Source organism: Phyllobates terribilis, unplaced genomic scaffold (assembly GCF_046119375.1).
Source record: "Phyllobates terribilis strain yellow unplaced genomic scaffold, ASM4611937v1 Scaffold_856__1_contigs__length_602872, whole genome shotgun sequence".
NCBI lineage: Eukaryota > Metazoa > Chordata > Amphibia > Anura > Dendrobatidae > Phyllobates > Phyllobates terribilis.
In genome coordinates, this window is record NW_027363616.1 from 73,445 (window position 1) to 134,392 (window position 60,948).

A 60,948-nucleotide genomic window follows, 5' to 3' on the forward strand; every position below is an offset into this window, starting at 1 on the left:
GGGGGCAGGATGAAGACAATGGGAGTAGGATGTGGGACATTATTACTGTAGGGGCTAATTAAAGGATATTATTACTGCTGTAATGTATTTTATTTTTGAGGATACTGTTTTCTGTGGGGGGTTCATGTTACTGTGCAGGGCGGCACTATATCACTTTTTTTCTTCATCTGGTGTAGTGTAGAAGTTGGGGAAATATTGGGGAATGTGCTCTGTAAGCTGCTCTAGATATCTGTGTTATTTTATGCAGAGACGAGTCCTGGCGAGAAGAAGTGATGGCGGTCTGCGATGGATGAAGAGGAAAAGTGGAGATGAAGGACTTCAACTAGAGACATCACCAGTGAGTCAGTGTGTTATCTGTACACTGACACTATACACTGTATACTATACACAGAGCTCCTGTGAATAATGGCACTATTAGTAATGGTAATATTAGTATTCTGTTTTTGTATTAATGCTCAGTATGGTAGTATTCGGTCACTATGTGGTGGTAATATGTGATCTGGTCATGGTGTGGCGGTATTTGTCCCTTGTCCACTACAGGATATTGGCCCCTCATGCCGTCCACATGGAGTTTGTTTCCGTCCTCTTGAGACTGTGCTGCGAGATATAGCAAACCTTCTTGTGACGGCACATATGGATGCCGTCCTGGCAGAGCCAGACCACCTGTACAACCTGAATGGGCCGCCTCATGTTACCCACAATTACCAAGACACAACAAAAATGGAAAACTAGAGAAGTCAGGGAGGAGGAAGAGAGAGGAATTGTCTGTGGCAATGTCATGCTCCAGGATTTGATCCCTTCAGTTTGTGTTCTGTGGTCGGCTTCTCTTTCTGCTGAGCCACAGGACACACACCTTTTCACTGGGTGTTTGGGTTCTGCTTTTCTGGCTGCAGCCTGCTTAGCTTTACACATTTGTATTTTTATTTGGATGCCTATCACAGTTTGGGTGCAGCTTTATAGTCTGCGTTTCCTGCTGGTGATAGATTCATTTGGATATTCTGACATTCTGTTGATATTTGGAGCTAGGGTTTTTCGCTTTGCTGTTTATTTGCTATACTTTGCACTTTTCTTCTTTTTATCATTTGAAAATAGGCAGTATATTTGTTAACAGTACTTGCTGTATTCTTTGTTTGGTATTTTGTTTCTTACTTTACTTGCTTTGGGATTATTCCTTTGTTCAGCACACTTGTCTTCTTTTAGATAATTCACACTCTGCTCTGCCCTCTGGTTCTTTAGGAGGAACGTGAAGCAACTTGTCTGCCTTTTAGGCAGTTTAGGCCATAGTTGCCATCTCCTAGTCTGTGGTTAGGTCTATCTCTTCACCCGCAGGTACCGCTGCGGACTGTGTAGTCAAGGTATTTAGTCTGTACAGGAGCAAGCAGGGTCAGTTGTAGTTTTTAGTGTTTAACCTATTTTCCCAAGTAAGTTGCTACACATGCATAGATAAATTAGGAGTTGTTAGGAGCATTCAGGGTGAGCCACCATTGATAGGGGGCGCCATTGCGTTATCTTAGGGTGCCAACCTCCACCATCATGTAGGGACAGACCAGGGTCAGAGTAGTGCTTCTACCAGTCTGAATTTGGATCTGCCAGGTTCAGGTATTTGTTCCCCTTGTTTGTACGCTACCAATGTACATGGGCTTGTGCAGTCATAATAGGCCACTATCTGCACCATTCCCTCTTTCGGGGTGTCTCGCTGTTCCTCTCCCGGGCTCCTGTTGTCACTTTCATCTGCACCAGAAGAGGTGACATTGATTCACAATCACTTCTGCCCCTAACTAGACAGATCGATGTCCCTGACATTTTTTTTTTTTTTTTAATCAAATAGGTTTTTATTGAACATATTTCAAGTATACAATAATTTCAAAAGCATCGCATTTTTTAGAACAATAAGAAAACACAAACCCCTTTATAATCCCCCCCACACCCTTTTCCGACAGCAACCCTTCCCTTATATTGTATTATATTGAAAGGTAAAGAGAAATGAAAAAAAAAAAAAATTCCCATGCCACTAAAGAACTCTCCTATTAGACCGTTATGATAAAAGGACAAGACAAAACCCAAAAGGTACATTCCTGAAATGTCAGTTTATACTTCCTTATTCATGTTTGGACTGTGTATTCTTAGATTCCTTTGTATTGTATCCAAGGTTCCCATACTTTTTCAAATGTTTTTTGCTTTCCTCTTTTCCCATATATTCTTCTTTCCATTTGTATAGTGAATTCTATTTGTCTAAAAAATTCTTCCTCGGAGGGAGGACGAGCCCCAGTCCAGTTTCTCGCTATAACTTTCCTAGCACAATAAAGTATTCTAGCAATAGCTATTTTTATATTTTTGTCAGCTAATATTTCTTCTACATAACCCAGCAAGCATGTTATAGGGTCTCCTGGGACTTCGCAACTATACGCCCCATCAATTGCAGCAAGGACCCCAGACCAAAACCTTAATAGTCTAGGGCATTCCCACATCATGTGGAATATGCCCGCCTCCCCTCCCCCACATCTTGGGCATTTTGAGTCGCCCCTTAGTCCCATTTTATGCATAATTAGCGGAGATCTATAGACTCTGTGGATTACATAAATATGAGACAATCTTGCAGGTTCGCTCATTGAGAGTATCTGTATGTATTCCAGTATGTTTTCCCAAATGTCGTCCCTTATTAGACCAATCTCTTCTTCCCATTTACTTTTAGATCTTATTGGAAACTCCAGTAAATAGGTATGCATCAAGTCCCTATACGTGTTCGAAATTACTCCCCTAGTTGTTCCCTCCTGACAAATATATTCCAAAACTAGATCTGTTTCCACTATCATACGTTTTTTAGTTCCTTGGGACTTGATTGCATGATTAATCTGTCTATAATGATACCATTCTGAGTTTGGCAGCGAAAACTCACTCTGTAGCTGCGAGAAGGGTTTGACACTTTCCCCCTCCATAATTTGATACATGTATTTAATTCCTTTATCTATCCATTCTCTCATGACATCAATCTTTTGCATTTCTGGGAGGTTATTATTATTCCATATAGGGGTAAATTTAGTTAGGCCCTTTATTCCTCTCACTCTCTTTACCATATTCCAGATTTTATATATAAGTTCCACTGTAGGTTTCCTCCCCCCCAATCTATTCATGTCTCCTGCCTCCAAACCCTCTAGTATTTGTCTTTCTCCCATGGAATATTCTAAGATTCTTTTTGTAGATCCGCCAGATCCCAAACATGACCATCCGCTAAAGTGTTGACTCTGTGCTGCTAGATAATAAATCTCTGGGTTCGGCAGCGCCAGTCCACCCTCCTCCTTAGGTCGTTGGAGAGTTTCCAATTTTATTCTTGCCTGCTTCTTCCCCATACCAGAGCTCTAATCATTACATTTAGGGATTTAAATCTCTTTTTAGATATCCAGACGGGGGCATTATGCAGGATATATAACAACTTAGGCATCAAAATCATCTTAAATAAATTTATTCTCCCCACCACCGTTAAGTATAATTTATTCCATATATCTATTTTGGTTTTCAATTTTTGAAGCAGTGGCGATAAATTAATGTTGAGATAGTCTGATATCGGTAGAGATATTTGCATTCCTAAGTATTTAAATTCTTTTTTAATCTGTAAGTTATCAACTTCCCTTTCCCCATTTGTCAGTTCCGCTTCTTGGTCTACTTTAAACAATACAGATTTGGACCAGTTAATCTTCAGCCCCGATATCCTGTGGAAAGCTTTAACAAGCCTAGGAGCAGAGACCTCATCCGTCCTTACCCAGGAGTTGTCTTCAGGACCGAAACCCTTCCAGGAAACAAGATACTGTAATCTCCCTCTATGCCGTCTAGAATTCAAGATAAGCGAAATTTCAAATTCGCCGTCTTCCACCACAGGAGGAACTGTGACAGTGGCATCCCTATCAGATACGTCAGCCTTTTTCAACAAGGAAACATGAAACACAGGATTAATCTTCCAGTAAGTAGGGACATCCAACCTAACAGCAGACGGGTTAACAACCTGAAGCACTTTAAATGGACCCACAAACTTAGGACCCAGTTTTTTAGAGGGAATCCTCAACCGCAGGTTCTTCGAGGACAACAAAACCATGTCACCCACAGTAAACAAAACCTCTTTACGTTTCCTGTCAAAATACTTCTTGGACTTCTTGTTAGCCTCTTGAAGGTTGGAGCGTACATTAGTCCAAACTCTCTCCAAATCACCGGAAAAATTCTCCTCCTCCGGCACCGCTGACCCTAATTTGGAGAACGAACCAAAAGACGGATGTCTCCCAGTACAAAAAAAAAAAGGAGAACACCCAGCAGAAGAGGACGTATGATTGTTAAGAGCAAATTCTGCGAGAGGCAGAAACTCAGACCACACCTCTTGATTGTCTGCCACAAAACAACACAAAAACTGTTCTACATCCTGGTTCTTTATTTCAGTCTGTCCATTAGACTCAGGATGATACCCAGACGAAAATGACAAATGGACTCCTAACCTGTCACAAAAAGCACACCAAAAGCAAGCCACAAGCTGAGGTCCTCTATCAGAAACAATATTTGTGGGAACGCCATGGAGTTTGACAATCTCCTTAACAAACGCCTTAGCGAGTGTCTTGGCGCAGGGCAACTTAATGAATGGAACCAAATGACACATCTTACTAAAACGGTCCACGACCACCCAGATGACTGTAAAACCCTCGGGCACAGGAAGATCAGTAATAAAATCCATTGTGAGATGCGTCCAAGGCGCACTAGGAACTTCCAGAGGGCAAAGCAACCCCGCAGCAGGAGTATGTGAAGCCTTTGACCTAGCACACACAGTACACTGACGCACCCACTTGATGACTTCCTTCTGCCATCCAGGCCACCAAAAACTGCGACTGATAAGTCTTAGTTTCCAAAATTCCTGGATGACCTGCCAACCGAGACTCATGACACTCAACAAATAAATCTCTCCTAATGGCTCTAGCACAAGCAACTCCCATGGGGAGTGTTAGATGGAGCATCATCTTGAGCTTTCAGGATCCCATTCTCTAAAACGGAGTCCAAAGCCGCCACCACAACTCCTTTCTGCAAAATGCTCTCCTCCTCCTCGGCACCGACCGTAGGAGAGAAGCTGCGAGATAAAGCATCGGCTTTAACATTCATAGTACCAGAGATATAGGTAACAGAAAAATGAAACCGAGAAAAAAAAGTGCCCACCTAGCTTGACGGGTATTCAAGCGCTTGGCACCATCCAGTAGATCAAATTCTTATGATCTGTGAAAACCTGAATAGGAAATCTAGCACTTTCCAAAAAATGACGCCAATGTTCAAACGCGAGTTTAATAGCCAGCAACTCCCACTTTCCAACATCATAATTCAGTTCGGTTTCCGAAAATTTCCTCGAAAAGAAAGCACAAGGATGTACTCCACCCTTGTTCTCCTGAGACAAAACTGCTCCGACCCCCACCGATGAAGCATCGACCTCAACCAAAAAAGGCTTGGTCTCATCAGGCTGCATAAGGATAGGATCAGAACTGAACCTCTCTTTGAGATACTCAAACGCTTCAATGGCCTCAGTAGTCCACTGGGCCGTATTCGCACCTTTCCTGGTGAGAACGGTTAGAGGTTTAACAATTACAGAAAAATTCTTAATGAATTTCCTGTAATAATTGGCAAAACCCAAAAATCTCTGTATAGATATCAAACCAATAGGCCTAGGCCATTCCTCCACAGCCTGAACCTTCACAGGGTCCATCTCAAAGCCCTCGCTGGAGACAATGTAGCCTAAAAAACTAATTTTCTGCACAGCGAACTCACATTTCTCCAGCTTAGCAAAGAGTGAATTATCACTCAATAACTGCAAAACTTCACGTACACTCTGCCAATGGGACTCAAGATCTGGTGAATAAATCAAAATGTCATCCAAATACACAACCACATTCTTACCAATCAAAGGTCTCAGGATGTCATTAATAAGGTTCTGAAAAAATGCTCGTGCATTGGTAAGACCAAAAGGCATCACCAGATTCTCAAAATGACCTACCGGAGTGTTAAAAGCAATTTTCCATTCATCACCCTCCTTCACTCATAACAAATTGTATGCCCCCCAGAGATCAATTTTGGAGAACCACTTGGCCCCCACTAACTGGTTAAACAAGTCATGAATTAACGGAAATGGTTAGGAACTGCGTACGGTAATCTTATTAATTTCACGAAAATCCAGACATGGACGTAAACCCCCATCCTTTTTTTTAACAAAGAAGAGTCCAACTGCCACAGGTGACTTAGAAGGTCTAATGTGACCAGCAGCCAGGCTAGTCTGTATGTACTCCTCCAAGGCCTTTATTTCAGGGATAGTCAGATTAAACAAGTTACTTTTGGGAAGAGTAGCACCCGGAACAAACTCAATGGCGCAATCATAATCCCTATGAGGAGGTAAAACTTGCGACTCCTCCTCCGAAAAAACCCTCCAAAAATCTTGAATAGGTACCGGTAATTCCCCTTTTTCCACAGCCGCAATGTGACCATTACAACATTTATCATAGCAGTTCGGACTCCATGACTTAATCACATTAGTAGATCAGTCCAATAAAGGGTTGTGCAGTCTTAACCAAGGCAAACCTAAAACGACTGGAGAGGGTAAATTATCTAATACAACCAAGTCCAAAATTTCTTGGTGAACTCCATTGATAGTGAGAGGAAATGCAGCAACCATGTGAGTAATACATTTCAAGGGAGTGTTATCAATAGCAATCACAGAAATAGGTGATGACAAAGGTTTGGATTTCAATTTAAGGTTTTCCAAAAACCCTTTATCAATCACATTAAGCGTTGAACACAATCCACAAATACCTGAAATTCAATCAAATCTCGCTGCAGAGTAGTACTCCCAGAAAGAAATACTCCTGCAGAGCGTAAACAAGCTATACGGGCGTAACTGACCTTTTTTTTTTCTTTACTTAAACGACGCTCACAATACTTGATCAAATGGTCAGCTTTACCACAATAAAGACACAAACCCTCGGCAAATCTCCGGTCCTGAGAGCGGAGTGACATCGCCCCAACCTCCATCGGTTCTCCGCTGTCAGAGCAGATTTTCTGGGAACTTGGACCTGACGTTACAGGAGTTTTTACATCATTCACCCTGGACCTCAATTGCCTGTCCACACGAACAGCTAACTGCATAGCTTCCTGCAGAGTCTCAGGTGCAGGGAATGCAATTAGAAAATCCTTAACCCTTTCACTCAGACCAGCAAGAAATAAACATTTCAATGCCGGATCATTCCATTTAACGTCTGAAGCCCATCTCCTGAAGTGTGTGCAAAAATTTTCAACATCATCTGACCCCTGATTCAAACGTCTAAGTTCAGATTCAGCAGATGAGATTCGATCAGGATCGTCATTTATTAGCCCCATAGCAGAAAAAATTTCTTCTACAGACCTTAAACACGGATCATTAGGCTGGAGAGAAAAGGCCCACCCCTGTGGTTCATTGCGCAAAAGTGAAATAATAAAACCAATGCGCTGTGATTCATTCCCAGAGGATCTTGGTCTCAAACGAAAATATAACAAACAAGCATTTTTAAAGGAAAAAAAATCTTGCTGTTTACCATAAAAAACATCAGGCAGTCCTACCTTGGGTTCGACAAAATGCGCTCCAGAACAGCTACTCACGTGTTGCTGGAGCTCGGCCACCTCCAGAGATAATCCCTGCAGGCATCGAGCTAAATCCTGAATGGAAACCATACTGATCCCCGGATTTCTTTCCTTTTATTTTTTTTTAGGCTGGACTTACTGTTATGATCTGCAACAAGCACTAAGGAAAGATAGGGGAAAGCTGTCCCTACAGTAAGACTAAGCTGAATCCCTACGATGTAGCGGGCAGCCTGTTCCTAGTGAACAGACCCGCCTTTGTTCTCGGCTAGTCTGAACGAAGACCTATGGAATTAAGGGAGGGGTCCCTTAAAGAACTAAGGACTTGGACAAAAATGGGACACCTCCTAAACACAAATTGTTGTAGAACACAAATGACAAACTGACAAAAAGTACTATAGGTCCCAGAGGACCAAGCGAACTAGACAGAGATAGGCACCGAAGCACCAGGCTAGCAAAACAGTCAAACACTGAAGTCCAGCAAAGCCAGAAGGGCGGAGCAGGAATATATAGGCAGATGGTCACGTGACCGCAAAACACAAGATAGAAAAAACTAACAGGAGGGTTCTAACATTAACATTATTACAAACAGCATAAAACTTTTCACTGGAATATACATATTTTCTCATGTACAGCATTTTCAACATTTTTAGCAGCATGAGGGACCCGTCCGAAAACCCTCCACGTAGGCCCTGGGCGTGGCTGCAGGGCTTAAGTGATCCTGGTGCTGGACCACATCTTCGGCCACGCCAAACAGGTTTTTGTTCTGAGGTCTGCGGTTGCAAATATAAAACCAATAGAGGGCGCTCTAAGAAGTGCAAACTATACACAAGATGAGTTCTTGGCTGCTCACAGTCCTCAGCCTGAAGTCTGTATACCCTTACCGGGTAATTATGCACACAAAATAATCAATTTGTACCCTTACGTGTAACTTATTTACACTGTTCAGTCCCACTTACTAGTGGGTGCGCCGTTCCTTCTCTAATTGTAGGAGCTCCCGTTTGCCGAACTCCTTTCTTGCCAGCGCCTGGGCTTGGGTCTCCTGCGGGAACCCCATCAGGCCCCCCCCCCTGGGTGTCCCAACTAAACTCTTCTCCTCCGGGGCAGGCAACCAGGGGTGCTGGTGTTGGGAGTAGCGGGTACTGTTGCTGGTCCTCAAACCTGGCAGACCAGTCGAAGGAGGGCCCTCCGTACACCCACTCGGTGCCGGACGTGGCGGTTCCGGAAGGGAGCCGAGCCAAGAGGTCCGCGGAGTCATCGCCCGGGGGTGGAGGTTTCGGGCGGGAGCCGAGCAGGAGGTCTTTGGAGTCAGTGACCGGGGGTGGAGGTTCCGGGCTTAGCAGCTGCTCAAGGGTGTACATGGCTGGGTGCGGGGGGTGCTGCTGTAGGAGGCCCAGGAGAAGGGCTGCTCCTGTGCTGCACACGGCCTCCTGGCACTCATCTGGCTCCGCTGGGGCTGGGGCGCCGCTGATGGTACCCGGGGATGGCTGCCGCCGAGCTGCTATATTCTCCAGCAGCTCCTTCTTCCACTTGGCGACCGCTGCTTGCTGGGCCCATTCCACCTGCTAGCTCAGCTCCTGGATCTCACTCTGGAGGAATTCAGCATCTTCCAGGGAAAGTTTGCTTGTCGCTCCCTCCAGGGTGAGGGGGGCACTTGCTGCTGCAGGCCAGAGGCGGAGGCTTGATCCTGGCTTCCTTCCATTCCGGCTGCTGGGTGCGGTCTGTCTAGACTGGTCAAGTCCACACCCTGTCTCCATTCCTTCTCTCTTTCTCCCCTCCCTTTTTGGGGGCGGTTCCATGGCAGTCTGCTGTCGGTCACTCTCAGGGACGTCCTCCCCGCCTTGACGGACACATCTATGCGGACAGTCACAGTTGCAAGAGGCGGGTTGTGCTTTTGGCGCCATTCTGGGACCCGGCCCACGATGGGAGGTTCCATATTGTTGTCTTTGATCACGCACATAATGGCGCCCGTTCTTCTGGGGCGGATCCACAGTCAGTGAAGATATACAGTTCAAATAAGGCACACAGTACCCGGTGGCATCGGGCACAAAATCCTGTTCGTGATGCCAGAAAAGAGAGAACTGTGTCACCCAGGGGGAATATAGGGGACTCAGTACCCGGGCCTTTTACCTTGTTTAGGAGGTCACGGCAGTCGGCTCCCGGGCCCATACTCTGGGTCTCTCTTTAAAAAGGGGTTTTAGTATACAGTTTGTCTTGTGACACCACCTGTGGTTTCTGGTAATGATTACCGGCGCTGCTGTAGACCTCCGGGGGGTAATGGGATGGCAGCTGGGATGTTTCTGCTCCCCACAGGCGCCGCGGGCCACCGGGGCAGTGTAGGTGCAGATGGTGGTGATGCTGGGGCTTGTAGTGCAGGAGAGATGGCGCAGAAGAAATAACTGACGGAGGCAGTGCAGTGCAGTCATCCGAGTTTTACTCACAGTTCTTGATCAAGTTCCTCAGGTACACTGTACGGGTGTCAGCCTCCCGCGTCGCACTGCGTCTACCAGCCAAGGGGTTCAGCACTTTCTCAAATATATCAGGAGCGCTTGACGGAACCCCGCTTTCTTTATGGTCCTCACTTGACCGACTTCTCGCGCTGGGTCTTCTCCCTCCTGCCCTGTGCTTCCCACACACAGTTCCGATCGGGTGCTCTGCAGTCCCTCTGGGCAACACGGAGTGACTAAGGTGAGACTGTGGCAACTGCACCATGGAAGTGCAGAAGCCTCCGGTTTTTCCAGCTGAGACCTGGAGTAACACGGCTGGGCCAGGGACCGGTCCCTTCTTGCGGCCTGATCCCTCTGACACCTGGCAGATTCGGGGCTTACGGGTGCCATCCTGCACTCACCATACCCCCTGGGATCCCTTCTGTAAAACGGAGCCTTTTTCCTCTGCTCCCCTCCTGGGCCTCTACCACTAGGCCCAAGAGACTCTGTTCCCCTCCTTACTGCTCACTCACTTACTGAACTCACTGACCTGCCACCCTATGATGGCTTCCCTTTTATACCTCCTATTATGGTGCTCCCCTACTCTACATTCTCCACCCACACCCACTACTGGTTCCCCCTCTCTTTGGTCCCCCCCCCACTCCATCCAGGGACAGGGCTCAGAAGGAGCATAATGTATCTTGCCCTTCCAACCGGCCTGGAGTAGTGTAGTGTTGAATGTGGGTGTTGGGATTCCGGGCAGTATTCCCTTCTTACTTGAAAGAAGGAGACACCACACCTTTGGGTGAGGTGCAGTACCTCTGTGGCGACTGAACCCTCAGGGGCACCACAGTTGCATCTCACATATTGGAGACTGCACCCACATTCCAACAGGTAAACAGTAAATGACATACCACAGGTTAGATGTTGGTAAAACAGAAAAGTTTCTCCTGTCACCTTCGATTGAAAGTAGGTACATCCATGCTTCAACACTGTGTAGCATAAACACTTAATGTTTGTGTGGCGACCCTGAGGGTTCAGTCACCACAGGGTACTGCACCTCAGATAGAGGTGTGGTATCTCCTCCTCCAGGTAAGGATGGAGCATCACACAGGACCCCACTTCACACTCAACACTACACCACTCCTGTCCTGAAGGGGGCCTAAATGCGCCAGGGAGCTGCCCCGGCCTGGGATAGAGGAGATGGGGGAACCAAAGATAGGGGGAACCAAGTAGTGGGTGAGGGTGGAGGAAACACTTACAGGAAGCACTTATAGAATCATATATAATATTTTGCCATCTTGGTTTCAAGATCTTTGATTGTGGGTCTTCTGTCAGGGTCCAGCAAGAGTCTGTAGCTGGCTGAAGATTCACGGTCCTCGCTCGCTGGTCTTGAGACGAGGAGCGAGTCAGAGTTAACAAGTGTCTCTGCCCGGTCAGGGTCTTGTTCTAAGAAGGCCTTGGAGGGGAGCAGAGGAGACAGGCTCCACAGGCAAAAGGATCCCAAGAGGGTACAGATGGTGCAGAGTCGCCACCTGTATTCTTCACTCTGGCCTAGCCAGAGGGACTCCTGCTGCAAAAGAGGTAACCAGCCCCCAATATCTGACTTTGTCACTTCACGTCTCAGTCAGAAAAGTCCGGAGGCTTAGCGGATCCCAGGGGGATACGGAGGGAGCGGAGTCGCCACCTGTATCTCTCAACCTGCTTTACCCAGTGAGACCCAGCCTTACACCACGTTCATACCACACACAGTCAGGAGAAGACTCAGTGGGAGAACTTACTGAGGAGAGGAACACATCGGCGGGGTCTTGTCAGGTGCTCCTGGTCTACCTAGGGAGTGCTGAATCCCTTCCTGGTGGCCGCAGCGCGCCACGAGAAGCAGAGAGAAGCTTTGCAGCTGCTACTTCACCAAAGTGAGTAAAGCTTGGATGACTTCACTTACTGCTTCCGTTTGTTCATTCCTGCGCGGCACTGCACGCACCACAACTCTCCAGATCTTACTCACTGCCCTGAGGCCTACTCCGCCTGTGGGGAGTAGTACCAACCAAGCTGCCAGAACATCAGCCTCAGAGGTCTGTTGCAGCGCTGGTGGCCTTCACCAGAAACCACAGGTGGCGTAGTCGAGCAACCACTCATCCAAAAGCCCATATTTTTTTATGTGACAGCCCTGGGCACGGACCGGGTCACGGCCACGACGACATCCCACACCACCACCGTACATTGGCCCGGCACCGAGTAACCTCGCCGCTCAGGGAGGACGAGTCATTTGACTTTGGGAGCTATTGGGAGATTGTTAGAAGGTTTATTCCTAGCGTTGAAGGAAAATTGTCATCAGTATTTTGCTAAGTAAACTATAGGCATTGTCAGGTTGGTTCTGTTACCCTGATTAAAATGATATCAGCTTTGAAGAAATCTGTCTAGTGGTTCTTGTTTAATCTGTTTGCAGTTTGGAGTTAATGAGATGCTTGTGCTTCGAGACCGACCTGTGGGCAGGTCTTTTTTTTTGGTTCTCTGGCCTCATTGTAATCATTCTGGGCTTAAATGACAGGTCACTGAACCTTTAAATACTGCGCTTGCACAGATAGATGCTACTGTGCATGCACCGGCGCCATTTTGTTTCAGCCAAATTTTTTTTTTAAGACCACAATATTAAATGTGCAGTAAAAATAGGAGGAAGGTCATGGAAGGTTATTTAAGCCCAGAGCACGAGCATCTCATTAACTGCAAACACATTAAAATGATACCTGGGTTGAAGAAATCTGTCTTAGGCTGCGTGCCCACAATGCGTTTTTCATGCGTTTCCGCTGCGGAATTTCCACAGCTGAAACGCATCAAAAACGCATGGTAATCCACACCCCATGGTCCCCAATGGCATTCCGCAATGTCAATGCACATGCTGCGGATTTTTCCACAGCATTTCTGCAACGCTCATAAATCCGCAGCATGTTCATTAATTTTGCGGAAGCGCAGCGGAATTGCCGCCATTGACTTGCATTGAGACGCATATAATCCGTGTCTGTACATTTGTACACGCGGATTCTATGCATTTCAATGTGCGGATGGTACCCAGTTCTGGAGGAGAGAAGACTCTCATCCAGACCTGGGTACCATTGTACCTGTAAAAAAAAGAATAAAATAAAAAATAAACTTTATATTCACCGTCTTGCGGGCCGACAGCACTTCTCCTTCCAGGACCTGAGATGACGTCGCGGTCATGTCACCGCAGGCTGTCTCGCGAGATGCCGGCAACCAGGAAGAAGCCAGGCCTTTTGCATGGATTTATACAGTGTGACCTAGTTGTCAAGCACTTTCCAAGTGATGCTATCGCCTAGAAAGTGCTTATCAGTCCGCATGCGGAAACACATGCGTTAACGCATGTGGATACGCATGTGAATCCGCATGTATTCTGCAGGAAAAACGCATGCACAATCTGCATGCGTTTTTTCTGCCAGGGAGATGCAGAAATGCTGCAGAAATTTTCTGCTTCATTTCTGCATCGTGGGCACATAGCCTTATGGCTCTTGTTTAATCAGTGTAACAGTGCCAACCTTTCACTGCCTGTAGTTTACTTATCAAAATCCTGATGACAGGAGCGCCGCAAAAACGGCTATCATGCCTCGTGGGAACGTAGCCTAAGGGACTCCATCTTTAATAAAAAAAAATCCTCGCTCTGACGTAATCCATTGGTCTTCTGTCTTCAGCGCTGCTACATCTTTGCCATCAGACAAATATGTTTGCTGACAGATGAGCAGGCACAGAATGACGCTGGAGCACTGTTACTTTGTAGTTGTTAAATAATACTCTTTCCTGTATTATTTTCTCTACTGAGGACTTCTCAAAGTATCATTATCACGATATTCTTATAAAAGATTTATTCTTGGATTGTCCATTAAAAAGAATCAAATTTCAGCAGATACATACAATTATTAGTTATTAAGTAATTGTCCATCTGTCCATAATTAGCTTAATTGTTGAGGTTCACCCATCTTTCCTTGGATCCTGGCTGGTAAATTACGTCTTTGTCCAGCACGTGTCCGGCCTACATGTCAGCTGCTTCTCAGCATGCAGATCCTTCTTCTGTGTCCTGTGGGGTGGGAAGAGCGAGCCCCCCCTCCAACCATGGGTTTTTATTTAGACCGGTCATATGGCTGTACTCTGCCTATGGTAGTGAACTAAAAATACACACACAAATGACGCATGTCAACTAGAAATGATGGCTGATGCAATCCTTGTGCAATGTATAAAACTTAGAATTAAGAATAAAATGAATATGCATAATTAATATTTAACAATCTGTGTGAATAAAGTCCTCTGTATCTGTGTGAATACAGTCCTCTGTATCTGTGTGAATAAAGTCATCTGTGTCTGTGTGAATAAAGTCCTCTGTATCTGTGTGAATAAAGTCATCTGTGTCTGTGAGAATAAAGTCCTCTGTATCTGTGTGAATAAAGTCCTCTGTATCAGTGTGAATACAGTCCTCTGTATCTGTGTGAATAAAGTCCTCTGTATCTGTGTGAACAAAGTCCTCTGTATCTGTGTGAACAAAGTCCTCTGTATCTGTGTGAACAAAGTCCTCTGTATCTGTGTGAACAAAGTCCTCTGTATCTGTGTGAGTAAAGTCCTCTGTATCTGTGTGAGTAAAGTTCTCTGTATCTGTGTGAATAAAGTCCTCTGTTTCTGTTTGAATAAAGTCCTCTGTATCTGTGTGAATAACGTCCTGTGTATCTGTGTGAATAAAGTCCTCTGTATCTGTGTGAATAAAGTCCTCTGTATCTGTGCGAATAAAGTCCTCTGTATCTGTGTGAATAAAGTCCTCTGTATCTGTGCGAATAAAGTCCTCTGTATCTGTGCGAATAAAGTCCTCTGTATCTGTGCGAATAAAGTCCTGTGTATCTGTGTGACTAAAGTCCTCTGTATCTGTGTGAATAATGTCCTCTGTATGTATGTGAATAATGTTGAAATGAGCGAATGTTTCAATATTTGGTTCGGATTATGATAGTCAAATCAACAATATTCGCCAATTTATTTGTGGAATATTTGGCGAACGCCATAGGATTCAATGCGGGCAAAAACAAAGGAATATACAACACCTTCAAATGGGCCCAAAAGCTGACAAATCACATCAAATTAGGGGCAGACACCAGGAAAGTGTCATCAATTCACCAAGAGTACAAGTACTATAATTATTATTATTACACGACATTTATTCCGTGGAGCGTTACATGTGAAAAGGAGTCACTGACTGGTACAAGAGGAGAGAGGACCCTGCTCGCGAGGGCGCACAATCAATCTACAAGGGATGGGTGAGGATACAGTATGTCAGGGTACAGCTAGTCGTGCAGCGGTATGCTGGAGCGAGGGTTACATAGGACTTTATTCACACCGCAACATGTACATATACAGTACAGACCAAAAGTTTGGACACACCTTCTCATTTAAAGATTTTTCTGTATTTTCATGACTATGAAAATTGTACATTCACACTGAAGGCATCAAAACTATGAATTAACACATGTGGAATTATATACTTAACAAAAAAGTGTGAAACAACTGAAAATATGTCTTATATTCTAGGCTCTTCAAAGTAGCCACCTTTTGCTTTGATGACTGCTTTGCACACTCTTGGCATTCTCTTGATGAGCTTCAAGAGGTAGTCACCAGAAATGGTTTTCACTTCACAGGTGTGCCCTGTCAGGTTTAATAAGTGGGATTTCTCGCCTTATAAATGGGGTTGGGACCATCAGTTGTGTTGTGCAGAAGTCTGGTGGATACACAGCTGATAGTCCTACTGAATAGACTGTTAGAATTTGTATTATAGCAAGAAAAAAAGCAGCTAAGTAAAGAAAAACGAGTGGCCATCATTACTTTAAGAAATTAAGGTCAGTCAGTCCGAAAAATTGGGCAAACTTTGAAAGTGTCCCCAAGTGCAGTTGCAAAAACCATCAAGCGCTACAAAGAAACTGTCTAACGTGAGGTCCGCCCCAGGAAAGGAAGACCAAGAGCCACCTCTGCTTCTGAGCATAAGTTTATCCGAGTCACCAACCTCAGAAATCGCAGGTTAACAGCAGCTCAGATTAGAGACCAGGTCAATGCCACACAGAGTTCTAGCAGCAGACACATCTCTACAACAACTGTGTAGCAGGCCTTCATGGTGAAATAGCTGCTAGGAAACCACTGCTAAGGACAGGCAACAAGCAGAGGAGACAAGTTTGGGCTAAAGAACACAAGGAATGGACATTAGACCAGTGGAAATCTGTGCTTTGGTCTGATGAGTCCAAATTTGAGATCTTTGGTTCCAACCACCGTGTCTTTGTGCGACGCAGAAAAGGTGAACGGATGGACTCTACATGCCTGGTTCCCACCGTGAAGCATGGAGGAGGAGGTGTGATGGTGTGTGGGTGCTTAGCTGGTGACACTGTTGGGGATTTATTCAAAATTGAAGGCATACTGAACCAGCATGGCTACCACAGCATCTTGCAGCGGCATGCTATTCCATCCGGTTTGCGTTTAGTTGGACCATCATTTATTTTTCAACAGGACAATGACCCCAAACACACCTCCAGGCTGTGTAAGGACTATTTGACCAAGAAAGAGAGTGATGGGGTGCTACGCCAGATGACCCTGGCCTCCACAGTCACCAGACCTGAACCCAATCGAGATGGTTTGGGGTGAGCTGGACCGCAGAGTGAAGGCAAAAGGGCCAACAAGTGCTAAGCATCTCTGGGAACTCCTTCAAGATTGTTGGAAGACCATTTCCGGTGACTACCACATGAAGCTCATCAAGAGAATGCCAAGAGTGTGCAAAGCAGTCATCAAAGCAAAAGGTGGCTACTTTCAAGAACCTAGAATATAAGACATATTTTCAATTGTTTCACACTTTTTTTTGTTAAGTATATAATTCCACATGTGTTAATTCATAGTTTTGATGCCTTCAGTGTGAATGTACAATTTTCATAGTCATGAAATTACAGAAAAATCTTTAAATGAGAAGATGTGTCCAAACTTTTGGTCTGTACTGTATTACTGCCGCGGTTCCGCTCCGTACACCTCGTACATGCACGACTCTGCCTCGTACATTTCATAGACGCACGGCTCCGCTCCGTACGCCTCGCACAAACGTGGCTCCACTCCGTACGCCTCGTACACGCGCGGCTCCACTCCGTACACCTCGTACACACGCGGCTCCGTACACCTCGTACACGCGCGGCTTCGCTCCGTACGCCTCGTACACGCGCGGCTTCGCTCCGTACGCCTCGTACACGCGCGGCTTCGCTCCGTACGCCTCGTACACGCGCGGCTCTGCTCCGTACGCATCGTACACGCGCGGCTCTGCTCCGTACGCCTCGTACACGCGCGGCTCTGCTCCGTACGCCTCGTACACGCGCGGCTCTGCTCCGTACGCCTCGTACACGCGCGGCTCTGCTCCGTACGCCTCGTACACGCGCGGCTCTGCTCCGTACGCCTCGTACACGCGCGGCTCTGCTCCGTACGCCTCGTACACGCGCGGCTCTGCTCCGTACGCCTCGTACACGCGCGGCTCTGCTCCGTACGCCTCGTACACACGCGGCTCTGCTCCGTACGCCTCGTACACACGCGGCTCTGCTCCGTACGCCTCGTACACACGCGGCTCTGCCCCGTACACCTCGTACACACGCGGCTCTGCTCCGTACACCTCTTACACACACGGCTCTGCTCCGTACACCTCGTACACACACGGCTCTGCTCCGTACACCTCGTACACACGCGGCTCTGCTACATCCACACTGTAAACCCCTCCTGACCCCACACATAAACTTCAGCTCATCCAGCACCATGACAACCAGCACAGCAGAGTCCTGCATCCACTGAGGCCCCTGATCATGTGACCCCTGACTCCTCCCCTCTTGTGACCTCATCACGGCTCCTGTGCGCACAGAGCAGCCATATATGTGGTGGCGGCTCTGCAGGTGGAGGTATGTGGAGACCCCCATTACTGGGCGCAGGAGGCATTAACCCCTTCAGCACGGAGACTCTTTTGGGGTCTTGTGTTGCCCCTTTATAAGAATCATGAGGTTTTTGTTCTGTTTCCTGTAATAGATACATACGACCCAACTATGGAGACAGGAAGGGAGGAAACGTATTGTTCTCATAGTACAGGGCCCCTTTACTGCCCCCACAGTGTAATGCCCCCATTATGCCCCTTATGCAGTATGTATGATGCCCCCACACAGTGTAATGCCCCCATTATGACCCTTATGTAGGATGTATGATGCCCCTACACAGTGTAATGCCCCCATTATGCCCCTTATGCAGGATGTATGATGCCCCCACAGTGTAATGCCCCTTATGCAGGATGTATGATACCCCCACACAGTGTAATGCCCCCATTATGCCCCTTATGCAGGATGTATGATGTATGATGCCCCACACAGTGTAATGCCCCCATTATGCTCCTTTTGCAATATGTATGATACCCCCCACACACACTATAATGTTCTCACAGTAAACGCCACCCCCCCCCCCCACACACACACAGTATAATGTTCCCATAGTATCGCCTGAGGTTTTACAGTTGGAATAATCCCTCTGGAGTTGGTTTTCCCTTTGCCTGCTCCCCTAAATGAAGACCCTCGAGCATGTATACATGCATGTAGGGGAGCAGGCCTTACTAGATATCGAGGCTTTGTACAGTGATATATCGCATGAGGATGATATCAGAGGAGTAAGACGTTTATTGAAATCGAGATCAATAGAGTGTAGCAGACATAATGACTTCATGGACGATAAAATGACCCTTACTGAGTACAACATTTTTAATCTTGAGTTCTTTTAGTGTATCTTAAAGCCCTAAAGTTTCCATTTGAAATGACTTTAGTTTTGTGCCATGTCTGTGATCTGCTTTTTTTCAACAACATTAAACAACTGAATGAACATCCTCCGAGCCCAGTGATTCCATAATTTTTGCCAGGGGTTGTAGTTCACACATTGTACAGAGAGCACATAATAATCACCTGCAATATTAGCATTAGTTACCTTCCTGTGACAGAGATGAGCAGTAGTACTTTCACTTTCTCACTTTCTCCAGCTCGAGGCCCAGGAATCGGATCCTGTGCAGGGCAGGCACCCCTCCCACTCCTCTCACTGGTGAAGACGGCAGAAGACAGTACAGAAGAGGGGAGATTGCCCCCTGCAGTCTGGAGCCGGTGCAGGACGGGAGCACTGCAGCATACAAGTGAGTTTTGATAGGTGTGTGCCCCTGCTTCTGGGAAGGGTGGGCAGCTACCCCTCGCTGTCTACGGCCATGATTCACACACAGCATTTTTGCGGATGCATTTTTTGCAGTAAAATGCAGTGACTCTGAGCATCCCAGCAAAGTCAGTGGGTTACAAGATATGACATTCAGACACATCGTTTTGTGAGGATCCGTTTTTGGGCTCAAAAACGGATCCTCACACAGAATGAGCATGTCAGTTTGTTTGGCTTTTTTCTTATCTGCTTTTTGCTATTGAAAACATTATCTATGAGCTCAAAAACCTTTCAGGTGATGCGGTTTTTTAAAAAGCTGATCTGCTTTTGCAGCTGAAAAACATATTCTCAAAAAAACGCAGCAAAAACTCTGTGTGTGAATGTACCTTTAGATCAGGAATAGAACAGCCATTTATAGGACATTTCATAACTTTCCCAAATTCCTATGAAAAAATATTCAGCACATTCTGCATTGAACTACTGTACCCAATTTATTATATATTTTAGGAGTCGGACCATTTTATACAGACTCCAACTCCACCATACTGAGCACCGACTCCACGACTCCGACTCCACAGCCCTGGTTTGGACCCTAGGGACACACATTTACCATAAACTATTAAAGTGGGATATCCACCACCCCATCCGACTTACAAAAAAAATATCCAAGGGCCAATGTTTACAGTTGAGAAGAAACTGCTCTAATGTCACAGATATTAATATACAGGCAATAGACATAAACACCAGATTCATGGGAAAAGGTACCCACAGTACATTTTGGATTCTGCACGATCGTTTGCAGAAAAACAGGAGAGAAAGACTCTCCTCCATACCTAACCAAGAGACCAAGAAAAAGATGGGATAACACGAGTAATAGGAACTTGTCACAATCAGAGTGACTTTATCTTTAATATCTTCATAAAACACTAGGATGTACTTGTGGCCGACCCAGACCTGAGGGTGCTGTGTGATCTACTCCCACAATAACTTTCATAAAGGGTTGGTCAATTATGGACCATTTAGTGCATAGCTTCTATAAAAACCTGCGCCCAAGGGGACATGGCTAGATAGAAGAATCTGTGGTTTCTTTAGATGTGGAGAAAGTTGTACATGTAATTGGATGAGACCATGTAAATCTTTCTCGAGTTTCTCTACAGATGAAACCTTTTTTCCAGAGGGATTATTCCAACTGTAAAGCTTCAGGACTTGTATATGTGGCCACTAGTGTTGAGCGAACATGCTCGACACTGCTCGGTACTTAGCTGGAGCATCACGCTACTCGGGATGTTCGGCGAGCACCGAGCATTTCCGGGTTACTCGAGCGGGAGCTCGGGTCTCCGCCCTGCATGTTTGGCGCTCTTTACAGAGCCAATGAACATGCAGGGATTGCCAGCCAGTCACTGTAATGCCGCAGCCATGTTGTTTGTGGGCATTACAGTGATTGGCTGGCCGCACAGCGTCACCTCGAGTATTTAAAACCGGCCGCCGCCATCTTGGACACAGTCGCTCTCGATCAGACAGTGTAGGGACAGCGCTGCTGATTTAGGGAGAGATATATCCTGCAAAATAGTTAGTGTAGGGTCTGTAAAGTCTGCCAGATCAAACAAACAGTCCTTCTCAGGACTAATATACATCCCAGATATCAGACAGGCAGGCAGGCTGTATAGGAGACGCAGTGGTTATACCAGCAAATGCTGCATTACAGTCCTGTGTGCTCCTGTTGCTGAAATTGCTGGACTTAGCTCCAGGTCTCAGGCCAGTAAAAATCCTTTTTTTTCTTCTAAATCCTCTTTTTTTTTTTTTCCTCCTTCACACTGTACAAATACCCGTCTGATACAAATATATCTGTTGAAAATAGTCTGGTGTGATTTTGCAGTTCCACGGGTCAAATCTCTGTATTATCCACTTTTGGTCCGTTTGTATATAAAAAAAAAACAGTTTGAGTGTGTCGCTCACTGTTCAGCCGCAAATCTATATATTTAAAAACGTCTGGTATACACCAGTAAATTATAACTGTGGTTTTGTTGTTCCATGGTAAAAAATCTCTATTATCCTGCTTTTCACATTTTTTGCCGTAAAAAAAACAGTAGTGTCTCCTGATTGTTCAGACACAAAAATATATCTGTTGAAAATAGTCTGGTGTAGGCCCGAGAAATCCAAGTGTGGTTTTCCATTTCCACGGTTCAAACCTCTGTATTATCCACTTTTGGGCCATTTTTACCTAAAAAAAAATTTTGAGTGTTTCGCTGACTGTTCAGCCGCAAATATATCTATTTAAAATTTTCTGTTATACCCCAGTAAATAATAACTGTAGTTTTGCCATTCCACGGTAAAAAATCTCTTATTATTCAGGTTTTGGTATTTTTTCCGTACAGAAAAACAGTAATAGTTTCTCCCTGATTGTTCAGATTGTTTAAAAGAGTCAGGTGTAGGTCAGAGAAATAGAACTGTGGTTTTCCTCTTCCATGGTTCTAATCTACTTTTTATTACCCTTTTTCCATTGATAGTGCGAGTGTAAGCTATTTTACTTCCTTTACAATGGGCAAGGCGCGTGGCAAAGGACGTGGAACTGGACGTTCTGGTGATGGTGCGTGCAGAGGACGTGGCCGTGGCCAAGGTGAAAATGTGCCACAACCAACAGCCACATCTTCTCGCTCCCACTTCTTGACCGAATTACTAGGGAAGCACAGAACAACACCAGTATTGCGAACTGATCAGTGTGAACAGGTTATTAATTGGATAGCAGATAATACTTCCAGTTACCTGGGCACCACCACCTCCGGTCTGTCTTCCACACGGTCAACTCTTAGTAGCCTTGAGTCTCGACCGCATACTCCTCCTCACCCTGATGCTCCTACCTCCCACCATGCCGAGTGTCGTCAGACAGCAACTGATCTCACACTTGGACACTCTGAAGAGCTGTTCACTGGTCCATTTCCAGATTTGTGCCCCTCGCCTGATACGCTTGAAGTGGTGGAAGAGGAGATCCCATGTAGCGATGCCCAAATATTTGAACAGCCACGGCCACAGGAAGTCGACGCTGGCAATTTGTCACAAGAGGTGGACGATGACGAGACACAATTGCCAGGAAGTGAGGAGGAGGATCGTGGTGTGCAAGTAGAAGAGGAGGAGGTGGTGGATGATCTAGTAACTGACCCAACATGGCAGGAGGACATGCAGAGTGAGGCCAGCAGCACACAGGGGGAGGGAGGCAGAGTACCTTAACAGGCAGGAAGAAGCAGTGTGGTGGCCGCAGACAGAAGGCGGGCAACTGTTCCCCGTAACACCAACACGAGGGACGTTGCCAGTACAAGCGGTAGGTCCTCCAGAGTCTGGAAGTTTTTTAAAGACTCTGCTGATAACCCCAAAAAGGCCATTTGTACCACCTGCCATGCCAGCATCAGCAGGGGTGACAAAACTACCAGCCTGACCACCACCAGCATGATCAGGCACATGGCAGCAAAGTACCCCACTTTGTGGGGCGAACCCCATGGTCCACGACCAGTGTCAGCGGGTGTCACCACTGCTTCTTCCGCTGTTGTGCGTGCAATAGAACCCCCTGTTGTGTGTGCAAGGCAATCCCCTGTCCATACTGCATGTAAAGATGCCCCCTCCTCTCAGTCTTCACTTGTTATGGCAGTTTCTCAAGAAACAGCATCAACGTCCACGTCCCACCGCAGTGTTCAATTGTCCATATCCCAGACCTTTGAACGAAAGCGGAAATTCGCAGCTAACGCCCCACAGGCCACAGTCCTAAATTCGCACATTTCACGACTGCTTGCGTTGGAAATGCTGCCTTTTAGGCTGGATGAGACGGAATCCTTCCGCAACCTTATGGCGGTGGCCGTCCCTCGGTACTCGGTCCCCAGCCGACACTATTTTGGCCGGTGTGCCATTCCCGCACTACACAAGCACGTGTCCCAAAACATCTGCCATGCCCTCAACAACGCAGTTACTGGGAGAGTGCACCTGACAACGGACACGTGGACAAGTGCTTGTGGCCAGGGACGGTACATCTCCCTGACCACACACTGGGTAAACATAGTGGAAGCCGGGACCCAGTCGGACCTTGGGACGGAACACATCCTCCCCACATCGAGGATTGCGGGCCCTATGTCAGTCAGAGTTGCCCCCACAGTGCACACCTCCTGCGCATCATCCTCCTCCTCATGTTCAGCCTCCATCTCAGATATCACCACATCAGTTACAAGCAGGAAGCACTGCATTACTGCCTCCGACAAGCGGCAACAGGCTGTGCTGAAACTCATAAGCTTAGGTGAGAAACCTCACACTGCTTGTGAATTGTGGACAGCTGTGAAAGAGCAGGCAGATCTGTGGCTGAGACCGCTGAATCTACATCCAGGCATGGTCGTATGTGACAATGGCCGTAACCTGGTGGCGGCTCTGAGGCGAGGCGAGATCACACACGTACCATGCCTGGCTCATGTGCTTAACCTCGTGGTTCAGCGGTTTCTTAAATCATACCCCGAGTTGCCAGATCTGCTCGTGAAAGTACGCTTCCTGTCAGCTCATTTTTGCAAGTCGGCTACAGCTTCCGCCGCCCTTGCTGTTTTGCAGCAGCGTTTGCAGCTTCTGTCACACCGACTGGTGTGTGATGTCCCCACATGTTGGAACTCTACCCTCCACATGTTGCAAAGGATTTGTGAGCAGAAGAGAGCAGTTGTGGAGTACCAGCTGCAACAAGGTCGTCGATATTCAGGTCAGACTCCACACATAAGACCTCAGGAGTGGACCTGGATGTCTGACATATGTACCATCCTGACAAACTTTGAGGAGGCCACCAAGATGGTGAGTGGCGATGACGCCATCATTGGCGTCAGCATCCCACTTGTCTGTCTTTTGCAACGCTCTCTGCAGAGAATTAAAGGCATTGCAGCCAGAGTATGATGAGATGGATCAAGAAGCCGTAGTGGACGATTACACACAGCCCAGCCTCATCTCATCCCAACGTGCATTGGGGGACAATGAGGGAGAGGAGGAGGCGGAGGAACAACAGGAGCTGGTATCAAGCGCTGTAGACGGTAGTACCTGTACAACTGTCATACCGTCGGTTCAGCGTGGGTGGCCTGAGGTCAGGGGGAGGGGAGGAAGAGAGCATGGTCAGTCGTCATCTTGGTGAGGACACGGAAATCTTGCCCGTTACCAGTCTGACTCGCATGGCTGACTTTATGTTACGCTGCCTTAACCGTAACCCTCGCGTTGTCAAAATGTTGGGTGACAGTCATTACTGGTTGGTGACACTTTTAGACCCCCGCTACAAGGAGAACTTTCACTCTCTTATTCCTGAGGTGGAGAGGTCTACAAAAATGGGGCAGTACCGGAATGCCCTTGCTGCAGAACTGTTGAAAAAATTCCCATCTGAACACGCTAGTGGCAGAGGTCACAGTTCGTTGCCCAACCAAGGCGTACATGCGAGAGAGACGCAACTCCAATCCAGCAGAGGCAGGGGAACACTGTCAATGTTCTGGGACAGTTTTCTCAGACCCTCCCTTTGGACAGACCCTGATGCGCGGGGTACTCTCACAAAGAGTGGAAAGTTTCAAAAGATGGTGAGGGAGTACCTTGCCGACCGTACCAGCGTCCTCCGTGATTCCTCTGTGCCTTTTAATTATTGGGTATCCAAGTTGGACAGTTGGAATGAACTCGCTCTGTACGCCTTGGTGGTCCTGGCCTGCCCTGCCGCTAGCGTGTTATCGGAGCGTGTTTTTAGTGCCGCTGGGGGAATTATAACTGATAAGCGCACTCGCCTGTCAACTGACAATGCTGACCCTTTTCAAAATGAACAAGGGCTGGATTGGGCCAGACTTCTCATCACCACCAAATGACAGCAGAGTAACATAAAGTCAAATTCACTGTGTTATTTCGGGAGGTGTATTCACATGCACCGCTTCACACCCACATATGGGTATACGCTTCCTCATTTCAGCTGTTTTATGCTCTTCTCCTTATCCTTAGCCTCCACCACCACTATCCCACCAGGGTGACCGTGGTCCGTGTTGCCATTATTGAAAGTTCCTCCGTCCTTATTTTTGTCAGCTTTTTCTTGGAAGGCATAAGCAAAGACTGTGGGAGACCCACTCCCCAATAATGGGAATAATATTTTTAAGATGCTGTACTGTATGGCTCTTGTAAGGGGCATTAAAACCATCTTGTTAAGCTACTGCAATCTCCACCACTTTTCCAAGGGGCATTAAAACCGTCTTGTTAAGCTACTGTGACCTCCACGTCTCTTCCAAGGGGCATTAAAACCGTCTTGTTAAACCACGCTGACCTCCACGTCTCTTCCAAGGGGCATTAAAAGCGTCTTGTTAAGCTACTGTGACCTCCACGTCTCTTCCACGGGGCATTGATATTGTCTCTTTATTCCACTGCGACCTCCACCACTCTTCCAAGGGGCATTAAAACCATCTTGTTAAGCTACTGCGACCTCCACCATTCTTTCAAGGGGCATTAAAACCGTCTTGTTAAGCTACTGTGACCTCCACGTCTCTTCCACGGGGCATTGATATTGTCTTTTTATTCCACTGCGACCTCCACCACTCTTCCAAGGGGCATTAAAACCGTCTTGGTAAGCTAATGTGACCTCCACGTCTCTTCCACGGGGCATTGATATTGTCTTTTTATTCCACTGCGACCTCCACGTCTCTTCCAAGGGGCATTAAAACCGTCTTGTTAAGCTACTGCGACCTCCACCATTCTTTCAAGGGGCATTAAAACCGTCTTGTTAAGCTATTGCGACCTCAACCACTTTTCCAAGGGGCATTAAAAGAGTCTTGTTGAGCTACTGGGACCTCCACGTCTCTTCTGAGGGGCATTAAAAGCGTCTTTTTAAGCTACTGGGACCTCCACATCTCTTCTGAGGGGCATTAAAAGCATCTTGTTAAGCTACTGGGACTTCCACGTCTCTTCTGAGGGGCATTAAAAGCGTCTTGTTAAGCTACTGGGACCTCCACCACTTTTCCAAGGGGCATTAAAACCGTCTTGTTAAGCTACTGTGACCTCCACCACTTTTCCATGGGGCATTAAAAGCGTTTTGTTAAGCTACTGGAATCTCCACGTCTCTTCTGAGGGGCATTAAAAGCGTCTTGCTAAACCAGTCTGAACTCCACAGCTCTTCCAAGGGGCATTGAAATGTTGTTTTTAATTAACTCTAACCTCCACGACTCTTCGAACGGGCATTGCATTTCCTCCTAATTTTTGGCAGCTTTTCCTTGGAAGGCATAAGCAAATACTATGGGAGACCCACTCCCCAATAATGGGAATAATGTTTGTAATATGCTGTACTGCATGGCTCTTGTAAGAGGCATTGCAAGTTCCTCCGTCCTAATTTTTGGCAGCTTTTGCTTGGAAGGCATAAGCAAATACTATGGGAGACACACTCCCCAATAATGGGAATAATGTTTTTAAGATGCTGTACTGTATGGCTCTTGTAAGGGGCATTAAAACCGTCTTGTTAAGCTACTGCGACCTCCATCACTTTTCCGAGGGGCATTAAAATCGTCTTGTTAAGCTACTGTGACATCCACGTCTCTTCAAAGGGGCATTAAAAGCGTCTTCTTAAGCCACTCTGAACTCCACAGCTCTTCCAAGGGCCATTGAAATGTTGTTTTTAATTACCTCTAACCTCCACGACTCTTCCAACGGGCATTGCATTTCCTCCTAGTTTTAGTCAGCTTTTGTTTTTCAATGCAAAGGCGAAAACTAAGGGAGACCCACTCCCCAATAATGGGTAGAAGGTTTTTAGTACGCTGTAATCCACTTCTGTTTCAAGGGGCATTGCAGTTCCTCATAATTTTTGGAAAGCCTTCCATTCACTGCTTAGGCCAACAGTGCACAGGAGACCCAGTTGCTATAAATGGAAAAAACGGTTTAGTTAAGGCCCTCTGACCTCCATGTCATTTCCAAGGGGCATTGGAGTGCCTCAAAATTTTTGGTAGGCATTGCACTCACTGTATGCCCTATAACTGTGTAGCCGAACCTCTCCTTTTGTTACAGAAACATATCCTACAAGATATATGTGGTTGACTGGCCTGATATTGATGTGAATGGTCCCTGTTCCTCCTGCTCTTTATCCTTTGCCACTACCTCATCCATCATTTATCATCTGAAGCTTTGTTTTAACGGGAGTCATAGAACTGGAATAGTAGCAGGAAAACATCCAGCAATCCTCGGAGGAGGTAGGATATGCGCCAAAACGTTGAGCACCTCGGCCTAGCCGCTACTACATACATGAGCTTGCATTCCAAGAAAACAAAGCAGATGCTAACTTCTATCATCCTCATCATGCTCCTCACCTTGGCACTCTCAACTCCCCTGATGGAGAAGCCAGGGCCCACTGTAGGAGTCTGGTTCTCTGGTGGGCTCGTCCAATGCTGCCCTAAAGCAGGCCGGACTAAGAAAAGTGTGTGGGAAGTTGACAGGAGAAATAGGGGCGGCTGGGGACTGTTTATGGACACTTGGCCGCCCCCAGGCGGCTGGGGACCGTGTGTGGACACCTGGCTGTGGGGCAGCTGGGGACCAAGTGTGGACACCCGACCGCCGGGCAGCTGGGGACTGAGTATGAATACCAGGCCGCCAACGCAGCCATGACGTGGTAGCCAGATTCTGCCTCCACATGCCTAAAAGGCCCAATTTCAAGTGCAAGCAAGCAAGCAGTATGGTATTGCAGCCTGGGGGTGGGGGGATGGTTAGCTGCATATTTGCGCTTGCATTGCAAGGAATGGGGGAGGTACAATTGAACAGTGCCCTGGGACAAGGACTTGCATGGGGATAGTTGCAAGTCTGCATCTTCTGATGCGGCAGGGATGACTTCTGAAGGGCACACTTTTAGGCAGTGACCTGGGAGTCAGAGATGCTTCCAGGGGTCTTCCCCATACTGTTCCCATGTCTTTTCAGCACTGTATGCATGTGTCACACAGCACATGGCCAGATAAGGTTGTAAAATGTTAAAATTACATTTCCCGGTGAATGCATTTGTCATGGTTGAAAGCAATACAAAAGTGCAAAAACGCATAAAAAATGCTACTTGTGAACATAGCCCAAGGTGTGGAGGAGTATTTTTGTTTTTGGTTATTTATTTTACCTTATACACAAGTCTTTACCCTGGAAAAGAAATTCCTTAACATATTTCACAAGAAAACAGTTTCACTTTCTTTTTTGAACGTTTTATTATGAGCCTGTAAAAGTGGCTTAATACCTCTGACCACGTTGTTGACAGCAGTGACCTGGGGGTCAGAAATGCTTCCTGGGGCGATCCCCATGCTGTCCCCATGTCATTTGAGCACTGTCACTATCGTTTTGGGCACTTGTTAGGCTTTTAAAAGACTGCCGGGGGTGCCGCCGCAAAAATGCTCGGGTCTCCCATAGACTAACATTGGGCTCGTTGCTCGGGTCGAGCACCCGAGTATCACAGCGAGCTCGGCCCGAGCTTCGAGCACCCGAGCATTTTAGTGCTCACTCAACACTAGTGGCCACATGCACCTACCTCCTAGATTATGTATGCACGACCAAGAGGCAGTCTAAGAGGAGTGTCGGGGAGGGGGGAGCATTTGGGCAAAATACGCCATGGTTGGGTGTCATGGGTGTGTCCGACGTGACATACAGTCGCCCTGCAGTGGTTTGCAGGAGATCTCCACGTTTGGCAATGCAGACAGCTGCCTAGATAGGAGGCTCTGTTTAGGACCCAGCGACTACCTCCCTTTAGTCTGGGTGTATATATACCTGGTGTGTCTAGGTGGGCGTCGCCGGGTATACTCATGTCTACTTGGAACTTGGCTGAAGCAGCATCACATCCTCTTTGGAGTCTTGAGGCTGTGTGCCCTTTTGGTTTCTTCTAAAGCTAATTTGTAATTCCTGTTACAACTCTCCTGTTAGTTTTTTTTTAGTTTGCTGGTCACATGACCATTTTGCCTATTTAATCCGGCTCCGCCCTCCTGGCTTTGCTGGACTTCATTTGTATTTACTACTGTTGAGCTAGCTTGTTGCTCTATTGCCGTTCTCTGTTAGTTTTGCTAGGTCTTCTGACCTCTATGCTTTTTGTTGTGTGTTTGTCTTTGACTGCTACTATTTCTGCTAGGAGGTGTCCAAATTATCCCAGTCCCTAGATCTTGTAGGGATCCCTCCCCCACATCTATAGGTCTGCGTTCAGACTAGCCGAGGACTTTAGCGGGTCTGATCGCAGGATCAGGTTCCCCGTTACATCGTAGGGATCTAGTTTAGTTCTATTGTAGGGACAGATCTCCTGCCTTTCCTTAGTTTCTGTAGCAGATCATAACAGTAAGTCCAGCCATAAAAAAAAATAAAAAAAAAAATAAAGGGAAAGGATTTTCTCTGGGGAAAGACCTCCAGTTTTCCATCATGATCTCGGTGCAAGATTTGGCTCAACGCTTGCAGGGACTCTCTCTGGAGGTGACCAAGCTCCAACAACACGTGAGTAGCTGTTCTGGAGCGCATTTTGTGGAACCAAAGGTACGTCTGCCTGATTTATTTTTTGCCGAACAACAAGATTTTTTTTCTTTTAAAAATGCTTGTCTATTATATTTTCGTTTGAGACCCGGATCCTCTGGTGATGAATCACAGCGCATAGGGTTCATAATGTCACTTTTGCGCAAAGATCCTCAGGGATGGGCCTTCTCTCTCCATCCTAGTGATCCGTGCTTTAGTTCAGTGGATAGTTTTTTTTCTGCTTTGGGTTTGTTGTACAATGATCCTGATCGTGTCTCATCTGCTGAGTCTGAATTAAGACGTTTGAGGCAGGGATCAGGTAATGTGGAAAAATATTGTTCTCACTTCCGTCGGTGGTCTGCCCAGGTAGGGTGGAACGATTCAGCTTTGAAAAGCTTGTTTCTTGCAGGCCTAGGTGAAAGGGTTAAGTATTTACTGATTGCTTATCCCACACCTGGAAACTTGCAGGAGGCAATGCAATTAGCTATACGGGTGGACAGGAGACTGTGTGCAAGGGTTAATGAGAGCAAATCCTCTGCTATATCAGCTTCGAGTCCTGAGAGGTTCTGTGCTGACAATGGAGAGCCGATGGAAATTGGGGCGATGGCACCCCGCTCTTAGGAAAAAGACCGCCGACTTTCTGAAGGCTTGTGCTTCTATTGCGGAAGTTCTGGTCATTTTATTAAGAGCTGTGTGCTTCGTAAGAAGAAAGAAAAAGAAATGGTCAGTCATGCCTGTATTGCCTGTTTAAATTCTAAGGGGGTATTCCTATCTGCCACTACTGCTGCTCAGGATGAATTAATTGAATTTCGGGTATTTGTGGATTGTGGATCTACTCTGAATGTGATTGATGGGGGATTCTTGGAAAAACTTAGATTAGAACCTAAAACTTTGTCATCCCCTATTGCTGTGGTTTCTGTCGATGGCTCTCCCTTGAAGAGTGTTACTCACAAGGTCTGTGAATTTCCCCTCACTATTAATGGTATTCATCAAGAGAATTTGGATTTGGTGGTATTGGATAATTTGCCTTCTCCAGTAATATTGGGGTTACCCTGGTTAAAATTGCACAATCCTGTACTGGATTGGTCTACCAATGAAATTAAGTCCTGGAGCCCTAAGTGTTATGACAAGTGTTGTAACGGGCGCATTGCTGCTGTGGATAGAGGGGAATTGCCTGTACCTATTCAGGATTTTTGGAGAGTTTTTTCTGAGGAGGAGTCGCAGGTTTTGCCTCCCCATAGAGACTATGATTGTACCATTGAATTTGTCCCTGGAGCGACTCTTCCTAAGAGTCGTTTATTTAATCTTACTATTCCTGAGAGAAAGGCTTTGGAGGAATACATACATACAGACAAGCTTGGCCGCTGGTCACATTAGGCCTTCCAAGTCTCCTGTGGCTGTTGGTTTTTTTTTTGTAAAAAAAAAAGATGGCGTTTTACGTCCTTGTCTGGACTTTCGTGAGATTAATAAAATTACTGTACGCAATCCATACCCACTGCCATGGATTCCCGATTTATTTAACCAGTTAGTGGGGGCCAAGTGGTTCTCTAAAATTGATCTCCGGGGGGCATACAATTTGTTGCGCATGAAGGAGGGTGATGAATGGAAGACTGCTTTTAACACTCCTGTGGGTCATTTTGAGAATCTGGTTATGCCTTTTGGTCTCACCAATGCTCCAGCATTTTTTCAGAATCTTATTAATGACATCCTTAGACCTTTAATCGGCAAAGATGTGGTTGTGTATTTGGATGACATTTTGATTTATTCGCCGGATCTGGAGTCTCATTGGCGGAGCGTACGTGAGGTATTACAGTTATTAATGGACAATTCGCTTTTTGCTAAGCTGGAGAAATGTGAGTTCGCTGTACAGAGAATTAGTTTTTTGGGCTACATTGTCTCCAGTGAAGGTTTTGAGATGGACCCGGTTAAAGTTCAGGCTGTACAGGAATGGCCCAGGCCTATTGGTTTGAAATCGATACAGAGGTTTTTGGGTTTCGCCAATTATTACAGAAAATTCATAAAAAATTTTTCTATTATTGTCAAACCGCTGACCGATCTCACCAGGAAAGGTGCTAATGCGGTTCAGTGGACATCTGAGGCCATTGAAGCTTTTGTGTTTTTAAAGGAGAGGTTCACCTCTGCTCCCATCCTTATGCAGCCTGATGTGACTAAGCCGTTTTTGGTGAGGTTGATGCTTCTTCGGTGGGGGTTGGTGCGGTGTTGTCTCAGGAAACCAAGGATGAAGTACATCCCTGTGCCTTTTTTTCAAAAAATTTTTCCGAGACTGAACTTAATTACGATATTGGTAATCGGGAATTGCTGGCGATTTAAACTCGCATTTGAACACTGGCGTCACCTCTTGGAAGGTGCTGAATTTCCCGTTCAGGTTTTCACTGATCATAAAAATCTGATCGATCTTGATGCTGCCAAGCGCTTGAATGCCCGTCAGGCTAGGTGGGCACTTTTTTTCTCGCGGTTTAATTTTTCCGTTACTTACATCCCGGGTACCAAGAATGTTAAAGCGGATGCTTTGTCTCGCAGCTTTTCTCCCATGGTCGGTGTTGAGGAGGAGGAGGAGAGCATTTTACAAGAAGGTGTTGTGATTGCTGCTTTGGACTCCGTTTTGGAGGATGAGATTCTTAAAGCACAGGAGAATGCCCCATCTAACACTCCCCATGGGAGGTTGTTTGTGCCTAGGACCTTTAGGAGAGATTTGTTTGTGGAGTGTCATGAGTCTCGGTTGGCAGGTCATCCAGGAATTTCTGAGACCAAGAGACTTGTGGGTCGCAGTTTTTGGTGGCCTGGATGGCAGAAGGAAGTCATTAAGTGGGTGCGCCAATGTACTGTGTGTGCAAGATCCAAGTCTTCGCATGCTCCTGCTGCGGGGTTGCTTTGCCCTCTGGAGGTTCCTAGTGCACCTTGGACACATCTGGCTATGGACTTTATTACTGACCTTCCTCCCTCTGAAGGTTTCACGGTCATCTGGGTGGTCGTGGACCGTTTTAGCAAGATGTGTCACTTGGTTCCCTTCATCAAACTGCCTTGCGCTAAGACTCTCGCTAAGGCCTTTGTCAAGGAGATTGTCAGACTACATGGTGTTCCTACTGACATTGTTTCTGATAGGGGACCTCAGTTCGTGGCTCGTTTTTGGCGTGCCTTTTGTGACAGGTTGGGAGTTCATTTGTCGTTTTCATCCGGATATCATCCTGAGTCTAATGACCAGACAGAAAGGAAGAACCAGGATGTTGAGCAGTTCTTGCGTTGTTTTGTGGCAGACAATCAAGAGGGGTGGTCTGAGTTTCTGCCACTTGCTGAATTTGCTCTTAACAACCATACATCCTCTTCTGCTGGGTGTTCGCCTTTTTTTTGTTGTTCTGGGAGACATCCGTCTTTTGGGTCATTTTCCAAATTGGTTTCGGCTGTGCCTGAGGAGGAGAGTTTTTCCGGTGATTTGGAGAGAGTTTGGACGGATGTGCGTGGTAATCTTCAGGAGGCTAACAAAAAATCTAAGAGGTACTTTGATAGGAAACGGCAAGAGGTTTTGTTTGCTGTTGGTGACATGGTTTGGTTGTCCTCTAAGAATCTGCGATTGAGGATTCCTTCTAAAAAAATTGGGTCCCAAGTTCGTAGGGCCCTTTAAGGTACTTCAGATAGTTAACCAATCTGCTGTTAGGCTGGAGGTTCCTACGTCCTGGAGGATTAATCCGGTGTTTCATGTTTCTCTGTTGAAAAAAGCTGATGCGTCGGATGGTGACGCCTCTGCCACTGTTCCTCCGGTGGTGGAGGACGGGGAATATGAAATTTCCCGCATCCTAAATTCTAGACGGTATAGAGGGAGTTTGCAGTATCTCGTCGCTTGGAAGGGTTTCGGACCTGAGGATAACTCATGGGTGAGGGCGGATGATGTTTGTGCCCCCAGACTTGTCCGAGCGTTTCACTGGAGGTTTCCTGGTAAGCCTGGGCCTAGGGGATCCGGAGGATCCTCTTAGAAGAGGGGGTACTGTTACAACTCTCCTGTTAGTTTTTTTTTAGTTTGCTGGTCACATGACCATTTTGCCTATTTAATCCGGCTCCGCCCTCCTGGCTTTGCTGGACTTCATTTATATTTACTACTGTTGAGCTAGCTTGTTGCTCTATTGCCGTTCTCTGTTAGTTTTGCTAGGTCTTCTGACCTCTATGCTTTTTGTTGTGTGTTTGTCTTTGACTGCTACTATTTCTGCTAGGGGGTGTCCAAATTATCCCAGTCCCTAGATCTTGTAGGGATCCCTCCCCCACATCTATAGGTCTGCGTTCAGACTAGCCGAGGACTTTAGCGGGTCTGATCGCAGGATCAGGTTCCCCGTTACATCGTAGGGATCTAGTTTAGTTCTATTGTAGGGACAGATCTCCTGCCTTTCCTTAGTTTCTGTAGCAGATCATAACAATTCCCCTGTGTTGTCTTCCCCTTTTGTCTTTAGAGTGCTAGTGGAGGTTGACTAGTGCTCATCTCCTTCCACTCCCTGAGGCTGTATAGGGACGTTAGCGGGAGACAGGGTGACACTAGTCCAGATTAGAAGGTCACCTCTTCCCCCTTTTCCCTACTGTCTGGGCTTCCTTTCCCCTCTGTGTTGCACTCACACCTGTTGTGACATTATAACCGGCCGAGCACATTTTGGGAAAAAAAAAACGACACAAGATTGACACTTTGGTTTTTTTCTTTGTGTGTTTTTGGGTATGCACCATTTTTTTTCCTTACTCCCTTTAGTATGGGATCAGTTGCAGAGCCATGGCCTGTCCAGCCTGAACCCAAGGTTGCCCTCCCAGACAGGTTTTCAGGGGGTAGGGACAAGTTTTTTTGTGTTTAAGGAGGCATGCAAATTGTACTTCAAACTTCGTCCCTACTCCTCCAGTAATCGGGAGCAACGAGTTGGTATTGTGATCTCTCTACTGCAGGGCGATCCTCACTCATGGGCATTTTCGTTACTGCTGGACTCAGTTTGTCTCCAGTCTGTGGACGGGTTTTTTGGAGCTCTTGCCCTCATCTATGATGACCCTGACCAAGTCGCCTTGGCTGAGTCTAAGCTACGTCACCTTCAATAGGGGATTTGGTCAGTGGAAACGTACCGTTCGGAATTCCGTAGATGGGCTACGGATTCCAAATGGAATTACTCAGCCCTTAAGTCAATTTTGTGAGGGGCTAACGAAAGGTTGAAAGATGCCTTCCCTGTATATGATACCCCTCAGTCCTTGGAGGCTGCCATGTCTTTGGCAATACGTCTGCAAAGCGCCTTCGGGATAGACCTCCTTCTCCGGGGCCTTTTTCTCGGGGTTGTGTACCTTTTGCCAAGGGAGCGGTCTGGGGGTGAACCAGTACTGGGGGAGGTGGAGGAACCTATGCATTTAGGGGGTGTCACTACATCATACAGTACAGACCAAAAGTTTGGACACACCTTCTCATTTAAAGATTTTTCTGTATTTTCATGACTATGAAAATTGTACATTCACACTGAAGGCATCAAAACTATGAATTAACACATGTGGAATTATATACTTAACAAAAAAGTGTGAAACAACTGAAAATATGCTTATATTCTAGGTTCTTCAAAGTAGCCACCTTTTGCTTTGATGACTGCTTTGCACACTCTTGGCATTCTCTTGATGAGCTTCAAGAGGTAGTCACCGGAAATGGTCTTCCAACAATCTTGAAGGAGTTCCCAGAGATGCTTAGCACTTGTTGGCCCTTTTGCCTTCACTCACTCCAAACCATCTCTATTGGGTTTAGGTCTGGTGACTGTGGAGGCCAGGTCATCTGGCGTAGTACCCCATCACTCTACTTCTTGGTCAAATAGCCCTTACACAGCCTGGAGGTGTGTTTGGGGTCATTGTCCTGTTGAAAAATACATGATGGTCCAACTAAACGCAAACCGGATGGAATAGCATGCCGCTGCAAGATGCTGTGGTAGCCATGCTGGTTCAGTATGCCTTCAATTTTGAATAAATCCCCAACAGTGTCACCAGCAAAGCACTCCCACACCATCACACCTCCTCCTCCATGCTTCACGGTGGGAACCAGGCATGTAGAGTCCATCCGTTCACCTTTTCTGCATCGCAGAAAGACACGGTGGTTGGAACCAAAGATCTCAAGTTTGGACTCATCAGACCAAAGCACAGATTTCCACTGGTCTAATGTCCATTCCTTGTGTTCTTTAGCCCAAACAAGTCTCTTCTGCTTGTTGCCTGTCCTTAGCAGTGGTTTCCTAGCAGCTATTTTACCATGAAGGCCTGCTGCACAAAGTCTCCTCTTAACAGTTGTTGCAGAGATGTGTCTGCTGCTGGATCTCTGTGTGGCATTGACCTGGTCTCTAATCTGAGCTGCTGTTAACCTGCGATTTCTGAGGCTGGTGACTCGGATAAACTTATCCTCAGAAGCAGAGGTGACTCTTGGTCTTCCTTTCCTGGGGCGGTCCTCATGTGAGCCAGTTTCTTTATAGCGCTTGATGGTTTTTGCAACTGCACTTGGGGACACTTTCAAAGTTTGCCCAATTTTTCGGACTGACTGACCTTCATTTCTTAAAGTAATAATGGCCACTCATTTTTCTTTACTTAGCTGCTTTTTTCTTGCCATAATACAAATTCTAACAGTCTATTCAGTAGGACTATAAGCTGTGTATCCACCTGACTTCTGCACAACACAACTGATGGTTCCAACCCCATTTATAAGGCAAGAAATCCCACTTATTAAACCTGACAGGACACACCTGTGAAGTGAAAACCATTTCCGGTGACTACCTCTTGAAGCTCATTAAGAGAATGCCAAGAGTGTGCAAAGCAGTCATCAAAGCAAAAGGTGGCTACTTTGAAGAACCTAGACTATAAGACATATTTTCATTTTTTTCACACTTTTTTGTTAAGTATATAATTCCACATGTGTTAATTCATAGTTTTGATGCCTTCAGTGTCAATGTACAATTTTCATAGTCATGAAAATACAGAAAAATCTTTAAATGAGACGGAGTGTCCAAACTTTTGGTCTGTACTGTACATCTCCCCAGAGATTCGCAAGAAAAAAGGCGTATGTTTTTTTTGTGGGAAAAAGGGACACTTTGTTGGGATCTGTCCTTCAATTCCTAAACAAAAAGACTCAATTAACTCTCGGTAGTCTGGAGTTGGATAAACAAGGAGTGCATTTGTGGCCAAACTGCAGTTCCCGCTTTGGGTCAGCATGGTTGATGCTGAGTTTGTGAAAACTCATGATCTCGCTTGCTGTGCTTTAGCTGAACCTATTTCCATCTTTGCCATTGACTCTGCGCCACTTGCAAAGAAAGCATTTACTCAGATTGTACATAATGTGAAACTGAGGGTGGGGTCAGTTCATTGTGAAATCATTCCTTGCTATGTTTTGGAGAATCTCCCTACTCCGATTGTTTTAAGTATCCCTTGGCTTGTTAAACATAATCCATTGGTGGATTGGCAAACCGGGGGAGATTATTGAATGGGGAGATTACTGCCATGAGAACTGTCTGAATGTTTCCATTGGTGCTGTCTCTACAGAGTTTCTGCCTGCTTTTCTGTCTGGTTTTGAGAACGTTTTTTCTGAGAAGGGGTGTCAGGATTTGCCTCCTCATCGTGCTTATGACTGTCCTATTAACCTGACCCCCGGAGCTAAACTACCCAAGTCCAGACTGTATAATCTTTCTGCCCCTGACAGACAAGCCATGAAGGATTTCATTGCGGAAAGTCTGGAGAAGGGACATATCAGACCCTCATCTTCGCCCGTGGTGGCAGGGTTCTTTTTTTATGAAGAAAAAAGATGTCGGTCTACGTCCTTGTTTAGATTTCCGAGAATTAAATCAAATTACCATCCGTGATCCATACCCTCTTCCTCTGATTCCTGATTTGTTCAGCCAGGTCGTGGGAGCTAAGGTATTCTCAAAGTTAGATTTAAGGGGAGTCTACAATCTGGTTAGAATCAGAGAAGGGAACGAATGGAAGACAGCGTTCAATACCACGTAAGGACATTTCGAGAGTCTGGTTATGCCTTTTGGCTTGACCAATGCACTTGCGGTATTCCAGCATTTCATAAATGATATTTTTCATCGTTTGGTGGGGAGGTTTGTGGTGGTGTATCTGGACGATATTTTGGTTTATTCATCTGATTTTGAGACCCATTGGGGGCATGTCAAGCAGGTTCTCCAAATAATAAGGGATAACAAACTCTATGCCAAACTAGAGAAATGTGTTTTCGCTGTTCAGGAGTTGCAGTTTTTGGGGTACTTGTCATCTTCATGTTTTCGGATGGATCCGGAGAAGATCCATTCAGTCCTTGACTGGGAACGTCCCGAGAACCTGAAGGCGCTACAACGTTTTCTGGGCTTTACTAATTTTTACAGGAAATTCATCCAAAATTATTCTGTTGTAGTGAAACCCCTTACTGACATGACTAAGAAGGGGTCTGATTTTTCCAAATGGTTGGATGTGTAGCGCTGGCGTCCCTGCCCTCTGCTAGGCAGGGACGCTGCTCCCCTCACCGCTCTGCTCCGTGCCCGGCGTCCTCTCCCCGCTCTGCTGTCAGCGCGCGCTCCTTCCCGGCGTCCTCCTCCCGCTCTGCTCTCAGCGCGCGCTCCTTCCCGGCCCCTGTGCTTAGGGCGCGCGCGCGCGCGCTCCCCTCCTCTTAAAGGGGCCGCGCGCGCCGTCCTAAGGAGTCCCCGGCCAATGGCCGGAGGACTTCATCATATATAAGGCACCTCCTCCAAAATGGAGGTGCCCGAGCAATGTTGTTTGCACCTGTGTCTCACCTGTGCTTCAGCCCTCAGGTCCCGTTGCCAGTTACCTGCCAGTTTCCTGCCAGTTTCCTGCTAGTTACCTGCCAGTTACCTGCCTGATTCCTGCCTGAATACTTGTTACCTGTCTGCCAGTCTGAGGTCCGACGGTCTGCCTTACTACTCCTGTCAGTCTGTCTAAAGGACCAGCCTGCCCGCTCACCTGGGAGCGCATATCAGCTACCTGCCTGCTTGCCTGAGGTCCGACGGTCTGCCTTACTACTCCGGTCAGTCTGTCTATGGACCAGCTTGCCCGCTCACCTGGGAGCGCTTCTCCGTTATCTGCCTGCTTGCCAGCCCGGAGGCTCCGTTGTCACGTGCTGTGACCACCAGCTATCTCAGAGACTCTTGCCCGCTCACCTGGGAGCGCATCTCCGTTACCTGCCTGCTTGCCAGCCCGGAGGTCCCGTTGTCACGTGCGGTGACCACCAGCTATTCCAGAGACTCTTTCCCGCTCACCTGGGAGCGCTTCTCCGTTACCTACCTGCCTGCCAGCCTGGAGGTTCCGCCGTCACGTGCCGTGACCACCTGCTATTCCAGAGACTCTCGCTTGCTCACCTGGGAGCACACATCTACCATCTGCCTGCTAGCCTACCCGGAGGCTCTGCCATCACAGGTCGTACCTACCCCTTACCCAGAGACTGCCCTGATCACTTGCCGTAACTCCCTGTCCGTTCACCCAGAGACTGCCACCCGCTCCCTTACAAGGGCCGCCCCCTTGTATAGTAGCTCAGAGGTTCCGCCTCCCGGACCCGTTACAGTTTGCTCGGGCCATGGAACCCGGTGGCACCCAAGCTCCCTCGCTCACGGACCTGTGTCATGAACTGTCCCGTCAAAGGTCCCAACAGGAGTCCATCCTGGGTCACCTGCGGAATGTCAATACTCGCCTGGACACTCTGACTGCACCACCTGCAGCCACTGCCAGTACCATGACTCGCAACCCGGCAGCTCCGCTACCCACTAATACCATGGTAACCTATCCCGGTCCCCGGCTGTCTGCACCTCCTCGCTTCGGAGGCGACTCCGTCCAGGCTCGGGGCTTCATAAATCAGTGCACCCTGCACTTTGAACTTTTGTCCCATCAGTTTAATTCCGACCGGGCCAAAATTGCCTTTATCATGTCCCATCTCACCGGGGAGGCCCTGGCCTGGCTAAATCCTCTATGGGAGAGAGGAGACCCCCAGGTGTCCAACTTGCCTGCTTTTCTCTCGGCTTTCCGGAAAGTCTTCGACGAACCCGGACGGAAGACCTCATCCGCATCCTCTCTGCTACGCCTCCGTCAGGAGGGTCTCACCGTGGGCCAATATGCCATACGGTTCCGCACCCTTGCCTCGGAGCTGGCCTGGGATAACGACGCTCTGGTATCCGTCTTCTGGGAGGGTCTGTCCGGTCGTATTAAAGATGAACTTGCTGGTCGGGACATTCCTACCTCTCTCGATGATCTAATAACCCTTGCCACCCGGATTGACCTACGGTTCCAGGAGCGTGCCAAAGAGGTCACCCGTGAGAGAAGGATTCCACGTTTAGCTCCTACTTTCCAGAAACCCGTCATTCCCTCCATCTCTCCCCAGGTACACTCTCCTGAGCCTATGCAGGTCGACCAGACCAAGATGGTCAAAACCCGTCAGGACTCACGCCGTGCCGAGGGGAGCTGCTTCTACTGTGGCAGTAAGGAGCACCGGATCCGTGCCTGCCCGGAGAGGTCGGGAAACGCCTGTGTCTAGGTTCGCTCAGAGAGGTCCACCTAGACAAGAATAAATCCTCTCCATCCCTGCTGTTGTCAGTTTCGATCATCTACGGGGAGAACCGTTATTTCGAACTAGCCCAACTTGACTCTGGAGCAGCCGGGAACCTTATTTCACAGTCCCTGGTTGAGAAATACCGCATCCCCACCAAACCTCTGGCTGTACCCTTGTCTGTCGCTGCCGTGGATGGGGGCCTCTTACCTCGCCCCATTCAACTCATCACCGAATCCATTACCCTGCAGGTGGGAATGCTGCATTCTGAAAGTATCTCCTTTCATGTTCTGCCTGGACTCTCTCACGCCCTCTTGCTAGGTCTGCCCTGGCTCCAGAGACATGCACCCGTGCTAGACTGGCAAACCGGAGAGGTCCTTCGCTGGGGACAAGACTGTCATAAAACCTGCCTGGTTCCCGTCCATCCCGTCCGTCCCTCTCCTACCCCAGCTAATCTACCTGGACTTCCGATTCCTTATTGGTCTTATGCAGATGTCTTTAATAAAAAGGAGGCAGAGACATTACCACCACATAGACCATACGACTGTCCCATCGATCTGCTACCCGGTACTACTCCTCCCCGTGGGCGTATCTATCCTTTATCCGCTGCTGAGACCCGGTCAATGTCCGAATATATTGAGGAGAATCTGGCCAGAGGATTCATCCGGAAATCTACCTCCCCGGCGGGAGCAGGCTTCTTTTTCGTCAAAAAGAAGGACGGCTCTCTCCGTCCCTGTATAGACTATAGAGGCCTAAACCTGATCACGGTGAAGAATAAGTACCCCCTTCCGCTCATTCCAGAATTATTTGATCGCCTGAGGGGGGCTAGGATCTTCACCAAACTGGACCTTCGTGGGGCGTACAACCTGGTTCGTATTCGTCAGGGGGATGAATGGAAGACGGCATTCAACACCCAGGACGGCCACTATGAATACCTGGTAATGCCCTTTGGTCTCTGTAACGCTCCTGCCGTCTTTCAAGAGTTGGTCAATGACATCTTCCGGGACCTTCTCTACTCCTGCGTAGTGGTGTACCTGGACGACATCTTGGTCTTCTCTCCGGATCTCCAGACTCACCGGAGGGACGTTCGTCAGGTCCTGCTCAGGCTAAGGCAGAACCATCTCTACGCTAAATTTGAGAAGTGCCTCTTTGAGCAGACCTCGCTTCCGTTTCTGGGCTACATTATCTCTCAGACCGGCCTACAAATGGATCCTGAGAAACTGTCTGCCATCGAGAAATGGCCCCGACCGGAGGGGTTGAAGGCCATTCAGCGATTCCTGGGCTTCGCCAACTACTACCGCCTCTTCATACCACACTTCTCTTCCCGGACGGCCCCAATTTCTGCGCTCACCCGTAAAGGTACTAATCCCAAAGAGTGGCCACCCGAAGCAGAGGAGGCCTTTCTTTCCCTTAAACAGGCCTTCTCTTCCGCCCCGGTGCTGCATCGCCCAGATGGCAACAAGCAGTTCTTCCTGGAAGTTGACGCCTCCTCCTCTGGAGCCGGAGCGGTACTTACTCAAAAATCATCTTCCGGGAGGATGGTAACTTGTGGCTTCTTCTCTAAACTCTTCTCCTCCTCTGAGCGCAACTATTCCATAGGAGACCGAGAGTTATTGGCCATCAAACTGGCATTGGAGGAGTGGCGTTACCTGCTCGAGGGGGCTCTTCACCCAGTAATAATTTACACTGACCACAAGAACTTGGCTTACCTCCAGCATGCCCAGAGACTTAACCCGCGCCAAGCCCGGTGGTCCTTGTTTTTTGCTCGTTTTGATTTTGTCCTTCATTTTCGCCCGGCTGACAAAAACGTCAAGGCGGACGCCTTGTCTCGGTCCTTTCTGGTGTCTGATCTCGAGGAGGATCCGAAACATATCATCGATCCCGCCAGAGTAATGCAGGTGGCTCCCGTGAGTCTAAATCGTCTTCCTCCTGGTAAGACGTTCGTACCAGTACCTGATCGGGAGAAGATCCTACACTGGGGTCATTCGTCTAAACTAGCTGGCCACGCCGGTCAGAAAAAGACCCTCCAGCTTATTACCCGGCACTACTGGTGGCCTAACCTGCACAAGGATGTAATAGACTTTGTTTCTGCCTGTGTGTCCTGCGCCCGCAACAAAGTTCCGAGACACCTGCCGGCCGGCCGCCTCCTACCTCTGCCAGTACCTGCTGCCCCCTGGCAGCATATAGCGATGGACTTCATTACTGATCTACCCGTCTCTGCCGGTTGTACGGTCATTTGGGTGGTCGCTGACCGCTTCTCCAAGATGGCTCACTTCATTCCACTGCCAGGTCTTCCGTCTGCACCCGAGCTGGCTAAAGACTTTATCCGCCACATCTTCCGTCTTCATGGCCTGCCCCGTCACATCGTGTCGGATCGTGGGGTACAGTTCACTTCCCATTTCTGGAGAGCCACTTGTAAATTGCTGGACGTCACCCTGGACTTCTCCTCCGCTTACCACCCACAGTCTAATGGTCAAGTGGAGCGGATCAATCAGAACCTGACCAGTTACCTTCGGCACTTCGTTAATGCCCACCATTCTGACTGGGTGGATCTCCTGCCATGGGCCGAATTCTCGTACAACAATCACGAGAGCGAGTCTTCCTCCAAATCCCCGTTTTTTGTAGTCTACGGTCAGCATCCTCGGATCCCGTTTCCCGTCTCCACCTCGGCGGACAATCCGGCTGCGGAATCTCTTGTTAACAAATTTTCCTCCATATGGGAGAGTACCCGGTCCGCACTCCTTCTGTCATCCGAGCGTATGAAAAGACACGCTGACAAAAAACGTCTGGACCCTCCTCAATTCCGCCCTGGGGATAAAGTCTGGCTCTCGCCCAAATATGTCCGGCTCAAGATCCCTTCCTATAAGTTAGGGCCTCGGTTCATCGGCCCACTGGAGGTCATCAGTCAGATCAACCCGGTGGCCTATAAATTGAAACTCCCGGCCAACTTACGGATCCCTAACTCCTTCCATGTGTCTCTCCTCAAACCTGTGGTGCTTAACTCTTTTTCCAAGTCTACAGGTACGCCTCCTGCTCCGGTTTCTGCTGAGGACGAGTTTGAGGTAGAGAACATTCTTGCCACCAAAAGGGTAAGAGGAAAGACCTTTTTTCTGGTAGATTGGAAGGGGTTTGGTCCTGAGGAGAGAACGTGGGAGCCCCGGGAGAACATCCATGCCCCTCTCATCCTAGCTAAATTTCTGTCTGGCCTAAAAAAGGGGGGGCCTAAAGGGGGGGGTACTGTAGCGCTGGCGTCCCTGCCCTCTGCTAGGCAGGGACGCTGCTCCCCTCACCGCTCTGCTCCGTGCCCGGCGTCCTCTCCCCGCTCTGCTGTCAGCGCGCGCTCCTTCCCGGCGTCCTCCTCCCGCTCTGCTCTCAGCGCGCGCTCCTTCCCGGCCCCTGTGCTTAGGGCGCGCGCGCGCTCCCCTCCTCTTAAAGGGGCCGCGCGCGCCGTCCTAAGGAGTCCCCGGCCAATGGCCGGAGGACTTCATCATATATAAGGCACCTCCTCCAAAATGGAGGTGCCCGAGCAATGTTGTTTGCACCTGTGTCTCACCTGTGCTTCAGCCCTCAGGTCCCGTTGCCAGTTACCTGCCAGTTTCCTGCCAGTTTCCTGCCAGTTTCCTGCCAGTTTCCTGCCAGTTTCCTGCCAGTTTCCTGCCAGTTTCCTGCCAGTTTCCTGCCAGTTACCTGCCAGTTACCTGCCTGATTCCTGCCTGAATACTTGTTACCTGTCTGCCAGTCTGAGGTCCGACGGTCTGCCTTACTACTCCTGTCAGTCTGTCTAAAGGACCAGCCTGCCCGCTCACCTGGGAGCGCATATCAGCTACCTGCCTGCTTGCCTGAGGTCCGACGGTCTGCCTTACTACTCCGGTCAGTCTGTCTATGGACCAGCTTGCCCGCTCACCTGGGAGCGCTTCTCCGTTATCTGCCTGCTTGCCAGCCCGGAGGCTCCGTTGTCACGTGCTGTGACCACCAGCTATCTCAGAGACTCTTGCCCGCTCACCTGGGAGCGCATCTCCGTTACCTGCCTGCTTGCCAGCCCGGAGGTCCCGTTGTCACGTGCGGTGACCACCAGCTATTCCAGAGACTCTTTCCCGCTCACCTGGGAGCGCTTCTCCGTTACCTACCTGCCTGCCAGCCTGGAGGTTCCACCATCACGTGCCGTGACCACCTGCTATTCCAGAGACTCTCGCTTGCTCACCTGGGAGCACACATCTACCATCTGCCTGCTAGCCTACCCGGAGGCTCTGCCATCACAGGTCGTACCTACCCCTTACCCAGAGACTGCCCTGATCACTTGCCGTAACTCCCTGTCCGTTCACCCAGAGACTGCCACCCGCTCCCTTACAAGGGCCGCCCCCTTGTATAGTAGCTCAGAGGTTCCGCCTCCCGGACCCGTTACAGGATGCTTCCCTCCAGGCTTTTTCTTCCTTAAAGAATCATTTTGCCACTGCACCTATACTTAGTCAACCCGATGTTTCTCAACCCTTTATTGTAGAGGTCGATGGTTCAGATGTTGGGGTTGCGGGCTTTGTTGTCTCAGGGTTCATCCCCTGGTAAATGGCGTCCATGCGCCTTCTTTTCTAAAAAATTGTCTTCAGCTGAGAGAAATTATGAAGTGGGTAATAGGGAACTTTTGGCGATCAATTTGGCGTTCGAGGAATGGTCACACTGGTTGAAGGGGGCTGTCTATCCTATTACTGTTATGACAGGATCTTATGGTCAGTAATATCCCCAGTCAGCTAAACGTCTCAACCCTAGGCAAGCCAGATGGTCTCTGTTTTTTACTAGGTTCAATTTTGGTGTCCCTTTTTGTCCAGGGGTCAAAAACGTCAAGGCTGATGCTTTGTCCCGAAGCTTCCCTGGTGGTGGTGACCATGAGAACCCTGCCCCGATATTACAGAAAGGGGTAGTCATTTAGGCTCTTTTTCCTGAACTGGAGGGTGAGGTGCTGGAGGCTCAGAGGGACGTCCCTGCTTCCTGCCCTTCACGAAAGTTATTTGTACCACCTGATCTGCGCCGTAAAGTAATCAAAGAACATCATAACTCTGTGCTTGCTGGGCATCTAGGGGGTAAAGCAACCGCGGACCTCCTCTCTCGTCATTTTTGGTGGCTGGGGTTGCATCGGGATGTAATTGAACGCGTATCTGCTTGTACGATTTGCGCGCATTATAAGGTTTCGCACACCTGTCTGTCTGGTACTCTTCTTCAGTTACCTATCCCTAGCAGGCCATGGACATACTTGTCCATGGATTTTATTACTGACCTACTGGTTTGTACAGGCAAAACGGTGGTTTTGGTAGTAGTAGATAGGTTCAGTAAAATGGTTCACTTCATTGCTTTACCTGCTCTTCCCAATACTAAGACACTGGTTCAGGTGTTCATAAATGAGATTGTGAAGCTTCACAGGGTTCCCTCTGATGTGGTGTCTGATCAGGGGAACCCAGTTTGTTTCCAAGCTCTGGAAGGGATTCTGTTCTCGACGGGGGTGCAGCTGTCCTTTTCCTCTGCCTTTCACCCTCAGTCGAATGGTCAGACGGAGTGAGTCAATCAGAACTTAGAGGCATACCTCAGGTGTTTTGTCTCCGAAAATCAGGAGGATTGGGCACCCTACTTACCGCTGACAGAATTTGCCATCACCGTTTTTCGGTACATATGGTTATCATCCACAGTTTTGTACTTTCAGTGGGGGAGGAGCTTCTGGAGTTCCTGAAGAGGAACGGTTTGCTTCGTCGCTCTCCTCGGTGTGGCAGGGTGTTCTGTGTAATTTGAAGACCATGGGTGACAGGTATAAGCATATGGCTGACAGAAAACGCTTGCCAGGTCCAGACCTCAATGTGAATGACTTTGTGTGGTTGTCTAAAAAAAATATAAGATTGAAAGTTTCTTCTTGGAAGCTGGAACCTAGGTTTATTGGTCCCTAAAAAAATTACCGCCGCCATTAACCCAGCAGCGTTTTGTCTTTACCTTCCTCGGGCCCTTAAGGTTCACAATGTGTTCCACAGGTCCTTACTCAAAAGGTACGTAGAACCTCTTGAGCCCTCACCTCTACCACAGCCCCCAGTAATGGTTGATGGTAATTTGGAGTTTGAGATTTCGAGAATAGTAGATTCTCGTCTCCAACATCATTCTCTACAATACTTGGTGCACTTAAAAGGCTACAGTCCGGAGGAGAGGACGTGGGTTTCAGCGTCAGAGGTGAACGCTCCCAGATTGGTTCGCTCTTTTCACACCTCTTTTCCTGAGAAACCCGGTCCTGAGTGTCTGGAGGCCACTCGTAGAGGGGGGGGTACTGTCACGGGTGTGTCAGAGGTGACAGACAGTCGCCCTGCAGGGGTTTGCAGGAGATCTCCACGTTTGGCAATGCAGACAGCTGCCTAGATGGGAGGCTGTGTTTAGAACCCAGCTTCTACCTCCCTTTAGTCTGGGTGTATATATACCTGGTGTGTCTAGGTTGGCGTCGCCGGGTATACTCATTTCTACTTGGAACTTGGCTGAATCAGCATCACGTCCTCTTTGGAGTTTTGAGGCCGTGTGCCCTGTTGGAGTTTCTTCTAAAGCAAAGTTGTAATTCCCCTGTGTTGTCTTCCCCTTTTGTCTTTAGAGTGCTAGCGGAGGTTGACTAGTGCTCATCTCCTTCCACCCCCAGCTATAGCCTTACGCCAGGGATAGTTGGGTGAGGCACGTGATGGGCGACAGCTGCGGAGGCTGTATAGGGACATTAGGGGGAGACAGGGTGATGCTAGTCCAGATTAGGAGGTCACCTCTTCCCCCTTTTCCCTTGTGTCTGGGCTCCCTTTCCTTTGCCCCTCTGTGTTGCACTCACACCTGGCGTGGTTCTCTGTGTTGCACTCACACCTGGCGTGACATCGGGACACCCTATTAGTGAGACACATGAACAGTGCACATTGAGGTGAAACAAGAGACCTCTCCTTTTGCATCATTGAGGTGGTTAAACCCAATGTGAGAGGTGGTGATCTCAATAGATGTATCCTCAAAAAGGAAAGTGAGCGGATTTCCAGACTGGATTCACTAGCCCCTAAGGGACTGAATGAGCAAATTTCCTATGCCTGTTTTGTATGAATACAGACCCATTCTGGATTACATTTTTGGATTTTATACCCTACCCATTGCTACTCAGTTCCCTGTGAATATGGTTCACATATTGTTTTACTTCATCAAGAGATCTGAGCTTCTCTATCAGAATTATTTCTTATCAGTTATATCTCACTTATACTATTTAGTAACTAACAAGTGTGGTGTTCCTAGTGTATCTCTAATTATGCAATAGGGGTCAAATATGACCATTTAGGAGTATACTGTGGGCCACCATCCCATACATTTGGTAGTGATAAAGTAGATCCACATGCCGATTGCATGATGGGAGGATGTGCAATACTTGTTTTTAGTCTCCCATGATACTGATCTCAGAGAGAGGATTTTTCTGTTGGCGGAATGCAATCCAATACCATATGCGCTCCGGTGTGGAACGCAGACATCTGGGCATGCGCATTTGTGGACAATGATCCTAGATGGAATGATGACTACGGGCATGCGCAGTCACAGGTACGAGTCGCGCGGCAGCAATCAGTTTATCTGCTGTTTCAGCAAAAAGCACGTCACTTCCGGACATGCACACTAGGTGATGGACATTATTGCAGACAGATTCTATTCTGTATATCCTGTGACAATTCATCTCTAGGAATGGGAATGGGTCTCCTAGTCTGGGGGGGGGTTTGGATGAAGTGGGATATTTAAACATGGACACCTGGCTATTAGGGGCACTATGCTGAACATCATGAATTATCATGCCTCTATCAAGCCTCCTAATGAACCTGTTGAGAAAATGCGTTGAGGCGGATTATTGAAACATTCTCTGAGTACCATACCCTTTCCTTTATACATATTGTAGGGGTTTTACTCACTGGGGCACAATGGGAGGAAAACAGGAGGCATGTTCTTAAATTTCATGTGGGTTTATTACTTCATAAACCCAGAAGCCAAACAGAAAAGCAAATGACCTTTAGATCAGGCAAACAAAGTAAATGTCCTTAGCAGGTCTCTGCTCAGCCAGGCCTGTGTGGCACAGAAGCTGGGGTAGCGTCCAGTGTCCTGGCTTGGTCTGAAGACAAACATACACAGGAGGCCTTCTACCTCCAAACACACAGACCATGTGCCAAACAACACCCTTCATTTTATAGGCTGTTAACCACACCCAGAGGAGCGGTATGTGGGTAGCTGGACCTGCCCATTCTCTCCTAGCTACCCGTAACCCGGCTCCCAGGTGCACCAAACGATCCTCTTAGTACTTATCTACCCTAGAGAAACACTCCGGGTTACATCACAGAGACCAGCCATCTCTATGACACATACCTCCCATTGACTATGCAACCATTAGCCACCTTACAATGCCTTGATACATATCTGGTTTTATGATTACCCCACGGCTGATGAAAGGGAATCTGTCAGCCCCTGGAACTAATCTGACCTCTAATATTGGCATACAGGTGATAGAAATGTGAATCTATACATCTATGCCTCATATTTTAATAAGAGGAAAACAGAGTCATCATGGTTTAAAAAGAGACACATATTTTATTGACACAATTGATTAAAACAAGTATATAATCAGAATAGAGAACAATATGAATAATAAGCAAGTGAAGAGCAAGGTGGACAATGAAATATCCGAATTAGCCAAAACGGACCTGCCTCAGTACTAGATGCTCAATCAAATAAACGCAACTCTATAGCTGGAAAAAGGTTTTTCCATCTAAGTAGAAAAACGCTGCACCTAAAATTCTTGACCAGTAGAGTATAAGTAATAGGCATAAAAATTTGTTTAAATAGGGTACAATATCATGTCAAGATTGATAAGCTATTATAAAACCGAACACATGGTGGCGCACTCTACAGTGCACTGCAGAGAAAAGAAAAAAGAAAAGCAGCAAAGCCAAGCTTATCAATTAAAGTGCAGCATGCATATTTGTATTAATACGGAGTTGGGTAAATAGGAGAGCACCTCCACACATTCCCTTCCCTCCCCCTACCCCCCACTCCTACCAAAAGAGAGGAGAGGGAAGTGACCTCTTAAGCATATTTGAGCAGAGTGCCAAAGGAGATGTGTCACTATAAATGGGCATGAGGGAGATATATCTCTTACCAGGAGTGGTGGTGGGCGGTCAGTGGGTAATTCAGAAAAACCACGTGCGTCCCCGACGCGCGTTTCGCGGCAGCTAGGGCCGCTTTCTCAAGGGGTGGTGACAGTAGTGGGGAGAAGAGACCCTTTTGAACCGTTGGCGCCGGTCACGTGAACGCTCACGTGACCAATCGCACGTGTGATGGGGGCGTGTGCGGGTGTCCCAGCGACGCGAAACTGGCGCATGCGCCCGCCGAGACCCACGTCAGACAACGCCCCCAAGCCGACAAGAAACCACCGCGCACGCGCGGGCACGCCGCTCAAAGGGCGGGGATGCCCGACCGTGCGCGGACGTCATGCAGACAGCTGGGGGCGTGTCCAACGGCAGGGAGGCCGGCGCATGCGTACCACGTCACAGGGCAGCAGCACTCGCCTAAAGATTATATGTGCACAAGAAAGAAAAGACAGAACAGGAATAAAACAGGAGATTTCATATTATAGCACAATATCCATGACAGTTTGTCCATCAGTGGCCCTTTTCTTTGTCTTTTTCCCCTCATTCTGTCATCCCATCCTTCATTTCCTATGGAGCATCTGCATCACACAGTCATTTTGAATAGGTAAAGATCGGTCCAATAAGGTGCAAAGAAGAAGAGTTATGCACTATCTGAAAAAAAACTGAAAGAATATATAAACCAATTAAAAATTAAAAATAAATTAAAAACAAAAAACAAAAAGTAGACCCCAACCTAAACGTGTATATCCCTCGGGCACAGTGAGGGTAGAGAGGAGGGGATCATTGTATGAAATAGGATCAACTATAAATAATTTAATGTCATAAAAAGGAGGAGAAAGAAAGGGACTCATTTAGTCCACGGGGTGACAATGTCCCAAGTGTCACTATCCATTTAGCTTCAACCTGCGCCAAAATCTTTTTGACATTGCCACCCCGCGCACCCAAATGTATCACGTCTATCCCCCGCACTTTGAAACAGCGAGGGTCGCAATTATGGACAGCCCTAAAGTGCCTGGGAGCTTTTGAGTTCATTGACATCAGTCGCTGTCCTGGCCGCACCAATGTCGCGCACATGCTCACGCACACGTTTTCTCAGTTCCCTGGATGTAAGTCCAATATAGATTAAGGGGCAATCACACGGGGCATAATATATGACATTACTAGTGCCACATGAAATGTAGTGTCGTATTTTGAAATGTCTGTTGCCATCTGAGGACGTGAACGTGTTGCTGCGCGCGACATTGGTGCAGGCAAGACAACGACCGCAGGGAAAAGTTCCAAGGGTCGGTCCACGAGAACCAAAAGGATTTGGTTGTATCGGAACATAGTGGCTCGAGACTAGGAGGTCTTTAAGATTTTTGGCCCGTCTTGGGGTCATAAGGGGACGATCCCCAAGAATTGGTCCCAGGGAGGGGTCGGTTGCCAAGATGTCCCAGTGCTTGGTCATGATCTTCCTCATATTTTCCCACTCATGGTTATAATTAGAAATGTACCGAATTTTTGCTTGTCCGGTCTCCAACCCCTTAATGGCGTTCGAGTATAATAAATTGTTACGTGGGGTTCGCCTAGCCCTATCGTATCCATGCTTAATACATCTGTTGCTGTATCCTCGTTGTTTAAATCTGAGCTTCAAGTCCACGGCCTGACGCTCAAATTTAAGGTCAGAGGAGCAGATCCGCCTCGCCCTCAGGAACTGCCCAACGGGGACGGCCCTTATAGTAGTTGGATGGTGTGCCGTGTCAGCGTCGCTGGGACACCCGCACACGCCCCCATCACACGTGCGATTGGTCACGTGAGCGTTCACGTGACCGGCGCCAACGGTTCAAAAGGGTCTCTTCTCCCCACTACTGTCACCACCCCTTGAGAAAGCGGCCCTAGCTGCCGCGAAACGCGCGTCGGGGACGCACGTGGTTTTTCTGAATTACCCACTGACCGCCCACCACCTCTCCTGGTAAGAGATATATCTCCCTCATGCCCATTTATAGTGACACCTCTCCTTTGGCACTCTGCTCAAATATGCTTAAGAGGTCACTTCCCTCTCCTCTCTTTTGGTAGGAGTGGGGGGTAGGGGGACGGAAGGGAATGTGTGGAGGTGCTCTCCTATTTACCCAACTCCGTATTAATACAAATATGCATGCTGCACTTTAATTGATAAGCTTGGCTTTGCTGCTTTTCTTTTTTCTTTTCTCTGCAGTGCACTGTAGAGTGCGCCACCATGTGTTCGGTTTTATAATAGCTTATCAATCTTGACATGATATTGTACCCTATTTAAACAAATTTTTATGCCTATTACTTATACTCTACTGGTCAAGAATTTTAGGTGCAGCGTTTTTCTACTTCGATGGAAAAACCTTTTTCCAGCTATAGAGTTGCGTTTATTTGATTGAGCATCTAGTACTGAGGCAGGTCCGTTTTGGCTAATTCGGATATTTCATTGTCCACCTTGCTCTTCACTTGCTTATTATTCATATTTTTCTCTATTCTGATTATATACTTGTTTTAATCAATTGTGTCAATAAAATATGTGTCTCTTTTTAAACCATGATGACTCTGTTTTCCTCTTGTTAAAAAATGTTACTTTTGAGTCGGTATTTGAGGGTGTTGGGGGGGATTTTGTTCCCTCGCCCACACTCAATTTCTAATATTTGGGCTATTTTGCTAATTATCTATGCCTCATATTAGAGGTCTGTTTGCTGAGAAATGGCTTTTTATTCAGTGAAGATTCTGATGCTTGCTGGCCGTGGGGAGTGGATTCCCTTTAATAAATACTCACTTAGCCCCATTCTTCATGCAGATACTAATGAATCCAGGACCTATGAGATTTTTACCATATGATAGTTGGATAGTTAGGGGTGTATCATCCATAGCAGCAGCCCACAGGGCGACTATGGTGCCCGTGAAAAAACACAGAATTTGAGCTTGGTTTAAGTTGGTATCCATGCAGCACATAAATGCATGTTTACTATGGCCATAAATCAGAAAAAAACCTATAAGAAGAAAAAGGATCATAAACCCTGCTGTGAATAAATAAAAAGCAAAAGTGCATTTAAATAAAATAGGGTTCTTAGCAACACTGTTTTTGATCAAAAATAGCATGAAAGCTATCCCAACCATGGTAAAATGAACCCATTCAGGATAGTCCTACTCTGCTTAATATTAAAAACCTTACCATGTATCAAAGCCTCAAACTTCTGTGTGTGAATCAGACATGAGATCTAATGTGATAGAAGATTACAGTCCGAGGAAGACGGGAAATATTCATATAGACGACCGGTGGTGATGTAGTCAGTGAAGAACTCTGGCTAAATATGTTTCTAGAGCCGTAGTAGAAGATGAAGATGTCGTCCTCATCATAAAGTAGTTATTTCTCATGTTACGTGTAATGAATATCTCCTGCAGTATTACTAATACCGATTCCAGTGTCGGTAAATGAGACGAGAATTAGCTTTATGGAAGATGAGTCTATGAGAAACGTGTTCAGCTGCCGACTCCGAGGAAGAAACTGCTTGTTGTCTGTGGCCTAAAATATATAGGTTTTATTACTAGATGTAAAGCAGAAAACTAAATACTGTAAAATAATATATCTCCTCATATGTTTCCCTTATTATCTCCAGTAATTGTATTATTACACAGGATTTTTATGATGTTACATCAGCTCATTATCTTCTCATTCAGGTCCCTACAATATCAGATCCTCTCAGTGAAGATCTTCTATTTAAGAGAATTTTCCTTATGGACCCATCAAAGATGGATATGGATAGAGACAAGATGGCTGAGAGGATATTACACCTCACCCTAGAGATCCTCTTCCGTCTTACTGGAGAGGTGAGAGATTCTGATGACATCATATTACATCATTCTTATCTATGGGAATAACAGATGGACAGAACTGGAGAGGTGAGGACTCTGGAAATGTCTGCAGTGAGATTTATTAATGTGTCTCTCCATAACCAGGATTACACAGTAGTGAAGAAGACCTCTAGTGGGCGCTGTCAGACCTCTAGTGAGCGCTGTCAGGACCCTGTGTCTGAGGGATGGGAAAGACCCCTCAGCCCAAACTCAGGGCCTCCACCTCACCCCCTGATACATGAGGGCATCAATGACCAGAAGATCCTAGAACTCGCCTACAAGATGATTGAGTTGCTGACTGGAGAGGTGACACTGCTGGGACATTATACAGTAATGCTATGAAAGGATCGGGGGAATGATGGTATCATTGTATGTGTCAGGTTCCTATCAGATGTCAGGATGTCACTGTCTATTTCTCCATGGAGGAGTGGGAGTATTTAGAAGGACACAAAGATCTGTACAAGGACGTCATGATGGAGGTTCCCCAGCCCCTCACATCACCAGGTAATAGACAGGACTAAATACACACGGCCTATAATTATCTATATGTAAAGAATGAATCCAGTCCCTGTATGTGTTTCCTCCAGATCTATCCAGTAAGAGGACAACACCAGAGAGATGTCCCCGTCCTCTTCTTCCACAGGACTGTAAACAAGAAGATCCCAATGTTCCTCAGGATCATCAGGTAGATGGAGAGAAGGTGTCATGAGATCTCCCCTATGATGTGTAGACGGCTGTAAAGGTCTTGTGTTCCGTCTTGTTTTATCCACCATTATTATGTTTTCTATTTGTGCAATGAGAACAGTGTAGATGGCAGGATTAGAGCTGATCATAGATGTGACTTCTCCATCTGTCTGTGACTTTTACAATATTTGTTTCAGGGTGAAGATCTGACCCATATTAATACTACAGAGACATATGTGAGGGGTGATGAGCGGTGTAAAGAGGAGATTCCTACATATGACTACCCAGGTGAGTAGTGACCACTAAATGCAGAGAAGTCACAGATTCTTCTCAGTCACCGGCTGTGGCTGCTTTATCGGTTGTGTAGTCCGGCTGTATCACAATCGTGTGATCACCATTTTGCCTCTAGACCACAACATTCTCTTCCACCCAAAACTGTTCAAATGATTTTGGGCATTGAAACCCTTTTCCATAGAATTTACAACCTGGAGGATCCACCTACCCCCTGTGATTAGGAGACGCTACCTGCCCAGATCTGTAAATCACAAAGCCAGAAAATCACTTGAAGAAAAATATTATGATGGGTCTGTAAGAGAAAGTGGAGGGTAATGATGCTGTTGGCTTCCTAGATCGATGATATCTTATTGGATGAATCTCCCTTCTCCCCCTTCTGTGCTGCTGAATGTGCCCATATGGTCCCGTCTTTCTGGCCAAACTTTACCTTTATGATCTACAACATTAAATGTGCAGTGAGGCCAAGTGTGAATTTCTGTACAATAACAACAGAGTCTCCCTTTATCCTGAGTTTTCAATTTCTTTTAAAACCGACTAACTTCGAACCAGATTGTGATAAACTAAACAAAAAAAAATTACACCTGTGCCATGATATATCTTTAATAGTGATGAGCGAGCATGCGTTACTCGGGCTTTACGAGTGTTGTTATGTTTTCGTCACTCAGTGCTCATGATTTGTGACTGTTTGACAGCTTGAATACATGTGATGAATGCCTGTTTCTTAGGCATTCCTCACATATTAAAGCTGTCAAACCGTCGCAAATCATGAGCATTGAGTGACGAAAACATAACGCCGGAGCACCGCTGAAGATACTCGGCGAGCACCCGAGCATGCTCGCCGAAAGGGTTAACAGAACATACTCGCTCATCACTAATCTTTAAGCTAAATTTAAGTCACCTCATCTCTGCACTATTATAAAAGTTCTCTTTGAATGTCTAATATTTCTTTTTGACACTCATCTGACAGAAAATATTGTCCCTTACGATAGTTTAGATTCCCAAGAGCCACCGAGCCCCATACTCTAATTACCCCAGAGAGGTTTCACCACTAGTTACTCACTACTTACTGATGAAGACAGTCGAGTTTGGTCATTTCAGTAGATGTGTTATTGTCTATAGTCACAGTTTTGACTATAGTACTTAGTGCCCAAAATAGTCTGATTTAACCCCTTCCTGCAGACAGTCTTGTGTTCCTATCTGGGCCCATTCTTCAAATCTGACGTGTGTCACTTTATGTGGTGATAACTTTGGAATTCTTCACAAAGGATAATAGGAAACAAATGGACCTTACAAATTATTTTCCACCTTCTCTTGAATCTGACAATACCCTATATACGGTTGTACACTACTGTCTGGGCACATGGCAGGTTAAGAAGGGAAGGAGCGACATTTAGCTATTTGAATGCAGATTTTGCTGGAATAGATTGCAGACACAATGTATTGGGGGCACTGTTCGTTGTCACCTGGCAGCTCAAAAGATGGCTACCACAAACAGGCTTGGCGCTATCTACTCCATTTTCCAGATCTCAGGGTTTGCCTTGCTCATCATCCTTTAACCCCTCTACATGGATTTGGACTTGGACAGAGACCCCCTAAGCTTGGGCCACAGTGTTACCTAATGTTCTGTGGTGTGAGATGGCAAGAAGAATAGTCAGATAGCCGGGTCAGAACATGGAGGTCATAGAAAATACAAAATCAGATGACACAAGAGTAGTCAGTAAACGGGCCGAGGTCACAACAGAAACAAATACACAAGCCGGGAGCTGAGCACAGAGGACTGAACCAGAGGAGAACAAGGCTGTATCTGGCAGCTTCCGGCAATATGCTTCCAGCTTTAGTAGGGTGTGGTGTTTTCCAATTGGCTGAAGTAGATTACTTCAGCTGGACCGCTCACACACCCATACTGCCAGACAGGATGGTACTACAGGTACCATGCACCCTAATCTTAGTGGCTGGACAGAGCCTGCGCCGAGAGCTTCTGGTTCTGACGTCTCCTCCATCACCAGCGCCGCCTGCAGGATGAATAAGGCGGCTCCTGGCGAGAGAAGCAGACGTCACAGGAGCAGATCCCAGAGGAGATGGGACCCACTATGTGACCAAAATGCAGAAAACCAGAGCAGTAGAAATCCCCATAAAGTGACTCCATTTTGGAAATTATAACCCTCAGTGAAATAATCTATAGGAGTAGTGACTATTTTGAATCCACAGGCACTTTCCGGAAATTAGCACGCAGTGGATGTTGGAGAGTGAAAATTACAAATATATAATTTCATTACCAAACACATAGTGCCCAGATTGTGCTCCAGGAGACACACACTGTAAATTAAGTGGGTTCTTCTCACTATAGTAATGCCAAATACATGGATGATAAATGTGGTTTGGGCGCACTGCAAGGCTCAGAAGTGAGGGGGAGATTTGACTTTGGGAGAGTGGATATTGCTGGATTGGTTTATGGAAGCCATGTTGCTTTTCAAAAGCCTTTGAGCCACTAATAATGTGGAAACCTCTATTTTTCCATTGGCAGAGGATGGACCTGAGTGGGGACTTGTTTTTTGTGAGATGAGTAGAAGTTTTTATTGATATTATTTTTGCCTACATAACATTGTTTGGTGGCTTTTTATTCCATATTTGGGAGGCAGAATGAACAAACAGTTGAACACCACGCTCTACTGGTTCATCCTATGAGGTTTTCTATTAGACTGTGAACTGTTATTGTCTTGGTGAATAATGATGGCTAACATAGGACAAAATTTAAAAAAAAAAAACAGAAAAATATACATCCTTACTAACACCAATAATCGTACCAATTCATGGAGGGGGTAGTTGCCTAGTATTAAAGATGCACACAGATGAAGCTTGCATAGGACGCCCATCACACAGGTAAGTTTGATGCACAGTGTCTGCCTTACTATACTGATGATGTCCATACTGGGTAGGAAGGCTGCCCAGCACTATATAAGTGCACCCCACATGGACAGACAACCCAGTACACCCAACCAACACTAAAATGCTAATGCATTTGTTATCTGATTTAGTATTGGTAAGGCTGATTTTTTTCTGTGATATGTTTTCTTGGTAGATAATGATACTTTTACATAAAGTGCATTTTTATGGAGAGTTTAAGTAGAAATATTCAACAATATAAATTTTAAGGATATGTTATTCATAAATAATAATTGGTTTTATTTTTGGCAGATGACTGTACCAGGAGATCAGAGAGACAGCTGACATCTTCAATTTTTAAATCAGATGATCTTGAGATCACACAAGATACAATTGAAGTGAATGCCATTACTCCAGATATACCATCATCCCTTCACAGCAAAGATCTGTCATCTGATCCTTTGAAACAGGTCCTGTCTTCTAATTCATTACAAACTACTAAGGAAAATCAAAGTCACAAAATAAGCATTAAAAAACAAACTGCTCCTAAAACAAAGAAGCTATTTTCATGTTCAGAAAGTGGAAAATGTTTTACAGAGAAATCAAGTTTAATCAGACATCAGATAACTCACACAGTGGAGAAACCTTTTTCCTGTTCAGAATGTGGAAAATGTTTTAGCCGGAAATCAATTTTTGTTGCGCACAAGAGAATTCACACAGGGGAAAAGCATTTTTCCTGTTCAGAATGTGAGAAATGTTTTAACCAGAAATCAGATTTGGTTGAGCACCAGAGAACTCACACAGGGGAGAAGCCGTTTTGCTGTTCAGAATGTGGAAAATGTTTTAGCTGGAAATCAGTTTTGGTTGAGCACAAGAGAACTCACACAGCGGTGAAGCCTTTTTCCTGTTCAGAATGTGAGAAATGTTTTAACCACAAATCAGATTTGGTTGAGCACCAGAGAACTCACACAGGGGAGAAGCCTTTTTGCTGTTCAGAATGTGGAAAATGTTTTAGCCAGAAATCAATTTTGGTTGCGCACAAGAGAATTCACACAGGGGAAAAGCCTTTTTCCTGTTCAGAATGTGGGAAATGTTTTAACCAGAAATCAGATTTGGTTAAACACAAGAGAACTCACACAGGGGAGAAGCCATTTTCCTGTTCAGAATGTGGAAAATGTTTTAGCCGGAAATCAATTTTGGTTGCGCACAAGAGAATTCACACAGGGGAAAAGCCTTTTTCCTGTTCAGAATGTGGGAAATGTTTTTTCCAGAAAGCGCATCTTGATAGACATCAGATAACTCACACAGGGGAGAAGCCTTTTTCCTGTTCAGAATGTGAGAAATGTTTTAACCAGAAATCAGATTTGGTTAATCACCAGAGAACTCACACAGGGGAGAAGCCTTTTTGCTGTTCAGAATGTGGAAAATGTTTTAGCTGGAAATCAGATTTGGTTGAGCACCAGAGAACTCACACAGGGGAGAAGCCTTTTTTCTGTTCAGAATGTGGACATTTTTTTTCCTGGAAATCAGGTTTTGTTACGCACAAAAGAACTCACACAGGGGAGAAGCCTTTTTCCTGTACAGAATGTGGGAAATGTTTTAGCCAGAAATCAGATTTGGTTAAGCACCAGAGAACTCATACAGGGGAGAAGCCTTTTTCCTGTTCAGAATGTGGAAAATGTTTTAGCCAGAAATCAGTTTTGGTTATACACCAGAGAAATCACACAGGGGAGAAGCCTTTTTGCTGATCAGAATGTGGGAAATGTTTTAGCCGGAAATCAGATTTGGTTATACACCAGAGAACTCACACCCATAAGAAGCCTTTTTCCTGTTCAGAATATGGGAAATGTTTTACATGGAAATCAACTCTTAAACTTCAGAGAAGTCACACAGGGGAGAAGCCTTTTTCCTGTTCAGAATGTGGGAAATGTTTTGTGCAGAAATCATCACTTCTTAGTCACCAAAGTATTCACACAGACGAGAAGCCATTTTCATATTCTTAATATGGGAAATGGTTTACACAGAAATCAACTCTTAATAAACTTCAGAGAAGTCACACAGGGGAGAAGCCTTTTTAAGATTTTTAACCAAAAATTGTATCTTCATAAAGGGGTTGTCCACTACTAGGACAACTCCTTCTCATTCCTCATGTTTGGCCTTGTTAAAATAAAAACACTCATATGCACTTACTGTTCTGGCATCGTTCCATTGGTGTCACAACTCGCGTTTCCGTAAGGCTGTTACATCACACAAGATTGTTACATCACACAATCCTGCTTCCAATCAACGCCACCTTCAGACGTATTGTACATCAACAGGAAGGACATGGCCTGGACATAGCACCAAGAGAACGCACACACTGAAAGCACTCTCTTCAGACCGTGTTCTTGGGGTAATTATAAACAATTTACAGCCTCAAACATGACTTTCGATATGGGAAAGAAAGAAGAGATCGGAGGTTAATCTGAGGTCCTCCACCTCTGTCAGCATGTCTGGTATGCAGCGTTTCTTATGGAAGGTCTTATCTTCCTGCTCCGGAGCTATTACTGCCTCACCTCAGCATGGAAAAAGAAGCAGTCTTAACCCTCATGATGCCAGACAGCTCAGGTCTGTAAGTACTGCACCAACTTCTCTCTTAATGTAGGCCTCACAAGAAAACAGCTCCACAAATCTCCCTGTACTCCCACCAAAGCCCCCATACTGAGCAGTGCTTGCTTCACAGGGACATTTACCCCCCAGCCACAGGTTATTCTGATATGGGGAACAACATAACTTATTTGTATATCAGATTGCGTCTAGCCCTACTAAAGAAGATATGGAGCAATATATTCAGAGGCTGGAGACCACATACAATACTGAAATACGTCCCCTTACTTCTATCCTGTCACAGCTTACTGACGAGGTACAGAGATTAGAGGATAATGTCGTCCAAGTTAGAGGCCATCATAATGCTCAGAAACTAACACTGGATCTTCACAGCCAGTAAATAAACCATCTGTTTAATATGGTTGATGATCAAGAAAATCACAATAATATCTGGATAAGGGGTATACCTGAAAGCATCAATGCACAAGTGATTCTGCCCACACTGTGATCATTATTCAATAATATTCTTGGTGATCCTATTGATAAGGAGGTGGAGATTTAAAAGGCGCACCGTACAATAGTCAATCATGGCCCAGATCCTGAGCGTCCAAGGGACATTATCTGTCGCATACATTTTTTTCATTGTAAAAGAGGCCATTGTGAGGAAAGCAGAGGAGTTGGGTCCTGGTGATTTCAATGGAAAACGCATATAATTGCTCACATACAGTACAGACGAAAAGTTTGGGCACACCTTCTCATTTAAAGATTTTTCTGTATTTTCATGACTATGAAAATTGTACATTCACACTGAAGGCATCAAAACTATGAATTAACACATGTGGAATTATATACTTAACAAAAAAGTGTGAAACAACTGAAAATATGTCTTATATTCATCAAGAGAATGCCAAGAGTGTGCAAAGCAGTCAGGAAAGCAAAAGGTGGCTACTTTGAAGAACCTAGAATATAAGACATATTTTCAGTTGTTTCACACTTTTTTGTTACGTATATAATTCCACATGTGTTAATTCATAGTTTTGATGCCTTCAGTGTGAATGTACAATTTTTATAGTCCTGAAAATACAGAAAAAATTTTAAATGAAAAGGTGTGTCCAAACTTTTGGTCTGTACTGTATCTATCCTGAATGACTCTTGCTAAAAGAAGGGTATTGAAACCACTACTTGATGCCATCTGGGAAAATGGCCTGATGTACTCCTGGGGGTACCC

General features: G+C 46.6%; 1 protein-coding gene across 1 annotated transcript; it reads left to right on the forward strand.

Moving 5' to 3' along the window:
* Positions 1 to 17,939: 17,939 nt before the first annotated feature.
* Positions 17,940 to 60,518, forward strand: LOC141240575 (uncharacterized). The gene is made up of 8 exons (XM_073668665.1): positions 17,940 to 17,998; positions 19,111 to 19,257; positions 53,100 to 53,249; positions 53,379 to 53,579; positions 53,654 to 53,777; positions 53,861 to 53,958; positions 54,155 to 54,245; positions 57,447 to 60,518. The coding sequence occupies exons 3-8, from the start codon at positions 53,157 to 53,159 to the stop codon at positions 58,880 to 58,882; spliced, it is 2,043 nt and encodes a 680-aa protein (XP_073524766.1). The 5' UTR covers positions 17,940 to 17,998; positions 19,111 to 19,257; positions 53,100 to 53,156; the 3' UTR covers positions 58,883 to 60,518.
* The last annotated feature ends 430 nt before the right edge of the window (positions 60,519 to 60,948 follow it).

Bases quoted from the DNA above. Each gene is read 5' to 3' on its own strand.
- LOC141240575 (XM_073668665.1), top strand. From the start codon at position 53,157: ATGGACCCATCAAAGATGGATATGGATAGAGACAAGATGGCTGAGAGG. The intron at 53,250-53,378 runs GTGAGAGATTCT...CTCCATAACCAG, and splicing joins TCTTCCGTCTTACTGGAGAG to GATTACACAGTAGTGAAGAA. The intron at 53,580-53,653 runs GTGACACTGCTG...TGTATGTGTCAG, and splicing joins TTGAGTTGCTGACTGGAGAG to GTTCCTATCAGATGTCAGGA.